This window comes from Mirounga angustirostris, unplaced genomic scaffold, assembly GCF_029215605.1.
Source record: "Mirounga angustirostris isolate CCGP_5_RB_7025 unplaced genomic scaffold, mMirAng1.0.hap1 SCAF_1, whole genome shotgun sequence".
NCBI classification, from domain to species: domain Eukaryota; kingdom Metazoa; phylum Chordata; class Mammalia; order Carnivora; family Phocidae; genus Mirounga; species Mirounga angustirostris.
The window spans coordinates 150,612,083-150,683,442 of NW_026991709.1; the positions used below are offsets into that span (position 1 = coordinate 150,612,083).

General features: G+C 48.1%; 1 protein-coding gene and 1 long non-coding RNA gene across 2 annotated transcripts; both read left to right on the top strand.

Annotated features, from left to right (window-relative positions):
- The first annotated feature begins 3,505 nt into the window (after window positions 1-3,505).
- DCLK3 (doublecortin like kinase 3) lies at window positions 3,506-54,667 on the top strand. The gene is given in 6 exon segments (XM_045904069.3): window positions 3,506-3,862; window positions 25,258-27,086; window positions 46,735-46,867; window positions 49,550-49,717; window positions 51,937-52,067; window positions 52,069-54,667. Coding segments are annotated over 6 exon segments (2,391 nt in total). The 5' UTR covers window positions 3,506-3,795; the 3' UTR covers window positions 52,132-54,667.
- Window positions 3,877-11,011, top strand: LOC123863962 (uncharacterized). The gene is made up of 3 exons (XR_008505094.2): window positions 3,877-4,886; window positions 5,765-5,920; window positions 7,373-11,011. It is a non-coding gene; the product is annotated as an uncharacterized LOC123863962 (long non-coding RNA).
- Window positions 54,668-71,360: the final 16,693 nt, after the last annotated feature.

The window sequence follows — 71,360 nt, forward strand, 5'->3', positions numbered from 1 at the left end:
AATAATCTCGCAAGAGGTTGATCTAGGGAGGGAAGGAGAGACGTGGTGACAGCTGGGGGTGGGGAGGTGCCTAGAAATGCCCTATCCATATGGTAGGGAGAAATTTAAAGTGTCACTGGAGAAAGCACATTGCAGATTTGTTGGAATAGTGGTCTGTGTTAAGATGCTGAATTTTTCTCCTTTTCCTCCATCTCAATCTGGAGTCATCCTGGGCAATGCTGGGAAGCAGAGCAATTTCTCTTAGAGGCTTCATTATCCCTTTATCTAGGTCTTTCCTGCAAGTTTCTCTGACAGTGGTATCCCACCTGGGATTGACCTCCTGGAAATTTTCTAGCTCTTTCCTCAACAAAACCTACCTGGTGTCCTGGATATGTCAGTCAATTTCCCTGCCATTAGCAATTTCCCCTCCAGGCTTAGAATATCCTAGGCGCAGCCTCTGAAAGGTCCTCCTCCTCCTACCCCCCCAGGCTTGACTTCCATTCCAATTCCTCTAGCTGCTTTCACAGAGCCATGGCTATTTGGACCAGGGATGGACTCCTACCCCAAAGCAGTTGATCCAGTATAAGTGGCCTGGTCAGAATAAATAAGCTGAGCTGAGTATGTTCCTTACTGGAGAAACTGGAGTCTCAGATGGATCAATTGCAGGAGACATTTGAGAGTCAGGTCATGAGGTGGTAGCCAATCTGCTTTTGGATATTTGTGAGATTTCTTCAGATATCCTTAAATCCTTAAATCCTATCCTGTGCTCCCTGCCACCTTGAGCTAATGGGTGAATTTTGATCACTTGCAACCAGAGCAGCTCTGACATCCTGACTAGACCAACAGGAGTATTATTCCATTTTCTTCAGCTATGCTCAATGAGTTGCTAGTTAAGTGGTTCACTGTAAGCAAGATGGTTCTTTTCTGTCTTCTATTTGACAAAAATGATTGCAAATGTACGTGATCAATGTTTCTCTTAATATGAAAATAAAGTGATTTCCTTTTTGAGTGAATTGATACCAATCATCACTTAGGAGCTAATAACAATGGACTCTGACTATGGTGACTTAAACATACAAGGATTCACTCTCTCTTAAAAGGAAAGTCCAAAGTTGATAGTTGAGGGGTGCAATGGTAGCTGCAGGATGTTGTAAGGTACTGAGGCTTCTATTTTTTCTGCTCTGCAGTTCTTAGGGCTTGGTTTCCATCTTCATGTGGTGACTGACCACATGACCCAAGATGGCTGCTGAAGCTCCAGCCATCATCAACCATCATGTGTGCTAGCTTTTGCCATAATTCTGAGAAACAAACCAGCCCCAAACTCAGTAGCTTACAATAATTGGCATTTCTTTGTCTCACTCCTAGGTCTGTAAGTCTGGTGGGGGTAGCTCTGCTTTAGTCTGCAGGTTGGCTGAATTTAGCAACAGGTCCAAGTTTAGGTCTGCTACATGTTTCTTGACATTTTGCTTTGACCAGCTGTTGGAAGGAGCATATAATGGTTAAAGCAAATCACAGGAATACATTCCAAGCCTTTATTCCCATTATATCTGATAACATCCCATGGGTCAAAGTCAGGAAAATGGTCAAATCTAAAATCAAGGTTTGGGAAGTACATTCCATGTACCTTAAAGGGTGGGTTGTCTAATTCTATTAAGGGATGGAGTGAAGAGTTGAAAATAATAATTGAACCAACCACACATTATGTGTGAAATCCCGGACAAAAGAAGGAGGTTGAGAGGGACAAAGGAACATAGCTATTAACCACATCTGTTTTTAACAAGCCCATTCGAAATTCCCACAGAACCCATCCTATTCTATTTCATTGGCCAGAAACTTTCCATATGACCATTCTTGATTGCAAGGGAGCCCAGGAAATGTATTCTTTATTCCAGGCTGCAGGGTGCTCAGCTAAACACTGGGGTCTCTTTCAAGGTCAGAAAGAGGGAAGAAGTATTCAGGCAACTAGTGATGTCTTTCACAGTGTTCAACAAGATGCATCGTATTTACCCCTCACTGTTGCAAGGTAATCTGATAACTTCAGTTAAGGTGTTCATCATGCGTCTAATTAACATATAAATGATTATCTAACCAATAATTAAACACTGCTGGACTGTTGCTTTTGCAAGAAGGAAAATATAAGTCATCTGAGTTCTCTTCCACAAGTTAAACGTTTTTCTCAAACTCAGTTTCAGTTTTACTTACTCCTAAAACATAAATGATGGGGCCAGGAGGAGTGGCTGCTAAAGGCTTCTAAAAAGAAAGTATTTAAGTAGCTGAAAGGCACTTGCCTCCGAGAGAAATTCCCAAATAGGCTCTTCCTTCAGGCTTTTGCTGAAGTGCCACCTTGTCAGTGAGGCCTTTCCTGACAACGCACCTTAAAATAACCACTTCCCCCTTTCCTTACTTCCTTTTTCTCCATATCATTTATAACCCTACTTGATTATTTCATTATCTGCCTCCTCTCTCTAGAGGGTGAGTGACTTGGAGGCAGGTCACTTGTCATTTTGATCACTGTTGGTGAACTGGATTGCTGACTATGGTCCTCTATGATTGCTTTGGGTTGTCTGGTCATCTTGCCAGCTAGAAGCAGAAGCTTCTTTTTCACACAATGGCTTCATGAGGCTGTTGCAGCCATTCTGTGACCCTGGGTCTGGGGAGAAAAGGCAATCTGTTGAAGGTGGGCTTTTAGAAGCCTGGAAGGATATTTGGTCCTAAGCTCATCCCTGAGAGGCAGAAACAGCCTTCTTTTAGACTTGTTCTGTGCGAGACAGATGCTGACACCTGGGACCTGGCCTGGTACTCTTAGCTTAGCCTCAGTGTTCTGTTGAACCCAAACAATTTCACAGAACATCGACATTGGACAAGGTCGCTCTGTGACCTGACGGATCAGGGCAAAATCAAGACCACTTCTGTAATCTTGTCAGTGGCCACGTGGAGAGGTGTGTGTATGGTGGTCCCCTGCATTCACCCTCTCTCCCAGGAGGGGCCTGAGAGCCGGTGCTTGAGAATATGGGTCGTCTGGGCCTGGGACCATGACTGCAGACCTGGGATATCTGCAAATATGAGGATTGGGGGGGGGGGTGGTACTTGGAAGGGGTACAACAGTGCAAGGGACATTGAGCAGCCTTTGGATGGTACCAGGAAGGCATGAGGCTGAGGGCTGTTTTGTACCCTTTGCCTTAGAAGCCACACGTGTGGTCAGAATGGGAGCAGGTCTCTGAATCTAGGGGACCATAGGATGTAAGTGGCTGCGGGACCTGGGGTCAGCGTGCTAGAGTAGCGGGAATGGGGTGGGATGGAGGGAGAGGTGCGGGAAGTCTGGACTCGAAACTGCCAGGACTGTGGGGTTCCTGAGGCTGTCTTTGGTTTGCCACCTACAGAGAACGTGGGCGAGGCTCACGTTCAGAGCAGGATCCCGCCTGGCTCCAGGGCGTGCAGGGCGGGGAAGGAGTGCGGGAAGGCTGGACCGGGCGGGGCCGCCCAGGGGTCCCCTAGGGCCACCTCCCGGCACGAGCTGGCGGAGTAGGGGTGTGGGCGCCCGTTCCCCGTCCGCCCCGCCTCCAGGGCCCAGCGCGGCGCGCACGCTGGGCCAGCGCGGGGAGCGAGGCTGCGGCGCCGCGCGGTTGCTAAGCCCGGCGCCCCCGGAGACGTTCCCGGTGGCTGTCGCCGGGCGGGCGGCGGGAGGGAGAGGAGAGAGGCGGGCGCGGGCGGCTGGCCACTCGGTCGCGCCGCGCCTCCCCGCGCCAGCTCGGCCGTCGAGCCGCGGCCCCGCGCTGCCACCGCCGCGCCCCGGGCGCCCGAGCCCGCCGCCCCGCCATGCCCGCCGCCGCGCCCACTCCGCGCCCGCCGCCGCCCCCGGCCCGCCCCGCGCCGCCCGCCCCGGGTAAGTGCCGCGTGCCCGGGCCCCAGCGGGTCGGGGACGCAGAGACCCCGCTCCGTGCGGGGTGGGGGCGCCGTGCCAGCCCCGCGGGGGTGCCCCAAGCGCTGTGTGTGTGTGTGTGTCCGCGCGCGCGCGCGTCTACACCCGCTGGAACTCGCTTGCTCGGGGTTAGGGGGATAACGCTGTCCGCAGCTGGTTTCCTCTTCGTTGCCAGCCAGAGGGGCCTTCCCGGGAAACGCGTGGGCATCCTTCGAGGTGCCGTGGGGCTGCGGAAGAGTGCAGGCACCCGGCAGGCAGCTGACGTTTATGGAGCATCTCAGTGTGCCAGGTGCTTTGCCTGGAGTTGACCACCTTCCATCCTTTCCACAATCTGTAAGGAAGGTGGAATTATCCCCATTTCTCAGATGAGCAACGGCCCTGCCCAGAACTCTTGACTTGCCCGAGGTCATATGGCTTGGTAACTATAGAGCTGGGATTTGAGCCCAGGTCTGCGGAGCTCTCCGACCGAGCTAAAAGAAAGGAAACTCCTTAGAACTAGGTAAAGAAACACACAGAAGAACTAAAGACCACCAGGATAAAGCCTACGGGCAAAGCATTTGGGAATTAACAGGGAAAAAAACAAATGAGTTCGTGAAATCTCCCATCACTTAATTTCAAATCTAAGACCGCATTTACACAGCCTTCTACGTCTGGCTCTGGGGGCGAGGTGTTGGAGGTGGAGAGAAGACTGCGCCAGGGCTGGGCAGAGGCGGCTGGGGACACCTTCTCAGCGGATCCGCCTGCTGGGAGTGGGGGGGGGGGTGGGGTGAGGAGAAGTTGTGGAGGGAACTCAGTTGTTATTCATCGCCAATGTTAGTCATCCCTTCACCTCACCCCGCCCCGTGGATTCTATTTCCTTCCTTTACTCCCTGTTTTGTCCAAGATGACCGTAGTCAAATTGAAGCTGGTCCTACTGCCATCACTATGTGTCACCACGTCTTGGCATCCAGTGGTCCTGTGCTTCGGTGACTGTGTTAGGAGCTGTGAGGTCAGTCTGGGTTACTGCTGGGAGAGGTGGTCTGGTGGGCTGGTGTTGAGCTGACAATCACCATCACAACCAATAAGGCATCTAGAACGGTAGCCAAGCACTGGGCTTTTCCTTAAGGGGCAAGGTAGCAAAAAGCAGGGGCCTTAGGAAGTAAAAAAGGAAAGGCATGCTGGGGTTGCTGGAAAAGCATCTCAACTTAAAATTTGGATTGCTTTGGGTGGTGCCATAGAAGGCTTCACTGGAGAAAGAACAGAGAGGAGAAAACGATGGCTGAAAGATGCTCTGTAACTTACTTCGTTTAGGTGTAAAAGGTCTTTGAGTCGTGTTCTTTGCTGGTGAGCTAGAAAAGTGTGAGAACGGAGAGTCTCCACATAAGAACCCCATGAAGCCCTCAGAATAATGGAGGTTAAGTCTTAGTTTATCGTGGCCAGGCTGCAGGCAAAGCTTGGAGAGAGAAATGCTGGAACGTTGAGCTTCAGTGCTAGGCTCATTTTCTGTGGAACCCATGGTTTCCCCACCTTTTCCTTTGGTGGCCTCCTATTAACGTCTAAATTTGGCCCTTCTGGTGGTGAAGCAGAGCCCCTTTTGAAGATGCATAAGTGGGGGAGTTCTTTGGAAAGGATGTTTTGTTAACTGCCTGGTAATGTAGGTCAGGAGAGGGAAATGCAGGGAGAGTGGAAAAGTGCAGAAGAAGACATTCGTACTGGGAATCAGGGAGTGGAGTTCCATCCCCAGAGGTCTGCGGCTTCCTGGTGACCTGGGGACAAGTCACTAAACTTTCCTGGGAATGTCAGCCTCTTCAACTTTCTTTTTTTTTTTTTCTTTTTTCTTTTTATTTATTTATTTATTTTTAAAGATTTTATTTATTTATTTGACAGAGAGAGAGACAGCGAGAGCAGGAACACAAGCAGGGGGAGTGGGAGAGGGAGAAGCAGGCTTCCCGCCGAGCAGGGAGCCCGATGTGGGGCTCGATCCCAGGACCCTGGGATCATGACCTGAGCCGAAGGCAGACGCTTAACGACTGAGACACCCAGGTGCCCCAACTTTCTTTATTTAATAATAATTGTCAAGCCAACCTCAGAGGGTTGTTGGTGATCAAAGGGGAAATGTTTTCATTGACTCGTCAGATGCTTATTGAGCAAGTCCATAAAATCAGTACCCAGGGAGAACGGGCAGTCTCTCAGAGCTGGTGGTGTATGTGGAGGCTTTGTGGTATAGGCAGGAAGTGATGGAGTAGAGAGAAGCTCCAGTTCAGGGGTTGTATGAGGGGACAGGGTGGCGCTTGCGTTGGTCTGGAAGGCTAAGTGTTCATAGAACTTTGCAAACGGCAGTATGCCTTGTAGTGTATAGTTATGGGGGTTAGAGCTCTTGAGTCTGTCGGAACTGCCTCCAAATCACTTCAAAGCTGTGTGATCCTTAGAGGGTACCCAACTACTCTGAGCCTCCGTTTCCTCATTGGTAAAATGGGCATGAGCAAATTAGTCTGGGGACTTAGTGGTGTAAGGCACTTAGCAGATATTATTGCAAGTGGAAAGTATTACTATTAAAGTTACCTTTTAGGCTGAAGAGATTCTATTTGGGTGCCTTGGCCCAGTGCTTCTCAAATATTCTTAGGCATATGACTCATCTGGGAATCTTGTTAAAATGCAGATTCTGATCCAGGAAGTCTGGGGTGGGGCCTGAGATTCTGCTTTTCCCACCAGCTCCTAAGTTTTGTAAGTGTTACTTGTTTGGAGACCACACTTTGAGTACTAGGCCTTAGGCCCCTGTTAGGGCTGAGGAGCACTGTGCTTGAGGAGATGATGGGGAGGGTTGGGCCTCCTGGGCAGGTCTGGTTGTTGCTGGGGCAGAGACAGCTGGGACTTATTCCCTGTAGGGGTAATGGATCTAACTTCCTTCAAGTGCCTTAGACTAGCCCCCTGGAGGAAGCTCTTCCTGGCCAAATGGCCAAATGGCCAAATGGTGCCTACTCTCCTTGCATGCTGGTCTTGAGGGTGTAGAGATGAGGGAGCCGCTGACCCTGTCACAGTGTGGTTGCGGGTAGGGCGGGGATAGGCATGTGAATGTGTGATCTTTTACATGGTAAGATACGCATTCTGTATAGTTCATGGGTAATGATGATAGGGGTCAGGGGGAAGAATAGGGAGGAAGACTTCCAGCTGGTACTTATATCTGACCTGGGTTTTGAAGGGTGAATCACAGTGGTGGGCTGGGGGGAGGAGAACAGAAGAGTAAGGGGGCTGGCATTCTAGGATTAAGGAACAGCATGTGCAAAGGTCAGGTGTCATGAAACAGCTTGGTGTGTTCAGGTCATTGAACTAAGAGCTGTTGGAAGCATGAGTATGAGTAGAAGGGCTCGGGCAGGGAGGCTGCAGTGGGCTAAGTCAGGATGGGCTAAGCTCTGCTGCAGTAACAAATCAACTTCACCATCCTTATAGCTTAACCTGACCAAGGTTATCTGTCACTCACACTCTGTGTCCCTCCAGGTCAGCAGAAGGCCAAAGTGGAAGAGCTTTGCCCATCTTGCAGACACACCATTTGGAAAATGTGGCCTCTGTAGTCACCAGCGCAGGAGGAGCTCATGGGAGAATTGCTCTCCGACTCCTCTGTGCTTTGCTCTGGAACTGATGCATTGCTGCTCATGCCCACAGCCCGTTGGTCAGACCTCACTGGGAGGCCCTGGGAAAGGATGGGGGGTGACGTGTGTGGATGGAAAGTTCAGAGAACATCACTGTCTCTCCCACGTAGGGCTTGTTATGGACCTTAAGCCTCATTCCGAATTTCTCCAATGGGAGGATTATGTGAATTCCTTTAAAGGAAACAAAATGTTGTAGATTCCTAGTGGTGGCTTAAATTATTTTTTATTATAATGTAGTTCAAAGACGTAGTAGCATGAAAGAGGTCAATACTCTATGCTTGGAACTCGCATATGACTCTGAAACCAAAACAAATATATGTGTAAAATATCAACACAGCTACAAATCGAGAAATTCAAATTAACTGGATGAATTTAGTGTGATGGATGAAGTTATTTTCGCTACAATGAAATCACTGTTTCTGATTCTAAAAACAACTGTTCAGGTCTTGTGAATTTGGTATGATATGTGTCGTGCCACATGGGTTACCTGATGGCTCAGTTCTCATTAGTTCTCTATGTTAAGTCTGATTTCTTATTTTCTTATTAGCCTGTGACAGTTAAAATATTTCTGGTCGCCAACTATATCGTAAATGCACGAATACACCCAGTGAAACGATGTGGCAGCACTTGGCCATAACATGGATGTTCACATGATCCAGAATATGTTTCTGTAGATTTTCTATGGATAAGCTTAAAAAAGATTATCATGGAAATGGAAGCACAAAGTTAAACAAACATAATTTGAGAGAACTTGCAAATGCCCTAGAATGTGTCTGAGGATCCTCGGGAATTTGAGAAACAGGTGGAAAAAACCCCTGGAGTGTTTAATGAAGGAGGCAGATGACCAGCTTTATGGCTCAGAGACATTGCTTGCCCAGGTGTGGGTAGGTATGGGGTAGGGCGGAAGGCCAGAGACAGGGGGGTCGGGTCCCATGTGCTGAGGATAGGCACTGAGGCAGTGAGTAGTTAAGGGAATGGAGAAGAGGTGCCAGGTTTGAGAGAGATTTGGGAGGTGGAAACCACAGGACTTGGAGATTGGCTGTGGGGGGTGAGGGGAGGGATGCGGAGTCAGAGATGGCTCATCACCATGGGGTCGGGGTGGCTGACGGTGCCACTGACCAGGGTGAGGACCACCCACGTCCACGGGAAGCCCAGAAGAGCTCCACGCCAGAGCTGGACTACCCATATTCATCGCCCCGTCTTTCCTGACTGACTTGAGCTCTCCGGAACCGATTTCTGAGGAACTGCAGTGTCTTGCAGTGTCTGGTTTTTTTTGTTTTTGGTTTTTTCCCTCTCTAGGACTTTTCGTTAGTGCTCATTTGGGATGTGATTGGCTTTGTTAGCCTTTCGGTTGTGTCTGCTGGTCCTGACCCACTGGAGCAGGTTCTCTGTGGCCTAATTAGGCACATACCTTGTGTCTTCTCCATGTTTTGAGAAAGTGAAAAATATTTGACAAAATCGTGGATGGTTCTGAGAGAGAAGCTGTCATACCATATAAAGTGAGATTAGTTATCTGCCTTCAGTTTTTAAGAGCACCAAGTCTGGTTTTTTTTTTTTTTTTGGACAGAGATACTCAAAATTCTCCGAGGAGAGAACAGGTGCGGCGCAGGTTAAATGCTCTCTAGGTAATTACATAACAAGGAATCTGGAAACTCTGCCCTTGGGGGAAGCTGAGGGCAGAGAACACAAGGGCACCCAAACAGACATACAAATAAAAATGTCACAAACTGAAGGCAAATCTCTATGCTGGCCAGAGTGAGATCTTGTATTAATTAAAGTTACTGGCTCGAAATAATTTAAAATGTCACCTGGTGTCTCCTCTTTGTGTGAATTATTAACCCGACCTACCCTCCTCCGTGGAAGCCCCAGGAGCCAACTGCCAGAAGTGCCTTCCGTTCTGTGTGTTCCCGCTCACGACCAGCTGCTACTTGTCTCTTGGCCTTGGCACAGGCGTCACCTTCGTGGCAGAGCTTCTGACGTCCTCCAGGGGACCCGCACCCCACCGCATCTCTTTGGAACTTGTGACAAATGGTGTGTAAGCAAGGGCTGACCTGTCACCCCCCAGAGACCACACGCTTCCGGAGGACAGGCACTGTGTCTACTCGTCTTGGAATCCCCCCCAGACTAGTGGAGCATTTTTCCTAAGAGCTGGCTCCACACCCACGAGCTAGGCACCTTTGAGAACCATTGTTGGTCTGGTTGGAGGGGCTGTGGTCTACGCCACAGTGGCCTGATTTTTGGAATGTCTCCTCTGGGAATGGGTTGGGTGAAGCTGGTTGTTCAATGTAGTTCAGATGTTGTGTTGATTTTGGATTGGCTGTACCCAGAATCCGTGCCCCCCAGATATTCATGTGCTCCCCTTCTTGAGCAGATGCTATCAGCCCTGGCTTTAGTTCTTGTTCTTACGGTTCCCCTGCAATCCACCGCAGCCCTGTTTGAGGGCTTTCTTTGGCCGTAGGGGAATGGCTCGCTCATTCTTGGAGAAAGCCAGAGGTTCTGGGGAGTTAATGCTCCTGAGAGCCACCCTCAACCCCTCATGGAGGGCAACGGGTGGATAAATATCACAGTTGCCTTGCCCCTCCGGTGGGACAACCTTTGGACATGTTCTACCCATTCTCCCAGAAGGTTCCTCTCCGAGCTGAGCCCAGATTGTCCATAGCAGCGACCAGCTGGCCCATGCTGCTGGACTGCCTCATTGCTTCACCCTCCGCAGCGCTTCCCAGGATCACCTCCCAGCTCAACTCAAATCCTGACCCCAGGCTCTGCTTTTGGGAGAGTCCAACACAAGACCCTTTTGGGTTGACTGGGGCAACTGGACTATGGGTGGAAGTGCTGTGTGTCACTTGTCTTGCAGAGCAGAGAAGAGCCAGGGCACTGCCATTGTGTCTGTCCCACTTGGAGGGTCTGAGATGGAGGAGGGCTGCTCAGTCCACGTGGAATTCATACGGGCAAGAACTCTTCTTATGGTAGCTGCTGTCTGAGGCTCCTACCTACCTGCCATGTAGGGTGCCAACACTGAAGTCAGTCCATCCTCCATTTCCCCGCCCTGTGCTGATGCCTGAGAGCTTGGGATCTTACACCTGTGACCTCCTTTAATGCTTCCAGTGTCCAAACTCTCCTCCCTTCGGTGGCTTGATTAATATTAAAGTACAGTTTATTTATGTGTTTCTGTGGCTTCTAAGTCATCTGGTATCCAAATTCATTTTACTTCCAATTATTAACCAATTGTTTCAATATTGAATAAAAATGATTCTTACCTTCCTGATTAGTTTGTAATGATCTTGTATTATACATTAAATTCTCATGCGAAGTGGTATCTATTTTGAGGCTACAATTTTCTTTTTTTCCCCTAAAATCCAGCTATTCTTGTGTAAGTACCAAGATCTTGCAATTGGAGCTCTGTAATATATTTTACTATCTTCATTACTCATTTTCATCTCTCTCCTGTCCTCCCTCAAAAATTGCATCAATACTTAAACGGCATCAAACCTACAAATTACAATTGAGAAGAACTGATTTTTTTTTTTTTTTTTTTTTTTGAGAAAGAGAGGGAATGGGGGAATGTGCAAGTGTGGTGGGGAGAGTAGGGAGAGGGAGAATCCTTCATGCCCAGCACGGAGTCCGACATGGGGCTCGGTCTCACGACCCTGAGATCATGACCTGAGCTGAAATCGAGAGTCAGACACTTAACCAACTGAGCCACCCAGGCGCCCTGGCAAGAACTGATATGTTTAATTGACTAAGACTTCACATTCTGGAATGGAAAGTCATTTAAATTTGCTTGTTGGGGTCTCTGACTGGCACTAGACATCACTAGCCCCAACATCATAGTCTTCCCTTAGATGATTGACACTTGTTAGTAATAGCATGTTTATATTGTGAGTCTGGATAAAAAGATGATGTCAGTGATCTTCAGTGAGGCTAAAGACAGGCCTACTATGTCAACCGTTAATGTAGAACAAAATAAAAGGACACCACAGCCCTGGTCAGGGTCTAACCTTGTGTTTGAGTTAAGAAAACCAAAATCATTGGCCATATTAATTTAAGAAGGAAAAGGAGACAGAAAGCAATTGAGCGCATTAGACTGAAGCTCCTTTTTCTTTTTGGAACTTGGAGTCAACTGATGACCAAGGGTTGCAGGCCTCCCCAGTAATGTAATTTTGAGGAAGCTCCTGAGTAAAGTTTTAAGTCTACTGTGTGTTGGTTATTTGAACCATGGAGTGCTTTCTCTTTAATGCCATTAGTATTAATTTAGAATTCAAAGGAGTTGATCATTTCCTCAAGAATGGCATAGCTAAAGATGTCTTACTGGTTTTGAAGGTAGTATTTTCCAGAGATGTCCCATAGCATGGAAGGGAAACAGGAGTCCACACTCACATTAAGGAGAAATAAAGAATAAATGAAAACATCTGAGAACCAGTTGAAAGACCCCCGTGGTTCCCATGTTCCCAGGAACATTTGTTAGTTATTTGCTCCCCCCCCCACCACATTACATGTCTTTGTAATGTAGACAAAGCAAAGGTAACAGAGGCTGCCTGGTTCTCTTTTTTAGCTTGCTTTCTCTATCGTTGAGTACAAAGTAGGTGTCTTTGTGAAGCTGTTTTCTTAGAAAGGAAAGTGGAGTGTTGGTGGAGAGGTGGAGAGGGGATGGGTAGGGAGAGAGAGTGATCCCTCTCTTTATTTTGCCCCTCCCCCCACATGCTTGCTTGGCCATAAACAGGATGTGTGGGCTGTTAAGTAGTTTTAAGTAAGGATGTTAACAAAGAAAAGACATACATGATGGGTTTTTATTCTATTGGGAGGAGGGAGTGGAGTTTTAAATACCTGCCCTTTTCAGGGAGGAAAAAAGGAAAGTTTTATATTCTCCATGCTGCCTTGAATAACTGTCAAAAATTCTCAGCAGTTTCTGGCTAGCTGGCTGCCTCGATCTGGAGGCTGGCATTGTGTTTTCTTAACCTACAATTAACTACCATCCGCTCCAAATTCAACCAGTAACAGTCATATCCTTTCATGCGTTTTAAGGAACTCTTTCTTAAAGGTTCTTTAAGTTCTTTTCCTGCTCTTGAAAATATCAGTTTTTGGTGTAAAAGTTACCAAATTAGATATTGGGAAATCACTGATGATCACCACAAACTGTTCTTTCATTCACTCACATTTACTCACTGAGGGTCTCCTATGCCACCCGCCCTGGGCACAGTAATTTTAATTAGTTTAAATTGAAATTGCAAATAGCCCCATGTAGCCGGTGGCTGTCTATTAGCCGGTACAGAGCTGGAGGGCTGGGAGACAGGGATTAGAGCATCGGGTAAATATTGTGACACCTGGTAGTGGTAAGCTGGGAGGGAAGCAGCCCCACGGTTGGTGAGGGAGGGGGATGGAGGGGTTGAGGGTCTTCATGGAACACCTCTTGGAGAAATGATTTTAGATGATCGATTGCAGACCAGACCAAAGGTAGGAAGGATGGTGTGTGTGAGAGAGTTTGAAGACACTCTAGGCATCTCTGGATAATTAACTGCCTTTTGTTTTTAATGAAACATGAAAGATGGGATGCCTTCTATGAATGAATTTGAAAAAACATGCCACAAAACACTCATTCTTATTTTGAGATTTAAAGGCCTTTCATAATTTTAGGCAATGGTGTGGGTTCATGTTCCCTAGAAGCAGAACCTGAGCTCGGGATCCTTGTGTGTATGATTTTGAGGGGAAAACTGTCAGGAGAAGGGAGGTGGGGGGCAAGGGGAGCAGGGGACACAGCTAAGCAAGGATGTGGTCTCTGCTGGAGACAACCTCAGCCCGAGCCCATGGGAATTCTGGAGAATGCACTGCACACAGAGTTGGGCCCCCCTGGGTGAGGGACTGGTCTTTGGTACCATTCCCTGTGCCCATCAGTCACTGATTGTGGGCTGCACTTGCGAAGGTGAAGGTGGGTGTGTAACCTCCTGGGTGGGGGGTCTCCAGTCAACAGAGGGTAATTCTGGAAACTAGAGTAGTGGTGGCCCTTTAACAGCCAACATTCTTAAGAACAGGTGGGTCGGGGTCACTGCCTGGTGGGGGGATCGAGTTGGACACCTGCATCCATGACTGTACTGGCTCTATAGAACGTGGATGACTGAGTAGCTTTAGACAGACTTTGGGGCAGAAACAGATCGAAGGTGTAGGATTTCTTTGATCATCCTGGAACTTCCTGATGATTGTGGACTCAGCTGGTAGGTTGCAGTCATTAGCACGATTATGGATCTCTTGGCTTCTTTCACACACACCTGTTTATTGCCAGCCTACCGCCTGCCTGGCATTAGGTCTGTGCGCTTGGAACCTTGCCAAGCAAGGTCCGTTTATTTAGTAGACACCAGCCCTGCCAGTGACATGTTTTTGGCAAATGTCAAAAGAGCGCATTGCAAGAGATCCTGAAGAAGCTTAACCACAGAAACTGCCAAGGTTTACTTCTGTCAAGGTTCTGAAGGCACCAATCTTTGCCAAAACATTTATAAATGATGCTCGCAAAAGACCTTCGTGCAGCAGGTGGGCTCTTTGAAGGAACTGTACACATTTCTGCCCACTGAGGTTGGCTTCTTTTTTAAGATTTATTTATTTATTTATTTTAGAGAGAGAATGACAGAGTGTGTGCGTGTGCGGCCCCCGAGAGTGCGAGAGGAGCAGAGGAAGAGAATCTCAAGCAGACTCCCTGCTGAGTGCAGAGCCCCCACGACCCCGAGATCATGACCTGAGCCAAAACCAAGAGTCAGCTAACTGAGCCACCCAGGCGCCCCTGACGTTGGCTTCTTAGCAGAGGCGCTGGCTTGCCTTGGTGCCACTGGATTCAGTGTGATTGAACCATGATGTACTGAGCGCTTACATGTGCAGGTGACCTATGCCTGTCATCCTGTTACGGTCTTCACAGCCATTCTGGGAGGCCAGGCCGGTGGTGGCCATGCAGGCCCCCATGGCAGCGAGGACCAGTGGGTACTGTCCCAGCAGAGGTCCCTCTTGGCGCTGGCACTCAGGGTGGGTACTGGGCCCACTGCGAGAGCTTTATGGTGCCTGTTGGCTGTGGGGTGCAGCCTGGGTCCTGGCACAGTGACTTCCCTACTTTTATAGGTTAGAGGAAAACCAAACCCAGTTTGAATTCCCTAAAGGAAGAAGAAAAGTTTGTACCTTAATCTGCTTTCCCCCAACCTCACTCTGTTTGGAATCTTAATACACTTTGGGGAGTTGTGTTTTTAGGTCATCCTGTCTACGGGGATATCAGGGAAAAGCTCACTTGTTTATTACCAGCTGCAGGAACACTGTGGGACTTTATTTTGCCCAGTTGGGATGCTGGCTGCTTTAAGAATTAGGGCAGAGCTAAACTGAAGCTGCTTTGCTTAGGTCCTGTTGATGAGTTGGCGTCCTGCTCTGTTTCCTGTCCTGCTCTGTTTCCTCTCGTTGGTCCCATGAGCTTTGCTTTATTCCACGGTTACAAATGATACCCCTAAATTTGCCTGAGTCCATTGATTGTTTTTGTTCTTACTAATTGGCTGTGTGGCCTTGGGCCCATTGTGTACCCTCTCTTGTCTACATTTGTATCTAGAAATCGAGGGTGTTGGGCTACTGGCCTTTTGGTTCTAACATACAAAGAGTTTCACCCACACAGTCTCTGCTTCCACACATCCTCCTTAAGATTCCCTTTGCATCCTCCTTAGAATGGATCCAAGTCCTTATTTTTGTTTACAAAGGAGGCATATTTCAACATAAGCAATTTCTGAGAATTTTTAACAGTAAACCTGATCAATCATGTAATGACCATGTCTTCAATATTTATGGAAAGTTATTCCTCCATCTGATGGACACAAACCTCAGATAAAGAGCACAATGGAGCTAGTCAGGTTATTTCTTCCTGAGGGAACTTTGGTAATACGTGTCTATCATGGAATCCATCCATTTTATTAAGTCGTCTTCTTTATTGGCATAAAATAATTCATAGTATTCCCTTATCATTATTTTATGTAGAAGGCCCTAGTACTTTCACAAATATGTTGTCGCTCCTAAATATGAGGGAAAACTGTATTTTTTGGAAACATTTCCTTTTAAGTTGCTTTACTTGCTTGCTATTTAATTATATGTTGTACATGGTGGCTGTCTTATCAAGAGGTCAGAATCATTTAAAAAGTGCTTTTTAGGGGCGCCTGGGTGGCTCAGTCGTTAAGCATCTGCCTTCAGCTCAGGTCATGGTTCCAGGGTCCTGGGATCGAGTCCTGATCAGTGGGGAGTCTGCTTCTCCCTCTCCCACTCCCCCTGCTTGTGTTCCCTCTCTCACTGTGTCTCTCTCTGTCAAATAAATAAATAAATAAATAAAATCTTGAAAAAAAAATGCTTTTTAAGGAATCCACAGGCTCTTTGCCTCCTTTGTCCTGTATAATAATGCTTAGCAGAGGGTCCACTGGCCCCACAGATAAGCAGCTGATAAACAAGGAGTCAGAGTCTGTAGGGCCAGGCACTTTCAGATGGTTCAAATATTCCCAGTGTCTCCACATCAATCTGAGATCCATCCAAACCAAAGCATGAAGATGCAGAAAGGGATAGATGTGCTCAGTCTCTCTAGAAAAAAGAAGATGGGGTTTGCTTGTAGAATCATTTCTGCCGCCTCCCCTACAGAAATGGACTGTGGTGTAGCTCTAGTTAGCCCAGTGTGTTTAGATACTGTTAGGACACAGGCCAGTAGAGACTGGTGGTCTGGGGAAGGCCCTTGGGTGCGATAACCAGCCAGAAAAAAGGAAAATATGAGGTCGTGGAGGCATCAAGTCAGCTGGAGACTGTACTTTCTCCTTCCAAAGAGCCTCCCTGAACAGCACTGAGAAAAGCAAAATTCAGCCCAAATCAAGTTTCTTGGGCTGCAGCCGACAATTAGGATTAAAAATCCAGGTCATAGAAAACAACATCCCGGCCTGGGAGCCATGCCTTGTTGGAATTTTACTGAGTGAGAGGTGACACCCCAGGGATGAGATCGTGGGTGAGTTGGGGCGTGTTGGGAGGAAACAGTAAACCCAGGGGTGAGACAGAAAGATAAGCTGTCCCCAGGGGAAGCTTCTGTCAAAGCAACCCAGCATTGGATGTTGCAAAGGGGGACAACATGAGCAACAGGGCGGCATCTGGTGAAGCTCAGCAAACCCAGAGCCGAAGGGGAAAAGGGGAGCATAAAAGCTTCATGTGATGAAATCATCGGAAAGCGGGAGAAGGGTTCATCTGGAGGAAAAACTGTTGGAGAGCAATGGTTATTCTTGTGGTCCCTGGAATGTCTGAGGCCATGTTAATATTAATGCCCAGCTTGGAGTTCCAGTGGCCCCGCCTGCATACACGGGACCTCAGCCAGTGTCCCCGAGTCCCCAGGACAGGGTGTCACCTGTGCTCAGGTACACTGCAGCTCCTATTCTTTCTCCAGCAGTTAAGTCATTCCTCACTCCCCCACCTCTGCTGTCAGTGTGTCCCTAAGGCCCCACGTTGTCCTCTTCTGCTGTGCTGGGGAAGGTGGGGCGGCTGCCTCTGTTTACTCTTGCACCTTGTCACCTGCGTCCCAGAGCCTCACACAGGCTTTTGAAACCCAGCTCATTTAGCGTCCCTCATTGAACCTGTGCTCCGAGGATCGGGAGGGCAGGTGCAGATGCCATTCCACTGCCTCTTTTGTCACCGTCTCTATTCTTCTTCCTTCCTCCCAGGTGTCTGGTACCTGTGCACGAAACACCTCCTTCTTCCGCCTTCGCTCACTCCCTCGCCTGCCCATTTGGCAGCCGGTGCATGTAGATTCCAGAGAAGTGAACCCACCCCTGGGCCAGAGCCGCCCCTGGATCCCACTTGGGATTTGGTTGGGTCATGCCACCATGCTTTCAGGGTGAATCAAAGGCATATGCACTAGTCCAAGGACTTTGTAATCTCCCCCGCCATGGTCTGTGTATTTTGCTTCGGCTAGCCACTTTGGTGATGTAAGAGGTAGTCTGTAGCGTGCTTCTTAAACTTCCAGATGCATCAGACCACCTGGGGATTGTGTTAAAATGCAGAATCTGATCCTGTAGGTCTGGGCTGGGGTCTGAAATTCTGCATTTCCAACAAGCTCCCAGGTGAGTCCAGTGCCGCGGGTCCACTCTGGGTCGTCAAGGTGGTCCTTCTCTCCTTCACTTCTGTGTGCTGTCCTTAAAGGAAAACTCAGGCAATGGACTTTCTGATTGGGCTGCACTGGTGATGTCACATTTTAATTACATACCATACGTTCCTTACTCACATGGTGAAAATGAAGGTACTGTGGGTTGTAATACTACTTTAAGGAATTGGTTTATGGGCCACTTTGAAATTGCTTATAGGCGACCAGCATTCCCAGAAGCATACTCTGGAACTTGTCTCTAGATCTGTGTTTCTCAAGGTGTGGTCCATGAGCCAGCAGCATAGGCATCACGTGGGACCTTGTTAGAGATGCAGACTCTCAGGACCTATCCTAGACCTTGACTGGCTGAATTAGTTCCTGTACGTGAACGCAGTCCCCAGGCGGCGTGTGTGCACATTGGGGATGGGAGCTGCAGCTTAGCCAGTTTAGTTGGATGCCAAAGGAGGCACAGTAGTGACAGTGGAGAAAAGTTCCTCCCTTAGTCATCGGTCCTCTTTGTCGTGGCGTGTCCTGGGATGTTTGGGGAGAGAGGAAAATGCTTTCTGGCTTGCATGGAACATGAAGGTTCCTCAGACAAAATAAAACCAGCAGAAGAGGAAGGGAGAAGTGTGATGTGGTGATGAGGTGGGTAGCGTGTGCAGGATGAGATCAGGGTATCAGGGTGCGGGGAAACCCAAAGATGGGAGGAAGAGTATTACCGAGGGGGATGGGATGAGCTTTGAAAGTGAGGAGATATGGTGCTCACTTCGGCAGCACATATACTAAAATTGAAAGTGAGGAGATATGTAAGCTTGTTCACTTTAAAACCCTCTTCCAGCTAACTCACTGCAACTCCCAAGTAGCTGGGACAGTAAAGTTTTTTCTTTCATTCCTTTTTTTTTTTGGTTTAAACAGAAATTTGTTCTCTCCTGGTTATGGAGTCTTGAAGTCTGAAATCTGATGCTGGGAATGTTGTTTCCTTCTGAGGGCCGTGAGGGAAGGAGCCAGTGAAGGCCTCTCTCCTTGGCTTGTAGATGGCTGTCTTCATGTTCACATGGCATTCTCCCTGTACGATTGTCTGTGTCCAAACTTAACGCCCTTATAAGGATACCACTCATGTTGGATTATAGCCTATCCCAGGGACCTCATTTGAACTTGACTGCCTCTGTGAAAACCCTATCAAAATCATGTCATATTCTGAGAGATGAGGGGGTCAGGACTTTGGATGAATTCAAGGGCGGTGGGACACAGTTCCACCCATAACAAGGTTGTATAGGCAACTATTAGTTTTGCCTGGTCAGTATCCATTGCACTTTCTTCTTTTTCTTCATGGATTTTTTTTGTTAATTAAGTACAGTTGACACACAATGTTACATTAGTTTCCAGTGTACAGCATTGTGATTCAACAAATCTGTATGTTATGCTGTGCTCACCACAAGTGTAGCCATCATCTGTCGCCATACATCGCTATGACAGTATCATTGACTGTATTCCCTGTGCTGTATCTTTCATGCCTATGACTTATTCATTCCACAACTGGAAGTGTGAACCTCCCCTTCTCGTCCCCATTTTGCCCATCCCCCCAATGCCTCCCCTTTGGCAACCACCAGTTTTTTCTCTGTATTAATGGATCTGATTCTGCGTTTTGTTTAGCAGATTCCATCTTTAAATCAGTGAGTAGCTTAGGAAAAAAGTATCAGGCATCTGTTAGGTGGGCTATAACAAGGACTGGCAAATATCCTTCACTCAGAGACCATACAAGGTTCTTGTGCCAATAAGCTGGGAGTTACATAGGAAAATGGGCATGAGTAGGTCAGCAGATTAAAAGACAACCCAGACCAGGGGCACCTCTGAGATGAGAGTTGAAAAAAGTCTTTTTAATTATTCTGTTTGAGGGGTGCCCGGGTGGCTCAGTCATTAAGTGTCTGCCTTGGCTCAGGTCATGATCCCGGGGTCCTGGGATCGAGCCCCGCATCGGGCTCCCTGCCCAGGGGGGAGCCTGCTTCTCCCTCTCCCACTCCCCCTGCTTGTGTTCCCTCTCTGGCTCTCTCTCTCTCTGTCAAATAAATAAATAAAATCTTTAAAAAAAATTATTCTGTTTCTGATGTCTCAGTTGATGTGCTGTTTGGTAATAAAGATTAAGTAGTGACATCATTAATTAGAGACTGAAGTGTCATCAGCAATGATGGCAAATAAATAGCACGGCAGGTTCATCTTATTACCTTTATTAATTTCTCTGGCTTTGATTAATACAGACGTTGGCTAGGCTTGCAAGTTATGAAACAGTAGCATTTTTGAGGCTTAGTGACTGGAGGCTGCATTCCAATTTTTTATTCATTTAGAAAACCCTCCTTGGGATGTTTGCATAAACAAATGTAAGTTCACAAATGTTTCTCCTGCCTCATAATCTGCATATGAACAAAATGAGTTTGTTCCCAAACAGACCCTGGAAAAAGCCCAGGACAAATGATTACTCAGTGATAGGAAAAAATGATTCCAGCTGATCCTTCTTCATCTTCTACAAAAGAATGGAAGTGAACAGTTTCTCAGCGCTGCGTCCTGGGGCCACACGTGATCAATCTGGTGAAACCACTCAGAAATATGAGGTAAAAGGGAAAGTATTCTAGGAGGAGCTTCCCTGCCAGGAAAGGGGGTTATATGCCACTAGATGCATTGACTTTCTTCCAGTCACTTTTTGTTGTTGTATTGCATATTACCAGATGTTTCAAAACACCAATTTCCATTTCTTTTAGTACTCATAATTTGTAAATGCTTAAAAAGTGATTATGTATTACTTATGCCTGATAGCAATTTGGTGTGATTCTCCCATTTCTTTTTCTCATGTGTCATTATAGCTCTCTAGAAACCAAGGTGAGAATTCCAAAGTTAGTGCTGACCTCAGACATTGTTTTTCTTTGTTAGACATATGGGTTAGGATTTGAAAATGACTAGGAAGAGGTACATTCTTTTTATTCTGATTAAAAAAGATAAGTAAAAGATTAATTTTAGCAGGATAGTTTCTGTTTTTTAAAATCTTAATCCTAAATTCCATGATTAGCAGCCTAAACAAAGTGTTATTAAATGATCACACAGGAAACGGGATTAATGTGACTTCCCATCATTGTGCTAGCCTGGTCAGCATGATAAGGTGTAGACCTGACCCTTGTAGAATCAGGTTATGCTACCTCATCTGAATCGTGGCAGCAAATAGGAGACAGGATTGCCAGGGACCAAAGCTGTTAGAAGCAATAAGAGCAAAATGCCCATGCAGTTATTGGCTCACACCAGTCAGAGAATCCTAGGATCAGTGAGCAGGAAGTTCGTTTAGCCTCCCAGAATTGCTGTATGCTTCAGTTTGCTGGAGTATTCCTCTTATTATCCTGTCCTTACTGGTTTCCTATTTCAAACACTACATGGATGACAAATTCACCTGCTGAGTCACATTTAGCATCTTTTTCTCTTTGCTCTCGAGATGTACAATGGATTTAGGGGAAATCCAAGGTTACAAGACCTGTTTTCTTTTGGAGACGGAAGAAAAGCACACGCTGAGCACTTTCAGCATGAGTGAGGTATCATGGTTGGCAGATGTAGAGACTGAGGCGCAGAGAGATTCTATAACTCTCCCAAGGTCACATGACTAGGAAGAGCGTGGTATAACCGGGGTTTAAGTGAGGTCTCTGACCCTGTGTTTGGTGTTCTTTGCATGCCTCTAAAATGAAGCCATTGCAAACTCTGAAGAAATGCTCTCCCTTGCCTGTATCAGTCCCTCTTTATAAATGCTGCTTTGGCAGATTTCCTTGTATTAAGTGGATGTTTGTGATCGTGCTTTCTTCCACCTCTCTCATTTAATCTCTTTATGAGGTCTGGGGTGTGATGTCTACCAGAGCTGAAAGGAGAAACACTTGTTGTCTACAAGGAGAGCTGGCAGACTGAGACGTGCCACTCATGTTGGATGTTAGTGCTGGGAATGGGTTCCCCAAATCTGCAGTGCCTAGTATCATTAATAGTGAGATGTGCTGAAGGGTAGACCAGATGTCCAGCAGCCAACTGCCTGTATCCAGTCTCAAGCATTCACGTGAAGGAACAAACAGAGCTTCAGAGGAGGGAGCTGACTGTGAAAGTGAGGTCGGGGAAGGTTTGGCAGTGGATATGGGTCCCAGGTCTTACAAGATGTTGAGGCTTGGGTGGGTGTAAGGAGTTGGGGGTGGGTGTGGGGTTGGGATGGGTAGAGGGCACTGGATTATGGGGGCCTTACATATCAAGCTGAGGAGTTTCAGTTTGGCCCCCAAGAAGGTAATAAGGAGCCATTGTAGGTTCTTGAGCAGAGGAGTGGCTCAGAGAAAGCAGTGTTTATTCTACTATGTGTGTGTGTGTGTGGGGGGGGTGGTGGTGGTTAGATTGACTCTGGGGAGAAACCCTATAAACATTTGTATTTAGGGTGTATGAGGCAAAAGCAGCAGTATTGTCAAGTCAAGGCCAATTTATGTTGCTGTAGAAACTTAGAAAAACAGAGTGCTACAACAGCATCTTTTTCTGTGTCACTTTGTAGGAAGCTACAGGCTTGGTGACCAAAGACTGGGAATTAGGGTGTTTAATTTTCACTATCTCTACCTTCTTTAACTATTTGTGGTTGATGTAGGGGTTATTATCCTAGATCATTTTAGATTGAGCCACGTGAAATTTCCATTCTTTTGCAGGTCAAAATGGAAGTACTGGCAAATTCACACGGTTCCATTTAATCAATTTTGTAAATTGTTGGTGATAAGTAGACACAAGCTGGTTTTTAGCTTTCTGGTTGGCTTGATGGGGGTAGGTACCAGGATACTGCTGCTTCTATTTAGCCTAAATGTACCACTGTTGTCCTCGGGAGGTGAGGCTGTTGCTGGAGACAAACCCAAAGGTTGTGCTATATTCTTCCTCTTCCTGCTTACAGACCAGGCATTCAGGGTCTCCTGATTTGATTCTCTCACCTTTAAAGAAGAAAACTTTGCTCTGGACTAAGGATTTTTAAGGGGGGAGGAGGGCTTGCACCTTGACATTGTGTTTTCCTAGCACTGCCTAGTAGCTTGATGCAGCCAGAACCCGGTTATGTTGGGGAGGTGAGGGATTGAGTTCTCACGCTTGTCCCCAGACACCAGAGGTTTTGAATGAGTTTGTGATTGCCTGGACAGTGGACTGAGCATGCCTGATGGTGGTGGAGCAGAGCTGCTCTGTCTTCACGTCCTTTGTCTCTGTGCCCTGGGATGGGGACCACTCTTATGGAGCCTCTCCTGGGTTCAGGGATGGGGTGTTCCCAGTTTACTCCCCTCACCACCAGGAATCAGGGCTGGATCTGGCTGAGAACATGCCCCTCCCCTGCCCCGACTCTGGGTACCACAGGGCCAAGTCATTGATCACCATACCTAAACTCCCTAGTTTCACTGGGACCTTGAGGCCGCAGGTCCCATCATGACTCACCTTACTGTTATCCTCAGTCACTATTCAATGTGTGAGCACTAACAGTGTCTGTCCTGTTTCATGAGGATTCTTATATGGTTCCCTGACATCCCATGCTGGACCCTTCTCTGGGACCCTCCTGAGCCCCCTTCCATGCTAAACTCTTCCTGCATCCCTAATGTATTCATCAAATGCTCCTTTGTCCTTCTGGTTCTCCCCTAAAAATCCCTCTCCTTTCCCTTCCCTGGAACAGAGAATTCTTTTCCATTGACTTAGCCTGATAAATATGTATGGCAGGTCCTACTCTGTGAGAAGCACCACAAGGAAAACAAATGACAACACTAGTCCCCTTGTGCACACACCTTTGAAGGTCCTCTTCCTTGGTATCCTTCCTTAATTTTCCCCATGAGGAAACACAGACTAGTGTTACTGCTGTAGAACTTTCTTCCTCTCAACTCTCTGACAAAATTGGAGGCAGACTACAGAGATTATGAGAAGAAAAGGAATAACAGATGTCCATAAATAGTTGAACTGTAAATTTAAGTGTTAAGCTCATAAATTTATGGCATATGGGATCAGTACCAGCCACTACTTGTCATCCAATCTGACACCTGTGTCTAGATGGAAATCATCTCAGGACAGATTGTGCATTATAATTAAAAAACAAAAAACATTCTGTGTAAATATGCTGGGCCAAATTGCGCATCCTGGCACAATTGGGGTTCTTGCTACAATTCAAATGCACATAAAAATTATTATCTTTAATCTCTTTTTAAAGGAAGCATAAACAGCAGATTCCTACACGTAGGGTAGGACAGATGGATCCTGTGGGGTAATGTAAATAATCCACAGCCCACCCTCATGGTGTAACTCAGTGACACATTCTGTCATTTTCCTGTTTCCTGACCCAGACTGAAATGGAAATTGAACCAATTTTGCCTCAACTGCTTTATTCTGGCTGGGCACAGTTGATCAGGAAATATGTCCTGTTTTATTCAATTATGCAGTTTATCAGGAAATACATTGAGAATGAGCGCATTTTCATTATTAAAGCTCTGAACATTAATATGACCTTGGTTTCTTTCTTTCTTTCTTTTTTTTTAGTATCAGGAAGAAAAACCATTTAGAGAAGAAAGTTTCTATACGTACACTGAAACTTGTTTCAACTTCCTTTCTCTTTCTCTTTCCCTTCCCTTTTTTCTTTCCCTTTCCCTCTCTCTCTTTTTCTCTTTTCTTTCTTTCTCTTCTTCCTTCCTTCCTTCTTTCCTTCCTTCCTCCCTCCGTCCCTTCCTTCCTTTTCTTTCTTTTTTGCAACCCTAAGAAATATCCACCAGGTCATGCTGGTCCATGAATTTTTGTGATGCCAAGTGAATTCTGCCTTATCAATATATTACTACCAAAATGATAATTATCATACAAAAGAAATATTGAGACTATAAGGACAGTATTAATAACTGGCCATTACTGTGCCCTTACTGTGTGCCAAACACCCCTTTAAGTGAACTTTAATTATTTTCCCATTTGCTCTTCACAAAAACCCTGGAAGGAAGGTGTTCTCATTCCTACTTCCTAGATGAAAAAACAGAAACCTGAGTAATTTGCCCACATTCACGCAAGTACCCAGTGGCCATGCCAGGATTCAAATCCAGATCTGTCTTCAGAGTCTGTGGTCATCACCTCTTCACATTTTCACCTCACCTCGAGTGAGTTGAAAGTCAAGCTGAAAAAAACTCTTCTTGGCAAAGAGGTGGGTGAGATTTTGGTTCTTTAAGGTTCCAGAATGTTCTGACCTCTTGTTGGTATTTCCTGGGCAGCGAAGCTTAGACCTTTTATCTCAGCTGTATATCCCTGAAAGACAGCTCACTTTAGGGTAGCAGAAGTTGTGTTTCCAGGGTCAGGCCACGCCTAGTGAGGCCTCTCAAGGTGTGGCACATAATGGGGGCTCCTGGGAGGCTTGGAGGAGCCACTCAGGCCCAACGAAGACTTGTTCTACTTTCCTGATCTCTTATAGGGGAGACTGGGGATTAGACCCAAAGTGCACAGGCTCCAAGATTTTAAGCAGATCCTCAAAGCTCACACTTCTATAAAACCGTAATAGAATCAGTGACCTTCAGTAAAGCTTTGGTGAAGGCCAAAGGGCTCTTTGAATCCATCATAACTGACACTGTGTTGTCATTTTCCTCTTGCAGAACATCGAGGCCTGGGTGACCACTCTCTAGAATCTTTAAGCTCCAGAATCACGGAGCGGAAGCTGCAGGGCACATGGCTGCCTGCTGGCCGAGGGAATCTGGAGAAACCACTCCTGGGGCCACGCGGCTCTGTGGTGCCCATGTTCAGCACTCAGAATGGTCTTCACTCCGTCCATGCTGACAGTAGTACCCTAAAGCCCAGGGTGGTGACCGTGGTGAAGCTGGGTGGGCACCCCCTCCGGAAGATCACTCTGCTCCTCAACAGACGGTCCGTGCAGAGCTTTGAGCAGCTCTTGGCGGACATCTCTGAGGCCCTGGGCTTTCCCAGATGGAAGAACGATCGGGTGAGAAAACTCTTCAACCTCAAGGGCAGGGAGATCAGGAGTGTCTCTGATTTCTTCCGGGAAGGGGATGCTTTCATAGCCATGGGCAAAGAACCGTTGACGCTGAAGAACATTCAGGTAGCTATAGAAGAACTGTACCCCAGCAAAGCCCGGGCCCTGACACTGACCCAGCACAGCCGAGCCCCTTCTCCCAGGCTGAGAAGCAGGCTTCATAGCAGGGCCCTGAGAGGGGGACACCACTGTGGGGAGACCGAGGCTGCCAAGAGCTGCGGTGAGGCTGCCCGGTCCAAGGCGGCCATCAGTCATCAGGGAAAGGCCCCCGTGGAGCCAGCGCTGGGGGACAGGGCCAGGCCCCAGAAGAAGTGGGTCGGGGGGAAGTGGGAGCCTGAGCCGGGCAGCAGGCCGCCCAGGGAAGCCACTCTGGAGAGACCTGCGAGCGGAGAGAAGCACCTGGGCGTGGAGATCGAAAGGACCTCCGGTGAGCTCATCCGATGTGAGAAGTGCAAGAGAGAGAGGGAGCTCCAGCAGGGCCTGCAGAGGGAGCGGCTGTCCCTGGGGACCAGTGAGCTGGACTTGGGCAAGTGCCACAGGTATGACGCAGCGGAGAAGCTGGTGAGGACCAGGAGCTGCAGGCGGTCCCCCGAGGCCCACCGTGCAGGCGGGGAGGAAGCGTGGAAGGGCGAGAGCCACAGGAGCAGCCCCAGGAACCCCACTCAGGAGCTGAGGAGGCCCGGGAAAAACCCGGACAAGAAGGAGGACAGAGACCCCGAAGGTCAGGAAGGTCAAGCTCAGGCAGCCGCCAAGGCCAAGAGGGAGCTCGGCGAAGCCCAGCCCGTCAGAGAGGAGGGGCTGCGGGACGTGAGGAGGGAGGCCAGGAGCGCCTGCAGGAGCAGGCCGGGCGGCCGGCAGCCCAGGGAGCAGCAGGCGGAGCCCGAGGCCCTCCCGGGGCCGCGCGGGGGCGAGCAGGACGCGCACCGGGAGAAGCAGCCCTGTACGGCGTCAGGGGCCAGAAAACCGGCCGCTCGCGGGGAGAGGGAGCCCAGGGGCGGTCGGAAGCGGCGGCCCGCGGGCCTCCTGGCGACCGACGTGCACAAGCACTACGAGGCGGGCCGCGTGCTCGGGGACGGCAACTTCGCCGTGGTCAAGGAGTGCCGGCACCGCGAGACCCGGCAGGCCTACGCCATGAAGATCATCGACAAGTCCAAGCTCAAGGGCAAGGAGGACATGGTGGACAGCGAGATCCTGATCATCCAGAGCCTCTCCCACCCCAACATCGTGAAGCTGCACGAGGTGTACGAGACGGAGGCGGAAATCTACCTGATCATGGAGTACGTGCAGGGTGGGGACCTCTTCGACGCCATCATGGAGAGCGTGAAGTTCGCCGAGCGCGACGCCGCGCTCATGCTCATGGACTTGTGCAGGGCGCTGGTGCACCTGCACGACAAGAGCATCGTCCACCGGGACCTCAAGCCGGAAAACCTGCTGGTAAGCCCTGACCTCCTGCTGGTAGGGAAGCATGTCTCCTGCACTGTTATCCCCCCATTCTGGAACACGGCCTTCGTGTTATTTTAACATTCTGTGCCAGGATTTAAAACTCTGGTTATAGGTCCTAAGTTGCGTTGGTGTTGATGACATTATTGAAAACGCAACCTTCCAATTTAAGTAAAACGGGAAGTGCTTCCTCATTCCTGGGAGAAAAATGCTTCCCCTTGACAGTGACCGGGTGGACTTAATTTCGGGTGTATTTGCACAGCCTCTGGCCTTGGTGCCGCAGCAGATTCCCTTGTGGGCTTTGTATCACCTTTGCTCGGAAACTCCCCCTGGCCTTTTGAAGAGAACCTCTTGTCAGGGGTATTCAAAAGGCTCAGCACTGCGGGGGCCCTTGTGTGAGGTGGGTGAGAGGCTGGCTCAAGAGTCCGATAACCTGGCTTTCTTAGTTACTTGCTGTAGGATAAGTCTTTCACCTCTCTGGGCCTTTGTTTCCTCATTTATAAAAGAGAAATAGCAATAGTACTTATCTGGCACGGCTGAGGGAGGATGTCTGGGAGCGGGCCTGGCATTCACCGCTCAGCTGTGGTGTTTTCCTGTTGACCATAGACAGTCTCACAGAACACCAGCACCGGGTAAGGACACTCCACAACCATGATGGATCCAGACAAAAGCAAGACCCCTTTATAATCATGTCCAAATGCAGATAAAACCAAGATTGTCCAAACCACAAAGATGGCCACACATTCACTTTTGGCTACTAGGGGTGACTTCCTCCTACCTTCTTGGTAAGAATTACTGAGGCACCCAGTTGTAGAATTACCCTCACTTCCTGACAGTATCCAATTCAGAGCAAAATCCTGCTTTCGTGAGCCCTCCCCCAAATCACCTAACAACCCCAATCTTAAAGTCCTTTGAACACCCTCTTATTTGGCTTACTGGATCCCAGTGGTGTGCATTCTCTCTTGTTGCAATGAGTCCGTAAACCCAGTGTTCCTTAACTGCAAGTGTGTTCCTGGTGGTCTCTGTGAGGACAGCGTGCTTCACATGGTCACCCTCTGGCACTTTTATCCTACTTTTTTTTTCCTTTTAAGATCTTATTTATGTATTTGAGAGAGAGACAGAGACAGAGAGAGAGAGAAAGAGAGGGAGAGCATGAGTGGGGGGACGGGCAGGCAGAGGGAGAAGTAGACTCCCCGCTGAGCAGGCAACTGGATGAGGGGCTTGATCCCAGGACCCTGGGATCATGACCTGAGCTGAAGGCAGATGCTTAACCACCTGAGCCACCCAGGCGCCCCATCCCACTTTCTTCTTAGCCCTGATCGCCACCTGATACGTTCCCTATTTATTCTTCTTTTTTCTTTGTCCTCTTACAGGAAAGACAGTCCCATGATAGCAGTGCTTTGTTTTATTCAGACTTTACCCCAAAACCTTGAACAGTTCTGTCACATGGTGAACCATCTTTAAATAGTAGTTAGATGAAGGAAGGAATTCAGATCAGAGCGTGCTGCCTGCCAAACAGCAAGCATTCTGTCAGTGGTGGCTACCATCATTATTATTCCTTTAGAAATGACTCTGATGTTAAGGTGGATATCACGAGCAGGCATCCAGAGCCGGATTGCTGCAGATAGAGCACCAGCGAATGGGGAAAATGATCTCCATGAGCCACGTTTTTATTTATGTTTTCCTTTTTGGCAGGGCTTTAGCCTGTTTTCTTAAATTTCATGCCTGTAGACCCAGCCTGGGAGTATCATTCCTCGGTACATTCATATATCTGTAAACTGTGCCCACGAGCAAACAGAAATACCGAGTAAATCAAACAAAGTATCTGGTGAAATGAAGTCAATGTTGACCACAAAGTCGAGCGACCTTGTTTTGGCCCAAATTTATAGAATTGAAGAAGCAGTTTGACTGGTTTCTTGAGAGGTCTGAAATACCATCACATGTCTCCCTCTGAAAAAAGTTCAATTCTGCCTTAGTTGGGTGTTCTCATCCTTTCTTCAGCTGCTTTTTGATTGTTTCTGTCTTTTGGGTCGGAGCCCGTGCGTTCTCCATGTGCAGTGCACTGCTTGCTGTTTATTATGGAGACATTCGAATGAGCCTCTGATCTTTTCACTGAATTGTCTCAGCAGAAGAGGTTCTGATTAGAGGCTTGGGTGGGTCCCCCTGAGCTGACCATTCTGGGCATGGGCCTAGCCAAGCATTATAACGGTTATACAAGTTCTTGAGTATGTGGAATGAGATAATGTATCCTCTAGGATTAATTTCTTTTGGGGACAGTCATCTCCGCTTGCATTTTCTCAGCCGGGTCCTTGAGCCAGTGTGTCGAGCCAGCTTATCTCTTGGGCAACAGCAGCTCTCACCTGTGTTACGGATGCACTCGTCAGCAGTTTTTAAAATGGAGAGCGCACCGGTTTAGATTTCATGGAGAAGTTTACTTGAGGAATTAGACAAACTGCAAGGAATATGTTTAGTTTGGACAAGCTGACTGCCTTTGAGAGGTCATTTGACAACTCTGCATGGATTTAAATGTCAGGACATGTGTGTTGTTAGTGCCCTTAAGGGCAATGAGGTGTGTACGTGTGTGTGTGTGTGTGCGTGGTGTTGGGGTTGTGTGTGTGTGTATGTGTGTGTGTGTGGTGTTGGGGACGTGTGTGTGTGTGTGTGGTGTTGGGGACGTGTGTGTGTGTGTGGTGGGGATGTGTGTGTGTGTGGTGGGGACGTGTGTGTGTGTGGTGGGGACGTGTGTGTGTGTGTGTATGTGTGGTGTTGGGGACGTGTGTGTGTGTGTGGTGTTGGGGACGTGTGTGTGTGTGTGGTGTTGGGGACGTGTGTGTGTGTGTGGTGGGGACGTGTGTGTGTGGTGGGGACGTGTGTGTGTGTGGTGGGACGTGTGTGTGTGTGTGTGTGTGGTGGGGACGTGTGTGTGTGTGGTGGGGACGTGTGTGTGTGTGTGATGGGGATTGTGTGTGTGGTGGGGACGTGTGTGTGTGTGATGTTGGGGACGTGTGTGTGTGTGGTGGGGATGTGTGTGTGTGTGGTGGGACGTGTGTGTGTGTGTGGTGTTGGGGACGTGTGTGTGTGTGTGGTGGGGATGTGTGTGTGTGGTGGGGACGTGTGTGTGTGTGGTGGGGACGTGTGTGTGTGTATGTGTGGTGTTGGGGACGTGTGTGTGTGTGATGTTGGGGACGTGTGTGTGTGTGGTGGGGATGTGTGTGTGTGTGGTGGGACGTATGTGTGTGTGTGGTGGGGACGTGTGTGTGTGTTGTGGGGATGTGTGTGTGTGTGGTGGGGACGTGTGTGTGTGTGTTGGGGATGTGTGTGTGGTGGGACGTGTGTGTGTGTGTGGTGGGGATGTGTGTGTGTGTGGTGGGGACGTGTGTGTGTGTATGGTGGGGACGTGTGTGTGTGTGTGGTGGGGACGTGTGTGTGTGTGTGTGTGGTGGGGATGTGTGTGTGTGGTGGGACGTGTGTGTGTGTGTGTGTGTGTGGTGTTGGGGATGTGTGTGTGTGTATGTGTGTGTGTGTGGTGTTGGGGACGTGTGTGTGTGTGTGGTGTTGGGGACGTGTGTGTGTGTGTGGTGGGGATGTGTGTGTGTGTGGTGGGGACGTGTGTGTGTGTGGTGGGGACGTGTGTGTGTGTGTGTATGTGTGGTGTTGGGGACGTGTGTGTGTGTGTGGTGTTGGGGACGTGTGTGTGTGTGTGGTGGGACGTGTGTGTGTGTGTGTGTGGTTGGGACGTGTGTGTGTGTGGAGGGGACGTGTGTGTGTGTGTGGTGGGGACGTGTGTGTGTGTGGTGGGATGTGTGTGTGTGTGTGTGGTGGGGACGTGTGTGTGTGTGGTGGGGACGTGTGTGTGTGTGTGTGTGGTGGGGACGTGTGTGTGTGGTGTTGGGGACGTGTGTGTGTGTGTGGTGGGGATGTGTGTGTGTGTGGTGGGGACGTGTGTGTGTGTGTATGTGTGGTGTTGGGGACGTGTGTGTGTGTGGTGGGGACGTGTGTGTGTGTGTGGTGGGGACGTGTGTATGTGTGTGTGTGTGGTGGGGACGTGTGTGTGTGTGTGGTGGGGATGTATGTGTGTGGTGGGGACGTGTGTGTGTGGTGGGGACGTGTGTGTGTGTGGTGGAGACATGTGTGTGTGTGTGTGGTGGGGATGTGTGTGTATGGTGGGGACGTGTGTGTGTGTGTGGTGGGGATGTATGTGTGTGGTGGGGACGTGTGTGTGTGGTGGGGACATGTGTGTGTGTGTGTGGTGGGGATGTGTGTGTGTGGTGGGGACGTGTGTGTTTGTGTGTGGTGGGGACATGTGTGTGTGTGTGTGGTGGGGATATGTGTGTGTGTGTGGTGGGGATGTGTGTGTGTGGTGGGGAAGTGTGTGTGTATGTGATGGGACGTGTGTGTGTGTGGTGGGTATGTGTGTGTGTGTGTGTGGTGGGGACGTGTGTGTGTGTGTATGGTGGGGACGTGTGTGTGTGTGTGGTGGGACGTGTGTGTGTGTGATGGGGACGTGTGTGTGTGTGGTGGGACGTGTGTGTGTGTGTGTGGTGGGACGTGTGTGTGTGTGTGTGGTGGGACGTGTGTGTGTGTGGTGGGGACGTGTGTGTGTGGTGGGGACGTGTGTGTGTGTGTGTGGTGGGACGTGTGTGTGTGTGGTGGGGACGTGTGTGTGTGTGTGTGGTGGGGACGTGTGTGTGTGTGGTGGGGACGTGTGTGTGTGTGTGTGGTGGGACGTGTGTGTGTGTGGTGGGGACGTGTGTGTGGTGTTGGGGACGTGTGTGTGTGTGGTGGGGATGTGTGTGTGTGTGGTGGGGACGTGTGTGTGTGTGTGTGTGTGGTGGAGATGTGTGTGTTTGGTGGAACGTGTGTGTGTGTGGGGGGACGTTTGTGTGTGTGTGGTGGGGACGTGTGTGTGTGTGTGGTGGGACGTGTATGTGTGTGTGTGTGGTGGGACGTGTGTGTGTGTGTGTGGTGGGGACGTGTGTGTGTGGTGTTGGGGACGTGTGTGTGTGTGTGGTGGTGACGTGTGTGTGTGTGTGTGGTGGGGACGTGTGTGTGTGTGTGCTGGGACGTGTGTGTGTGTGTGTTCTAGAGAGAGGCGCACAGCTACAGAGGAGCTGTAATTTTTCAGTCTCAATACATGAGTTATTCATTGGTGTTAGTTGCAACTTATATTTAGATCCTTTTCTCTTTTATGACTTCAGGGAAAGCCCGCTTTTTTTTTAAATGAACTTTTTTTTTGTGGTGGTATGGCTCCTTTAGAAACTGCCAAGAACTCCATATTTGAGCCATCTTTTGTGAAATAGGTTAATATCTTTTCTGTCCCGTGGATACTTTGTCAGCTTGCATTTATCAAAATGAACAGGTCTGTCACCTTTATAAGCCATGTTAGTCTTTTTTCTGGGTGAGTGAAGTTCAACATATTGTTATGTCAAGTCTAAATGCTCTCTAATGTCAGTGTTTTTGGCTTTTCAGACAGAGTTCTGGATAGTGTTGGATTTGGCAGTGGGCTCATTGTCTGGGCTTAGAAGGGTGTCATCTCTCAACTTGCTGGTCTGATAACACATCACAAACTTGCTTGGTCTTCTAAGACTTACTATTCCTAAATACCACCGTGGTGACCATTGTCTCTCAATGAATGTTCTTCAGTTGCCTTTAATTTAGTGTTTTGCGCTTGTGCTGAGCTTTGTATTATCGAAGTGATTGTTTCTTTATCCTTCAGTAGATGGCCACTTTCTGTATTAAGACCTGACTTTGCTAAACTTAGGAAAGTGATTTCACGTTAGAACTAATATCTGACTACATGAGTGATTATAACTGTTGCTTCTTTTAGAGACTTTCTGAATGTGCAAAGACTCTTTATGAATATAGCAAACTTATCAAGTTACTTTAATCAACAGAAATATTAGTGTCTAATAATTGGGCCCCGGGGTACAATTTTAGGCCTGTATTACTGACTTTGTCTATTTGTACTGATCACACTTCCTGATAAGATGCTAGCACTCCTCTTCCCTTTGGTTATTTTGACTCCTGAGATCTTGCAAAAGAAGTTTTAATTAGGAGAATTTCCAGCTTGCAGAAATGTTAATTGCTTCTCCTGCCAGTATGTGCCTCCCTTGGTGGGGTCGGAATGTGCTGTGTGTTGACGGGGCCCTGGGAGGCAGGGAGGGGGTGGAAGGAGCCAGAGAGGTGAGGATGATGAGAGCAGCCCACGCAGGGTGGGAAATGGGCAGGCCAGGCCCCTGATGGCCGACAGCTGCGATATTGCCTACAGCAAAGAAGGCTGAGCGAGTGGGTGGGGGAAGACGCTGAGGAGAGGTCAGACAGGAGCAAGGTCATTTGAGACCATCTGTCCCAGAGGAAGGGCAAGAGAAGGGACAGGTTCCCGCTCTGGAAACAGGCTGAAAGGAAGGAAATGGGCAGCAGGCACAGTGGCTGCAAAGTGCTTAGAGCAGAGACCCTCGGAATCCAGGGCAAATGGTGGTGGGCAGCTGTAGGGTCAGGTCACAGCTCATCAAGGATAAATGTGGTACTCTTTCTGGCCTCTCGTGGGTTCTGGGAAGGAACAGACTTTTCTAGGTTTTTAACTGCTGAATGCAACTAGGACAAGGCCGTGACTGACGTCCCCAAGGCTGGTAAGGAAAATCTGGAAGGATAAAAAATGGCCCACCACACTCCTTGCCCGTTCTCCCTGGAAAAGAAACCTATCCAGTCATTTTGTTCATTTTAATTCTCTAAGTTCTTTTTTCCACTTCTACTTGGATGCACAAGAAGGACTCAGTGCTTAGTGCTGTGAGCGGGTCTGCGATGCACAATTCTCCCTGGCCGGCAGGACTTCTCTTTTTCCAGCTCCAGCTTCAGTCTTCTTTCCCCTTAGCATCTAAGACAGAGGCGTCCAGGTCCTCTCCTTAGCGGCCCAAGTATTCATGAATGCATTTATATACTGATTGCGTTCACTAAACATTTGATGCCTATGAAGCATATCTCGTTAAGGTATACTTAATGAAATCAAGAAATGGGGATTTCAGCGATAATAGGAAATCACGAAAGAAAAAGTGCAGTGATATAAGCCTTTCGGTCATTGGCCAATATTGATCAAGTTTGTGAGAAGACAGGTTTGTAAGAGACCATCTCAAGAATCCCAGAGTGAATTCCAGCAGGAGACATCAGAGTTATGACTTCAGACTTGTATCAGTGAGAGTGGCTCGTGGTCTCCATTTTAACAGTTTCCAGGAAAATAAAAAGTATCCATATAGTAAGTGAACCCACATATTGTCTAAGGCTTGACCACATAGCCAGAGGTTTCAGGAAATTTCTTAAAGTCTTCAAAATTCTAGATACTGGGTCATTTTGATAACTGAGGTTTTCCTCTGTTTGTTCCTTCTGAAAGAGTCACCTACGAGGGTGGATGTCTGATAATTTACCATTTAATTATCAGCAACAGAGACAACTTGAAAGCATGATTGAAAACGTTGCTGAACGTTGCTAAATCACGTCTAAAATTGTGACTCCATTCCCCCAAGGAGTCCTGAAGTTCAGGTCCTTTAGTAAAGGTGCATAACAGCAATCTGCTAATGTCTTCTTAATACTTGTGTTCATGTGTGTTGTTGATGCTCTGAGTGATTTCTTGTGAGCTATTCGAGGATCTAAGATTAAGTTTCTTAAAAATCTGTATTTTCAAAATGGCCTTAATCTGAGGAAGCAAATTGGTGAGTCCCTTCAACGAGTGTCCAGGGTCTAAGATCTGGTTGTCTAATTGCAGTAATCTGAAACCCCTGGCTCTGTTCCAGCTTCTTCCAGATGTCCTGTGTGTTAGGGGTTATGTGAGGATATGGAGAGGAAGGCTAGAGAGAGGGAAGGAAGGAAGGAAGGAGAGGGACAGATTAAAACAGATAAAGGCACAGAGATAGAGATGGGGCGGGGCAAACTCAGCTGTGGGTCTTCCTTTTCCCACTTTCTCATTCATTAAACCTTGCCGACGTGATTGTAATGTTCTGACTGGGCCTTCTGGCTAAGGACTCCGTAGACCTGGGCATTCTGTGTGGATGCCGATATACCGTTGATCCCCCACCCCAACCTTTAATTTCTAACTACCGTTTTGGGCAAGGAGACTCCACTTTTCCGTATCGAGACAAAACTCTTAAAATCCCTTTCAGTCAGTCGGATAGAATATATAGAATCAGGTTAAAGGATGATTTGTCTAAGAATCTCATGTGGGCCACATGCTCAGGCATTTGACCCCAGGTGCCTTTTCAAGATGGTAAATTTCCCCTGTAGGAACCATCTCTGATGTTTTGACCTTGTCAGATTCCAGGGCACAACTGGAGGCCCATGAATAAGTAATGGTGACCATGACAATAGTAATTCTGTTGGTCATAACTTTGACTTTCCTGGGTAGGACCTTGACCTTGGGAATTTTGATAAATTACGTGCACGGCCATACCGTGGTGGGCTTGGTGTTTCATGTCAGTTCATTACCTCTCCGGGAAGGAGTTGGAGGCAGAAACATAGAGATGTGTGCCCATGGAGAGTTTGCATCCAGGGGAGCGGGGTGAATTGTCAGGGCTGAGCAGAGGCTAAGGAGAGGGAGAGGACACCCTTCTTGGCTCTCCTTGGTGCCGCGGAGCTACCTTCCTGCTGCCATGGGACCATGTGACTAACAGTGGGGTAAATCAGCACTTCTTAAATCGCCATGTGCACGGGAATCTTGATAAGATGCAGATGCTGATTTAGTGGGTGTGGGAGGGGCCTGAGATGCTGCATTTATAATAAGTTCCCAGGTGGTGCTAATGGTCTGCAGAGCATACCTTGTGGAGCAAGGGCTCAAACAATGAAGACATCTAGTTGTCTCAGTGACAAGAAGCCTGGAGACAAGTGGTTGCAGGGATGGTTAATGGAGCAGGTCAAAGATCTCAAGGCAGTTTTTGCCATCTCCCTCAGGGCCCGCAAGTGTCTACCACGATCCAAGGATCACATTGTCACACTCACATAAATGGCAGGAGAAATAGGGGGTGGACTCTTGCTGGTGTTCTCTCCTTTCTAAAGTGGAGGACACTCTGGCTCAGGAGCTCCTCAGCACACTTCCTGTTCTATCTCATTGGCCAGGATGGGTCCCTCAGCATGGGTCTGGCTCAGGGTCACTTGGGGGGTGCTGCCACATCCTCCCTCTCTCTTCTCCCCATCTCCATTGTGGGGTCACGGGGATGCTGCCAAGTCCTCTTTCAGGAGATCTGGGGAACTGCTGGATGTAGGACAAATCTGGGAGACTACAGCTTTCAGGAAAGCGTAGATAAGAAGTGCCTGCCAGGTCTCTGTTTCCAGAATCACCCAAACTTCATGGGTTATTTTTCTGGGTCTCTAGGAGCCCCCCAGCCTCGTAGAAAGTTGGGCCTCCTCATTCTGTGGTACAAGGCGTCTCTCAAATGCTTTCCCTTCCTCTCGGCCTGCTTTTGTTTACCCTGCCCTGGTGGGGACATAACAACCCTGTTATTCTGCACGCAGACCCCCAGTCCTCCTGCCCTGACCCACACTGTCTCCTCGTCCAGCTGTGGTTGCCTCTGGGATAGCCATGCCCTTTGTTTGGGCTTGGTTACCACATGTGTGGGGGCGGGGCTCTCGGATAGGGAACGAGAAGGGTCCTTGCAAGGGACGCTTCTTCAAGGGCTGTGCCAAGAATGACCTTGGGGTTCCAGCTACCCTCCTCCGCCGGTTTATCTGTTTTCAAGTTCAGATTTTATGCGTCAAGTTTGTTTTTTACCTGCGGATCAAGCCCCGCCCACATCCACGGGTGTGGGGGGCAAGTGAAAGCCGTTTAGCTTTTAGGTACTTAGGTGTGGCTGCAAAATGGTAATGTTTCTAGTATTATTTTAGGTAAAACTTTGGTTGTAACAAATGTCAGGGACTCAAGGTGGTGAAGGATAGAATCAGGGAGACTGCAAAAATCTTCCCTTCCTTTTAGTTAATTGATTCAAAGGGACTGAATTACACCTGTGATGGGGAACACATGGTGCTCGCTATAGACCCAGCACTGCTGCAAGCCCTTTGCTCCTGCTACCTGCTGTATACACCCCGTGCAGTAAGTGCACTTACCTCTCTTTACAGGGAAGGAAACTTAGGCCCAGAGAGGTTGAGTAACTTGCTCAGAGTCACACAGCAAATGAGGAGAAGTGGGATTTGAACCCAGGACCCTTCCAAGCTCCTGGACACTCTGCTAGACTGGTGCTTGGTAGATCTTAACATTTTTTTTTTCTGTCCCTAAATGCTAAAACAGATGAAAGAGATCCTTTCTTGCTGCATGGTTTCAAATTCTGGTAGATTGTAGCATAGCCACAGAAAGTTAGGTCTGCATGGGAAGTCTAGAGACCTCTCCCATATGGTAGGTGATGAAATAGGCTCAGAAAAAGTCAAGGTGGGGACCATCTGGCTCTTTTGGTGTAAGCAGAGCTAAAACAAAAATCCAGGTAATTCCAGTCCTACTTCTGAGCTCTTTTGCAAAACACATGTTGACAGTTCAGTTGCTTGACTGGATTAAATGATTTCCTTAGAAAGTTCAATGCTGAATGTGGACTTTGGTCCCTTGAGAGCTGGGGGTTGGGGGGGGGGACCTGCCTGGGTTCCAGTATCAGGAAGACTGAGAAGCTGGTGAGGAGGAGCATACTCTTTGTGTTTCCATGCAGAGAGAGAGGAGAGTATGGAAATCACACATTAGTCCAAGCATTGGTTTGGAAACATCCTGCTAGTTACCTCAATGGTCTCTTTTTCGGGGGGTAGTCACTTTAGTCTGAACCTGATGGTGATGGCCCTATTTCTCTTGTTCTACACCAGGATTCTCCACTGACTGTTGGCGTTTGGGCAGGATGACTCTGCTGTGGGGGCTGTCCTGGGCATTGTAGGAGGTTTAGCAGCTTCCTGGCCTCTACCCACTGGGTGCCACTAGCATCGCCCTGAGGTGTGATAACCAAAAATACCTCCAGACGCCGTCTGGTATCTCTTGGGTGGTAGTAGAGGACTGTCCCTGGAGAATCACTATCTATACTTGTTGCACTGAGACATTGACTCTGCTCCCACCTGATTAGAGCCCACGTCCCATCAGAGCACGCACAAACTTTATTGTCCTGTCATTTTAGCACATTAGTCACGATTCTGTGCACTTTGCATTTTCATAGAATTCTCACATCAACCCTATGAGGAAGGCTTCATTACTTCCATGTACACGTGGGGAAACTGAGGCTACACCACACCGAGGGGATGGCCGGAGATCCCCCAGCGGGGGGTGTCTGGCCACAGAGCCTGGGGGGTAGTCCCTGGATGCCGTGTCTTTTTAACCCAATGTTGGGTGTGGATGCGGAAGAGTGGAGGGTGGACTGTAGATGTTTCCTGGCTCAAGTAGGGTGGGCCCGTGGTCGGCCACTCACTTCAGGTCACCACCTGATTGTCTGATGTGATGAGCATCTCAAACTCAGGATGCCGAAACCGGGTTTCACACGGAACCTGCGCCTCTTCCAGACTTCTCCAGCCCAGAGCACGGCTGCATCATCACCTAAACAGACGTGCTCTCTCCCAACTTAAGAAAACAAACCTTGTTTCCTCCACGTCCCCCTCAGCTACTACCCCACTTTTATGAACTACATACCCCACCCCCTGAAAGAGGTGTCTGTCCGCCCTGTTTGCGGTTTTCCACGTTCTGTTCCATCCTGAACTCCCAGGCGGGCTCTCACCCCCATATTGGGCTGCAACCCCCCTTCTCTGTCACATGGGGCCCCCACCGGCCCAGCTGCTGGTGGCAGGAAGCTTAGTTGCCCCAGAGCCCCTTTCCTCACCCTCCCCGTTCAAACCTTCTCTTCGCCCTTAGGATGGCACTTGTCCCCACCTCCACTCCACCACCAGAGACCAAGCCACCATTATCTCCTGTTGGAACTATGGTAGTGGCCTCCTCACTGGTCCTCTCTCTTCCTCTAAAGGCCATCTTCTCCCAGAAGCCGGAGTGATCTCCGAATGTAAACCAGACCCTATAACTCCTCTGCTCAGAGTCATCATTGGCTTTCTGTCACACTCAGAGTAAAAGCCAAGTTCATTTCTGTGAGCTCCAAGGTCTTGCATCATGTGGCCTCTGGCTTCCTCTCAGCGCTCCACTCCAACCGCTTACTCCGTCACTCTCTCCACTCCTGCCCCTACTTGCTATTCCTACATCGGGCCAAGCAAGCCCCTGGACCTTTGCACTTGCTATTTCCTCCACCTGAAAAGCTTTATCCTCAAATTTGAATGTGAGTCACGCTTGACTTTTTTCAAATGTTACTTCCTCAATGAGTCCTGCCTTAACCACCCCATTTAAAATAGCAACCCCTGCTGTTGTCAATTCTAGCACTGTCCAGTAGAACTTTCTGTGATGATGGAAATGTCCTGTCTCTGCACTGCCCAGTACGGTGGCCACTACTACATGGACACTTAAAATGCACCTCGGGTGTCTGAGGAACTGAACTTTAAATTTTGTTTAAAGTAAATAGCCACATGTGGTTATTGGAAACTATACCAGACAACACAACCTTTATTTCACTTTTTCTTTTTTTTACCACACTTATCACTGCGGAACACTACATACTCATTTGAATATTATTTATTAATAGAAAGAAGGTTTATGAGAGCAAGGACTTTACCTGTTTCATCCACTGCTCCTAGTACCTAGAAAAATATCTGGCAAACCGTAGGCATCTAAATATTTGTTGGGTGAATATCAGGTGCTAATGAAGTAGAAAAGTACCAGATGAGGCCTGTCAATTGGCCTGTCGTGACCGGTCCCAGGGAAGACTTTGTTTCCACTGATGCTTTCAATCATTGTTTTGCATTACGCTATCTTTGGCTGTTGAAATGTAAATTGATTCTAGGCACTGGTATTTTGGTATTTCAGTGTGAGTTGCTTTCTAAGATCATAAAGTCCTCATAGCCAGTTGAAAAATGGAAACTTGGAGGGAAAAGGCCAGAAGGACCATGAAGGATCAAGTAAGAAGTAGGCTTAACCACATCTGAATTTTTCTTGGCTTGAGGTGGGGGCGGGGTGGGGTGGGGTGGGGTACTACTTGCTGCTTGGTCTACACTCTGCTGCCATCTTCTGTTCAGAGATGAACATTGCAAGGTCACATTTAAATTGAGGTACCATTGAAGGACAGGAGGCTGTTAATTGTTCAGAAAATTAAAGATTCCTCTTGAAGCTTTGAGGCCCTCCAGGTGTTTTATGGGTGCTTATGTAAATAATAGAGACCACCTGGATTCAAATCAGGGAACTTTGGTGTGGCTGGGAAAGGGGGTGATGGATGCAGATGGATCAGCAGTCCCAACAGTGCTGTGTGAATTCATCTCTAACACTCTTGCAGTTGGAGGGCAGCTGAGAACCGAGCTCTGGAAGGAACATGACCCAGAGCAGTGAGACAGAGAAATGGAAATGTCAGTGAAGCAGGTTCAGATGTGGGCACAGGGGCTATGGGCCAAACCTGGCCAACCCGGCCCACGAAGGTATAGGGAAGGAAAAAAACCCTTTTGTCTCCACCCTCCTGGGTTCTTTGGCAGGACCCTGGAAATTAAATCGAAAAAAGACAGGCTAACAAGAGAAAACCAGACGGAGGGCATGAATGCAGTACACACACATGGGAGGAACTCTGGGTGAGTAACTCAAACAGGTAGTTCGAAATTGGGGCTTTATAGAGCATCTTAAAAGAACAATAAATTTTTAGAGAAGTGACAAGATAAAAGAAAAAGGGTTTCTAGGATTTTAGGGGCAGCAAATTGTGGCAAGTAAAATCATGGGAAAACTAGTGGAAGATAGGAGTTGTTTAATAATCAATATGTCAAAGTGGAATAATTTGGGGTGGCATATTCTGAACCCCTCAAAAGGCTCTCTGAGGAAGGGGCATCAAAGTGGGACACCGAATGGAGTCTTTGGCTGTCTTTATGGCCACCCAGTGCCCCATCCACTGAGAGGCCTGAGGTCCACTGTCCTGATCAAATTACACGTGGAATGTAGTGTTCATTTCTGAGCGTTCTTTGTTAAAAGAGGCATCGATGAAATGGAGATCATCCAGGACTTGACTGTGCACACGAATCACCCTGGGGGCTTGTTGACACGTAGGTTCAGGTTCAGTGGGTCTGGGCAGCCTAGATCTCTACCCAGCTCCCAAGCGATGATGGTGCTGTTGGTTCAGGCAGTGAACTTAGTGTAGGAAGGATCTAGAAAGGGGTGATGGTCAGGAGAATAGGTCTTACAAGGATCAACTGGAAGATCCTCAGATGTGAAGTTAGAGAAACCAGAGGTGACTTGGGGATCATGATAACTGTTTCCCTTTGGGATGAGTATGGCTTTCTTCAGTTCCCTCCCCGAGGGCAGACTTAGACAACTGTGTAGGGGGTGGAATTTGGAATCAACACACGGGTGAACCTCCTCACAAGTTAAACTGGCCACAAATGGGATGAGCTGCCGGTTAAAGTTGTGGGATCTCTTCCATGTTGAGATTTCAATCAGAGGTGAACAGTCGTTGGTGGGAGGGTGTTTTACACACATTCCCATCTGGGTGGAAAAGCTGGTGGTTTCAGAAGTCCCTCAGATGCTAGGAGGAAGAGTTATCCCGGGAGGATGTCCCTCATTTGATTTCACGATTAAGATAGGGAATTGTTCTGAAGCCAAGAATGGGAGGTGCCTGTAGAAACAAAACAAAATGAAACTCACACAGTCAGTGCAGGACTTTAAGTATAATTAAGCTGCTCACGTAGATGAAATAGATGAGAAGCCGCAAGTCACACGGATGGCTCTAAAGGATGTGACGTCCCTACTGAGAGTAGAAGCTGGAGACAGCAGAATTAAAAACACCGGTGGTCTCGAGCCGCTTTCTGGAAGGGACAAACGACTCCACAGATCTTAACCAGCCCCCGGGCTCAGCGTCTGCTGTGGGCAGTGCCGTGGGGAGGATCCCGAGACACAAGGAGCAGGATGAAACCGCGAAGAGAAAAGAAGCAGCATACCATGTGTTAGAAAGGCCACGGAATAATGTAAAACACGGATTTGGTGTTTGGAAATGCATGCCTCAGCATGTGGGCATTTGACCTAATAAATGTGCGAAACAAAAGACTGAGTTTCCACCGTGTTGAATCTGCTGGTCCTTCAGTGGAGCCAGGGTTTGGAGTTGGGGGTGTTTCTCTGAGGAAAGGACTAGTTTGTTATTTCTCCTGGGGGCATATTTTATTTTGGTGTTATCAAGACAGCCAGATGCTTTTCCTGCTGATCATTTGGTTGGGAGAATACAAATATTTGTGGGGGGACATATTTTTTCAGCAACTACCCAGCAAATGTGATTAATGTAGATGATCCAGCTGGAAACTCTAGTAGGCACCACACTATTTTGTTGTCCTCCCCTTCCAAATGCGATCGTCTAGTCAGTTATTCTAATCATTACCTCCCTGTCTCCTTCTGGGCCCTATCTTTCTCGCTATGCAGACCACAGACGAATCGCATTTTTGTCTGCATCTGTGACTTTCCCTTCAGTTAGGTTAATTAGGGAGGCATCGATTAGGTTGCCTGCGGTAACTCAGACTCCGTAATGAAGACACATTCTCCTCTAAGAGCAGTAAGCTCACTGGCAGGATCCAAAGCAAGTGCAGAGAACTTACTCTTGTCTGGGGAAACCGGAGAGGGCGTGCCCTGTATTCCTGTGCCCATGGTTCTGTTGGTGTACAGGGAGAGCCGGTCTTCCCATTGCCCTCGGCCCCCCAGGCCCTGCTAGGAGCATTGGCAACCTCTGTCCCCATTCCAGGAGAGATGTGAGAGCATGTGCCTGCAGACAAGTTGGTAATTTCTCCTATAGGTGGTCCCAAGGAGCCTCTCCCCCGGGGTGTGGTCAGCCAGCCTCATCCCTGTTTTATCATAGCTCAGTCATTAACAGCTCAGCTCCCCTTTGCCATGAGCATTCAGATTCTATGATGAGATGCAGGGCAGGCAAGAGCTGAGAGGGGGCTGGAGCTTTCACAGCACAGGATGGACCAGGGCCCTGTCCGATATAGGGGCCTTCGGTTTGGACAAGGAAGATATCAAGGACAACCTCCCATACTTCTCATTTTCTCTGAAGTCAGTCCTGCTCTTTCGAGGTTACAGAGGCTAAAATAATAGGGTTTACTTAACAAACACTTATGTCATGCTTCTTAGGTGCTGGGGTACTGTTTATCCCACCTTACAAATGTTAATTCATTAAATTCTCACCACACATCTCATTCACATCTCACTTTACAGATGAGGAAGTGGGGGCATAGAGAGGACCGGTGACTTAGCCAGTTACACCAGTGAATGGTGAGCTGGAGTTTGCACCTGGCTGTTGGGCTTTAGAGTCTGTACATGTAATGGGTGCATGATGCTGAATCGTCCTGCAAAGGGTTATTTCAGTGCGGGACATGAGGAAGCCGCCCAGCGCCCCCTGCTCCCAGAGAACCAGAAGCAGGTGGACCTGAGGCCGACCTCTGCCAGGAGGGGACAGAGCCAGTCACCTCGACCCTGATTTTACTGATTTGTTACAAAAGGGGCTTTTGCCATCAATCCCTCAGGTGGTGCTTGGTCCAGCAGGGGTCCCTCCAGGGGGGAAGGTGGCTGTGTTCCTGGGGGCACTTCTGTGTGACCAGGATCCCCAGAGCACTGGCTGGCTGTCTGGGTTTCAAGGCAGCCATAGGGGCTGTAATTATTTTTTAAGTGGAAAATAAAAGTTTTGTTGAGAAAGGTGCCTTGGAAAAAACTCCAAAGTATAAATTTACTTAATCTTATATTTAACAAAATTTATGTTTTAATTAAAACTATGCATTAATTTCTTCCCCCCAGCTTTATTGAGGTATGATTGACAAATAAAATTGTGATATATTTCAAATGTACACCATGATGATCCAATCCAATACACATACACATTGTGGAAGGATTTCCACACTCAAGTTAATTTCCCTGTCCATCACCTCATAGAGCTGCTTTGTTTTTTGTGGCATTTTTTTTTTTTTTCTCGTAAGGATGTTTAAGATCTCTCTTGGCACATTTCAGGTACACAATACAGAATGATTAACTACAGGTACTATGCTGTACATTGGATTCCTAGAACATATTCATCTTACAACCGAATGTTGGTACCCTTGGACTACCAGCTTTCCCCAGTCCCTGGTGACCACCGTCCCACTCTTTGTTTCTAGGAGCTGGACTTTTTCTGTTTGTTTTTTAAGATTCCACTCTTATCTCTGCCCTCTATGGATAAATTCCCCTCTGGGCCCGAGACCTTGACAGCCCCCAGCTTTGTCCTTTCTGTTGGGAGGAAAGGTGCCAGGGAGGATGTGACGACAGGTGCACCTTTCCCAAGAGGCAGACGACAGGAGGGAGGAAAAGATGCCACACTTGCAGAATCTACCATTCAAAGCTCCCTGCTAGAGATTGCGTGGGCTGCTTTCTGTGAACACGAGGTCAGAAGGATGGGTAACAAGGCTGCTAAAGGGGCTCGGAACGCCTTCCCGGTAGGGAACCAGCATCTTCCTGGTGTGCACAGACCAGCTGCCAGGGGCGGCTACCTGGATTGCTGCAGAGTGGGGCCCGCGCGGGGCTAGAGCTGGAAGTAGGCAGGTACCACCGGGCTGTGATACCTCGCTTCCTGCCTCCCGGGAATGAGGGGCTGTGGGAACCCTTTGGCTTCTGCCTTTATTTCTTGGTGTCCTGAGACTTGGTCAGGGGGAAGGCTGTTGCTCTGAGTCTTAACACTCTCTGATGTTTGGAGGCCAGACCTCCTGTGGGTCCCTGTTTTATCATAGCTCAGTCATTAACAGCTCAGCTCCCCTTTGCCATGAGCATTCAGATTCTATGATGCCTTACTTGTTTGGGTACCAACTAGCGTTGAAGAAGGTTGGAGTTCTCATGTGCCCAGTGATTTAATCTTTCCCCAGAGTGGAAAAGCACCTGCGTAGCAAGGAGGGAACCAATGCATCTTTCACTTACTGCAAAATATGCTAGGTTTGCCCCCTCACTGTTTGTTTTTACGTGAAATAGAACATATCTTTACTTATGTCGTGTCTTGCGTGGTGGTCTAAATACCTGCTAGGCTCACCTCTTGAGATTCATTTCTTTTAGGTGAAGACCCACCTCTTCCTAACACATCATCTAGCATGCAGATACCTTGAGGGAGAAGGAGGACAGGACACATTAGCTGGGCAGTGGGAATTGGTTTACCAGTGATCAGAAAGCTGGCCACAGGAATTTGTTTGGAAGAATGAGACGCAGGTGGGATCCATTTTGACGAAGACAAAGGAGAGCAGGGATTCTCCGTCTTCATTTCAGAGTGAGGGTCATGTCTTTTCTGTGCTCTAAAAATGACTGATTTTCCCCTTCTCCAAAACCTGGTGGAAGTGGGGTCTAAAGAATCAGAACTACTTTCACTTTCATGCAAAAATGTTAACAGAACCCAGTTGGTCTGTTCATATATATGTATATGAATAATATCATATATATATGAATCATATATATATATGAATAAATCCTTATTTAGTAGCATTAATTCTGTATTATGTGGAAACAAGGACAACCACCTCATCCTGCTTTGCCTGTGACTGTCCTAGTTTTTTTTTTTTTTAATTAATTTATTTGAGAGCAGGGGAGGGGCAGGGGGAGAGAGAGAATGTCAAGCAGACTCCCTGATAAGCTCAGAGCTCAACACAGGGCTCGATCTCACGACCTGAGATCAGGACCTGAGCTGAAATCAGGAGTCGGACGCTTAATGGACTGAGCCACCCAGGCGCCCCAGAGATTGTCCTAGTTTTAAAAATGAAAATCTCACATCCTGGGAACCCTTCAGTTCCTGGCGGCCTGGGACAGTTGGTTACTTTAGAGGAGGACTTCACAGGGTAGATTATGGACATCGATTGGAACTCCTGACACAAGCCTAATTGCGGGAATTGATTACCTCCCTCCCCTTTTAAAGGAGAAAACAGAGGCTTAGATGAATAAAGAAATTGGTCCAAGACCATCCAGAGGCAAGTCTTGGATTTGGAACTAAAGACTCCTGGTCTGTTTGGTCCTTAAGACCTTCCCCAGTCCTCAAATTGGGGTCTGTACCTAGCGTTTCTCCACTGCTTGCTTACTTCTTCCTTCTAATTTCTAGTTCTTTCCCTTTCTTTTTTTTTCTGCCCAGATTTCACATTCCCCAGAGACATTTTCTAGTCCTCACTAATGCTAGTCAGTGCTCAAAATATCATTGATCCTTGTTCTAACTCAGTGGTGCCCAATAGAAGTTTCTGTGGTGATGGAAAGGTTCTATATTTGCACTGTTCAATATGGTAGCCATTAACCCTCAATGGCTCTTGAGCACTTGAAATATGGCTAGTGCATCTGAGAAACTAAATTTTCAATTTGATACAAATTTTAATAGCCATCTGTGGCAATATGGTACTACCGTAGTGGACAACAGAGCGAATCTAACTCATTGGTGTTTTACTTGAAAATGTGAGTATCCACCACTGAAATCAGGTTGGGTTTATCAACTATAAGCTCAAGTGGGTTTATCATTTGCTTATCCTGACCTTGCATGCTTGTTGTCTCATTAGTTTTTCTTCTTTGTTCTCATCACAATTTTGGTGATTTGGAGATTTTGTTTTCTTACAGGTTCAGCGAAATGAGGACAAATCTACCACCTTGAAATTGGCTGATTTTGGCCTCGCAAAGCATGTGGTGAGACCTATATTTACTGTGTGTGGGACTCCGACCTATGTAGCTCCTGAAATTCTTTCTGAGAAAGGTACGTGTTACACCTTGCTCCACGGGACTCTGGTTCACTAACAACTGTCTTATTTTTAACATTTAATATTTTTCAATATGGAGCAATCAAAAATCTCAGAGTTGGCACCAGGCTTGCACTTGGATTTTAATGGAGATATTTGAAACAGAGCTTGACCAAAGCATGTGGACTTTTTCCTCCGCTGGGCTGCCCTTACAGTGGAGGGATTGGGGTGTGTGTGTGGGGGGGGGGGGCAGGAGAGCGAGATAAAAGATGACGGAGAATTAGCCTGGGAACTCAAACAAGGAAGGCCATTTGTGCCACTGACCCAAGGCTACCTGTAATGGGAAGAATTTGAAGCAGTTCTTATGGTAATCGGCTTAAAAATTCCTCCTCCAACTTTGCATTTTAAGGAGCAAGGTGTCCCATTTCCAACCCCATGAGTAGTATTTATGACCAGTTTGTATATTATACGAGGATCCAGTGGACTGTTTTAGTGACACACTCTATGAAGTACATAAAAAGGAAACCGTTATTATTATTATATGGCTCCAGATATATGAATGTCTGTTTAGCCGCCACTGTAGCACTTCGGGAGAAATCGGTCTAGGCGTCATATGTAAGACGGGAAAGCTCTGGGTGGGTTGTGGGGTTGGTGGGGAGAAGGGAGAGAGTTCCCCAGCCGCAGAAGCATCAGGGAAGGTAAGACGGGGAGACAGGAATATGCACTGGGGTTGGGTGGTAGAGCCATCGAGAAGACTGGTCTCGGTGTTGCAGAGGGCAATTTAGTTGGCTGACCAGGTTGAGTCTGGATTCTCCACAACGGGGGAGGCTGAGCAGAGGAATTTGGACTCAGTGTGGCCGGCAGAGTGGCTAAGGCACTGTGGTGACAACATAGACATTTTTGTGGAGGCATCAATGACCTGGGTAAAAGAAGGAAAGCAAATAGTCTCCCTGAATGCTGAGGGAAACCACAGCCTTGGTGCTGACACCAACTAAGGCTGTTGGAAAGCTCTTTTGGGAGATGGGGCGGATGGGTTGAAATTTTAAACACAGGGATTTGGTAGAGGTATGAGGATGGATGCATGGAGTTGTCCACTTGGCAGGGAGGTCAGGCCCTGGGCTGAGCGGGGGCTTTTGAGACTCCTCAACTCGGAAATGGCAGCCCGTGCGGGCGAGATAAGGAGCTCCTCATGATGCCAGCAAGGGCAGCCGGGGACAGACTCTGGAGGGAGGCCCAGAGTTGGGGGATGGAGAAGGAAGGACGGGTTAGCAGGGGACAAGGCAGTGGAAGCAGGAAGAAGACGAGGAGAGTATGGGGTCACAGAGGTCGAGGGGCACATTTCAAGATGGGAGGCCAAGCTAAGCCAGACCCTCCTGAGTGTGAAAGGTAGTACAGAGCTGAGAAAAGGCCAGTAAAGTTGGCCAGAAAGAGGTCAGCAATGATTTATTTCTGTAATATATATATATATTTTGCTGATTTGTCTTGACATCATTGCTCTGGGGCTTAATAATGAATATCCAACTTATATATATATCCAAAATATATATATATTTTGCTGATTTGTCTTGACATCATTGCTCTGGGGCTTAATAATGAATATCCAACTTCCCAATTATAGCTGCTGAATGTTTTCCTTTTCCAAAGGTAAAAAGTTAGAACATGTTTGAAAATGTCCATACTGCTGTTATAGGGTTTTGTGAAGATGATTGGGCAATACATATCAAAAACCTTTACTGTATTGTGCATTTAATTTCCGGAAAGTTATTGCAAGAATATAGTCTGAGATGTGCACAAATATTTAATAGATGAGGATGTTCATCACAGAATTATAGTGTAAGAAAGTTAGGAAATACTTAAATTACAACATAGAGGATTTATTATATAAAGGGAATACTGACAGCTATTAGAAATCATATTTTTGGAGAATTTTTTTTTATATTCTTTATAGGACATTCCTCCATAGGAAATGCCATGATATATTAAGTGAATGAAATAGGGTATAAAATATGTCCAATGTGATCCTAATCTCGTTACAGGAAGTATAAATATGTGTGGGTGTGTGGGTGTGCGTGCTCATGGGGGATACAGCTATAGTAATGTCAGTCTTTTTATAATCATAAGACAGAGCCAGTAAAAATATTTTTTCAGTGTGAAAAGACAACGAAGGACTAGGATGGAGAGGCTGCTGGGGTAGACCAGGGCTTCTTGAACTGTCTCTGGTGAGGGTTTTAGAATTTCTAATATAGTGTGGACCCACACGAAGCTCTGCTACATGGGATGAGGTCACCGCTCATGCCACGCGTGACTTACCACGTGTGCTCGACAACCCCCGAACTCTGCCCTATACTCCGATCAGTGAGACGTGTCCTTGACCATGCAGCTGGATGTCATGGCCATGCCCAATTGCTATGCGTTTCCAAATGTTTACTTTCAGTTTCTATGCTTATTTTATCCCGGACCGGTTAAGAAAGGGTAACAAACGGGCAGTCGTCTGAGGACCACGCTTTGGGTAACACTGGTGTCGACCCCCCTGTTTGTAGGCCTTGGCAGCAAAGCACCCCCCCATGTGTTTAGAAGTGGCTGGTGCTTACTGAAAGCTGCGGACCTCGGTCACCCAGAACCACAGTTCCCCATGTTTGTCTCCTCCTGTCTGATCCAGCCTGGTCTCAGTTTGGCTTCTGTCTCTGCCTGTCGCACAGGTTACGGGCTGGAAGTGGATATGTGGGCCGCAGGCGTGATCCTGTATATCCTCCTGTGTGGCTTCCCCCCTTTCCGCAGCCCGGAGAGGGACCAGGACGAGCTCTTTAACATCATCCAGCTGGGCCACTTCGAGTTCCTGGCCCCTTACTGGGACAATATTTCTGACGGTGAGATTGGCTCCCCCGAGTGGGACACGAGGCCATGTTAGAGCTGGGGCCCGTCCTGGGTTCTGACGGCAGAGCAGGTTTTAGGTCAGCTGCGTAATGAGGCGCGCAGGGGGCCCACCTCAGAACTGGGCACGGAGAGGGGCTGTCGACCTGTGCTTCATCCTTTGTTAACTGTGAGCTTCGTGGAGATTTATTTGTATAGCACTCTGGGAAACAGGACTTGCTTTGGATTCAATGAAAAAGTCTGACCACTGGTTGCAGTCACTAGATACTTAAGGCGGTGGAGGGACCTCAGGACTGAAGAATATCAGAAATGTAAGCCCTCATTTGGAAAGATCACAGTCATCTCGTATATAGAAGTACTGGGAATTGAGCAGCCCGGGAATGCGTATCTTCCTCGTGAACAGCCAGGGGTCATGGAGGGGTGTAGTTGAGCACAGAGGCTCTGGAGGGCACGGGGTGACGGTCTTAGCTATCTCCAGTGGAGCAGAGGCATGTAGAGTCTTCCTCTTTTTTGGCCCCTTTCAAAACCCATCTTTCCCCTTTTTGCTCCTGATTTGTCGGTACCACCTGCTACCCTTATAAAATTGGGAACTGGATATTCAGGGGTTTTGAGTCTTTGAGTCTCTAGCTTAAAAAGTAGAATAGGAGTGACAACTTTATTTTCCCTCCATTCCCCCAACCATGTCATCTAAGATGAGTTATCGAACTGCCCTCATCCCCAGCCTCAGTCTCCTTACTTGGGGTTGGGGGATGAGGCAAGGAGAAAGCTTCATTTTTTTTTGCCCCTTAAATAAGGTAGAGAGAGGGGTGGCGTGCTGTAGGTGGAGTGAGGGTCTTGAGCTGAGCAAGCCAGTGGTGACTTGGGAATTGAAGGACTGAAAATCATTTTAGAAAGTTCTGTGCAGCACTGTCCTTAGATTTGGGTATGGTGGCCCCTGCCCTGAGCCCCATGCCTTAGAGAGGGCCCTACTCTGGTTATGCCCACCCCACAGAGCAAGGGGACTCTGGAGCCAAGGAGATGTGTCCTCCAGAACCAGGTCCCCCCTTCTAGGTGACTTAATCAGAACCCCAGAATTCCCTGCCCAAATGGTGCAGACCTACTTCCAAGACTGGGGAGACCTCTTTACCCAGAAACTTCCTATATTGCCCCAGGGTAGCCAAGGAGCCTCTGTTCAGAGGGGTAGAGAGAGCTTGGACATGTTGGTGGGGTGTTCAGTTGACCACACTTGTACATGTGAGTCTGAGAATTCCCAGTTTAAACCTGACCCACTCCCTGCTGAGTCCTCTGGGGATCTTGAGGGAGTGATGCTGTTTGGGGTGGGTGCCCAGGCACTTCGTTGGCAGAACTCACCCAACTTGAAGTGGGCGAGGTAGGAGAAGTCCTGTGGCTTCCATGCTTAAGAGGTGGCCGGAAAGTGGTGTAGAGGAGGGGCTGATGGGTGGGTGAGCAGCTGATCTTAAGCAAGAGTCATCACCCAAGGAAGGTGGGGAGAAGTGGGTGGTGTTTTTCTCATGTGATCGAAAAGGAAGCTCAGGGAGCTGGCCAGGGAGAGCCAACAAGCCACAGAGAAGTCATTTCTCCCCCCTTGCCTCAAGCCACCTGGCCCACCAGTTGCCCCCCCATCCCTCTAGAATCAGTCATGATCTTGGGCAGGAAATGAAATTCATTTTGACTTGGTGCTGTTTTGTACTTAGGTTTCCTTCACGTGTGTCTCAACTTTGTCAGTGTGAAGGCGTATTTACCAACTTAGGAAGGAGATTGAACAGATTTTATTTAACAGCCCGACGATTGATTTCAAAATGTAAGATATGTAGACATATGGTATGTGGCCTCCATTTGTTCTCTTGCACGGGGCGCCATGGCTGTCAGGGGTGGGCCTGGCCCCCTGACTCTAGAAACGAACGGACATCCTCTAAAGCTCTGCTGTCCCGACATGGTAGCCCCTCGCCGCGCGTGGCTATTGCAGTTGAAATGTGCACTCGTTGAAAGTCAACACGTAAAAATTCCGTTGCTCAGTCTCGGTAGCCATATTTCAGACGCTCAGTGGGTAGTGCAGACATGGAAGGCTCCCAGCATCACAGAAAGTTCTGTGGGGCAGCGCCCTCTAGCGTGTGGTGCTGACATGGGCGTTTGTGATCTCAGTTCGTGCGCGGGGCAGACAAATTCAGAGCCCATGCATTCATTTCATTTTCTCTTCCTTCTCGCCCTCCCACAGCTGCCAAAGATCTGGTGAGCCGGTTGCTGGTGGTAGACCCCAAAAAGCGCTACACCGCCCACCAGGTCCTTCAGCACCCCTGGATTGAAACCGCGGGAAAGACTAGCACAGCGAACCACCAGAAGGAGGTGCCCCCCCGGCAGTGAGGGCCACATCCGGAGGCAGCACAAGCAGTCTGCTGAGCAAGCCTCGTAGTGGCCGCCTCGAGTACTATGCAGCCCGCTTCTCCCCCAGGGACAGAGAACGAGACAGAAATCCAGGAGGCCGACAGTGAGGAGGACTTCAGTGAGGAGGACTTCTGCCCATCATTGGAGAATCAGGGGAAGGAGAGAGATGCTTAGTATATTTTAAAGCGTATTTTAAAAAATGAACTTGAGTCTTAACCGTTAAATGTTGTAACATATTTTTAGATTTGTATATTTGAAGACTTTAATACATTTATTTTGGGGGGGTTTAAGACTATCAGCGAGGACTTTTTGGTAATAATGCTGTGTTTTGCTTCCTCCTCGTAAATCAAGTTCATGGTAAACGACATGAGTGGTGCTTACCAGGATCTAAACTCCCCCTATGAGGGTGAACAAGGTGAATCATGGTCTTTCTGTATTAATAAAATGTACTCTGACTGACAGAAGTGGGTTGTATTCTGATGACTTCTTAATGCTGGTGAGGGGAGCCAGGGAAGTAGAGTTTAGACAGGCTTCCTGAAGCCAGTATGACTACATCTAAATGTTGTGATGGACACTTGATTAACTGGCAGGACCTGTTTATTTGGGATGTGCTGGTCTTGCTGTCCAGCATTTACTGAAAATCCGTTCTGGTACTGGTAGAAAAATGGAAAGGAGAAGTCATTGATTTATTCTTGCTCCTACAGCACCCCTTTATACCGTTTTTCAGCTGATTATCCCTGAGCCTGAGTCACGTCCACATGAAGTTAGGCACTCAGGCTGTGACTGTGTTAACGTTTTCAGATCACCAGGGAGCCGTTTAGTGCATTAATATGTCAGCAGTGCCGTAAATGGATTACACTCAGGCTCCAAGTTGCTCAGAGAGTTCAGGCACGTTCCTACCTGCAGGGCAGACACACGGAGGGCTCAGGATGCATGTTCTCTGATACATTCCAGATTTCTGTATGGAAATGTTGGTCTTTTCAGACGACTCGGTGATATGCATGAGCCGAAAGCAAAACATGATCCTGATATTTTCCAAATTGACCTTTCTGGGTTATATATATGTAACCCAGCCAGTGGGACACAGAACCAGTCCACCAGCGTGGGCTTCTCACCCCGCCCCCTTCTCCCTAATGGTGTTGGAGTCCTCTGGGCGGAGGAGGACATCAGGAAACCGGCAACAGCGAGAGAGTGTTTAGTGTAAGGAATCCCTTAAGTGGGAGCTGGAACACTGCAAAAGTGCACCTGGGGCTCTGAAGTGATCTAGCAACATAACGGCAGAAAATGGCTTCCAAACTGAGGTGGGGAGCCAAAGGAAGAGGCTGGGTGATAAGAACCTGGAAACTTGGAGGAGAAACCCCTTGTAGTGGAGGCTGACTGTGCCGCCCCAATCCTTCTTGAAGAGGAAAGGAAGAGGTTGCTGGGTTGGCAGTCCTCAGCAGTAACTATCTACGGGCATCACTTTCATCTGGAAGAGTCGCCTCACCCAGGGTCACACCTCCCTCATGGGGCAGGCTTCGTCCAGTGACTGGTCCCCGCAGGGAAGGAAGGCTCGACCCCCTTGCCCCCAATGGGGACAACGCTGAAGGGCCATCCCAGCCTCAGCATCCCAGCGTCGGCCTCGCCCAGTCTTGCTTTTTTCCGTTCTCAGAGGTGACCAGCCTGAGACCACTCCCTAAGAAAACTTCCGCATGCTAATCATGTCGCAGTTGGCCTCCCAGGAGACAGAGCCTGGGACCCCCTCTGGAAACGTGGGGCTGCTGCAAAGTGTTCGCAGCTGGTGCTTTCAACACAGGGGCTCCGAGGAGGGAGCTGGGGCCCACACACCTGAGGAGAGGGTGCCACCCAGTAGGCAGTACCACGGACTCTTGTTCTGCAAACGTGGAGAGAGGCTGGAAGCTGGACCCATTGCTACTGGAATGGCACCAAAGGCACTACATCCAAGTGAGAATTTTCGGGTCACACTAGCATCATCTGATTCTCTTGACCACTCTCTCTGAGCCATTTCTCCTGTTGGCTTCCGCGACGCCACGTTTTTCTGGTCTTCTTCCTGCATCTCTGTCTTCTCCTTTGGGTTTCCTGTAGAGCTAGGTTCACTCTTCTTCCCGTTGCTAAAGGTTGTTTCCTCATTAGTCACCAGGGAAATGCAAAGTAAGGCCACAATGAAATCATACTATATACCTATTAGAATGGCTACAATGAGAAGACTGACCATACCAAGTGTTGGTGAGGAGTTGGAGCAACTGGAACTCTTGTATACTGCTGGTGGGGATGTTCAATAGTCTCCCCTCTTTGGAGAAAAATTTGGCAGTTCCTTTAAAAGCTAGGTATTTACAAGAAAAGTTACAGTGTTTGTCCACACCAAGACTTGTACACAGATATTCATAGGTGCTATGTTTGTAGTAGCTCAAAAGTGCAAGCAGTCTGAGTGTCCATACATTGGCGACGTATAATCAAATTGTGGTGCATCCATACAATGACTACAATTCAGCAATAACAAGGAATAAACTCTTGATACAAGCAACAACATGGACAAAAAAAAAAAAAAAAAAAAAAAAAGGAAAGTAATTAGAGTGAAGGAAAGAAGTCAGACCAAAGCAGATTACATTCCGTGTGGTCCCATCTACATACAATTCTAGAAGATGAGAACTAATCCTAGCAAGGGAGCAGATCAGGGGTTGCCTGGGGACAGGAGGGAGGGAGGGGTTACAAAGGAACACCAGGTAACTTTGGAGGTGAGGGATATGCTCATTATCTTGAATGTAATAATGGATCTATGGGTGTATACATGTCAAAATTTATCAAATTGTACACTTTCAGTATGTGCTGTACATTGTGTGTCACTTATACCTCAATAAAGCTGTTAAAAAACATAGTTGTAGTTCCTTCAAGACCAGTCCTAGACCCTCTTCCTTACCCCCATAGTCTCCCTTCGCCTGTACCCGCTATTGATTTGCAGATGATCCTCTACCTCCCTCCTCCCAGTATGTCTCCAGCCCAGGCTTCTCCTCGTGGCTCAGACCGTCTGTCCAACTGGCCACGTGACGCATCCACATGTGGGCATACATTCCTCCAGACCAGAATATGTGATCATCACCCCACACCTGGCCCTTCTTTATTGCTCCCTCTTGCACAGAATGGGTCTGCTGAGCAAATTCAAAACACAGGCACCCTCTTTGATACCTCTGCCCCCCACCTCAAATCCAGACGAACCCTGTTGGCTTTATTATCCTTAATGTTTCTTGAATCTAGCCTCTTAGCTTCCTTAGTTCCCCCTCCTTAGGGACATCAAGGTTATTCTTGCTAATTCTATAATGTTACAAAGACACTGTGTTCACCATTGTATATACATCTCCTTGTGCACGTATGGGAGACTTTCTCTTAGACCTAGAAAAACGTCAGCTTATAGGGTATTTGCCAGCTTGATTTTGAATTGATCTACGTTCTCCCAAAGAGCCATGAAACTTTCCTCTTTTCTCTCAGGGATTCCCACACGATTTTGTCTTTTGTTGCTAAAATGTTACCATCTGGACATGCTTGAGAAGTAGCAACATAGAAGCTGCTTTCTACTCTGACACTTGGGTAGCACCTCATAGCTTGTGGAGGGAATTCCTGAAAGCACCCCATTTCCACCTTAAAACAACAGCCCCACTTAATAGATGGGGAGACTGAGGCGCAGAGAAGTGACTTCACTTGCTCATTGTCACCTGGTTTACCAAAAATGCCAGCTGCCTGCTATAAACCCCAGGGCAGAGTGGCACCGTCGCTTTAGTCCCCAGCCTCTACTCGGCTCTGACCCGGCAAGGCTGGCTCCTCATTGCCTTCGGATGAGTGATTCCCAGCCGGCTCCTTTCTGCAAGCGAGGTACTCAGCCAGAGGCTTCATTGACCCCCCCCATTCCTGCTTCGTGGGAAGAGAAAGGCTGTGTTTGAAACTAGTACCCAGTACTGCCGGACCTGGGGCTTCTCACGCAAACCACTCCCCTGCAGGTTGGTTGAGAGTTGAGGGTGGGTCTGGAGGTGGCTTTAGGAGCCATGGTTGGTCCTTCCAGGCGTGAAGCCCCAGGCGTGGCTGTCAAGGGACTTGCATTCTTTCCTTAGGGCTTAGCTCCAGCTCCTCTCAAGTTAGCATGGGGCAGTCACTCCGTCGTCCTCATCTGCTCCGGGTGGCAGAGAAGTTTCTGACCATGCCTGCCTCTGAGTATTGTAACACTGGGTGTGATGGGTGCCATGTTGCCTTATCAGCCCTGCTCCTGGACTGAAGCACCTGCTCTCCCAGACTTGCCCTCAGAGGAACTGAATCTCCGGACTCACATTCATGCCCCTCTCTGGGGCAGCTCTCATCCAGTGACTGGTCATTGTGGATTACAAAGGTCCAGCCCCTTGCTTCAACTCAGGACAGCTCAGCAGGGCCGTCCCAGATCTCTGTGTGGCACCAGACAACGCCTTCGCTTCAACTGTCTCACATTCCTTTCACCCAGTCCCGTGTGATTTACGCCCCCTTCCCCAACAGGTGTTGATACTGAGAACAGTCCCCAGGAAACTTCCTGCACACGCATCTCCTTCTCAGAGTCTACTTTCTTGGGAAATAGTCTACGAGTTCCTCATATCCAGTTAGTAGGAGCAGGAGGCCGCTGCTTCCGGGGGCCTTCCCCAGTCCTTCCAGACCCTCTTGATGGGTCTTGATGGGGTCCCTCCATACCTGGAATGGACCCCTTAATGACTGAGGCAGAGTCCAGGGGACCAGGGCACTGAATGGCTCTGGGTCCCGGGCTCCCTGAATGGGTGGACCCTGGTGATTTGGGTGGGGTGATATAATCCAGGGACCAACAAGCTCAGAGAGGGGTTATAGACTCAACTGTGGTTTCCTTTCTTCCAAGGGAGACATTAGAACTAGTTCCAGTGCATCAGCAAGACTCTCGGGGCCTGTGTGAGTATCGGGGCTCCAGCCCTGTAGCTGGGCTGTGGAGTGGAGGGAAGCTCCAGCAGGTGGCGCTGGAGGTTTCTGGCCAGGAGAGGAGGAAGCTAATCCTGTCTGGGAAAGTTCTGGGGACATGGGGTTCTCCAAAGCAGAGGCTGAGACAGGGACCTATCTCCCAAGAAATGTGGTGAGAGTGGGGAAGGGAGTCTGGGAAGGGAGAAAAGCCGAGCAAGCAGGCATTTGTGCCTGAGGACTGCTGCGGGCAATTGAGGCGGGGTGGGGGTGCTCCGAGATGCCGGGTAGGATACACCTCAGAATCCTCCCACTCCTGGACAAGAGAGCTGGGGTTTTACCGCCAACGCCCGTCCTTCCATTGGTGGAGTGATTTTCCTGATGGATTAAGTTCCCTGCCACTTCTGGCCTGTTTTGGGCTAAAGCTTCCACATCTGGGGGATGCCTTTCATGCAGAGAGTCACGGGAAGCTGGGGGCACCTGTAGCAGCTACAGCGGGTGGCATCTGGATAGCCGATAGGAGAGTGGGGGGCTCTGCTACACACGGGAATCGAGGAGGCAGGATTTGGGGAAGGCATGCCCAGTGTTGGTGTGAGGTTGGGGAACGTGGGAGCCACTATACTGGGACACTTGTTGTGGTGTTGACGTTTCCCTTCAGTACCCGAGAGCCATGGAGGGTGGGGCAGGGACCTTGTAGAGATGACAAGGATGACAAAAAACTGGATCAAAGTGATCCTGGAGAGGTTGCAGGGCCCTTGTGAATCCACGGCATCACAGTGGAGGTTGTGGCATTTGGGGCTCGCTCTTGGAGGCTGTTAAGTCACCCTTTGGCTGGGATTGCTGCTCCCCGGCGTTGGCAGCCTGTTTTCCCGGATGTGTGGTGTCAGAGGCACATGAGATCCCTGGAGGTGAGCCATTTTGGTGACAACTTTTAAATGGCCCAGAGAGACGGGGCCCTGAGACTTCTGCCTGCATGCTTTTCCGAGACTGATTTGGGGAACTTGGGGAAAATGATGGCTTCTATTTCTTCCAACCCAGCTGGGCAGGGGAGTTCCAGTCATCGTGATGGAGAATAAAGGCAGGTGCTGTCAGTGACATCTTAGGATGGATAAAGATCAGGCTTTTAGAGAAGGGCAGGTAGGTAGGGGAGGGCTGGCAGGGCACTTTGCTGTAGAGAGACAGGTTCTTGGCAAACTGACCCCATCACCAGTGCTGACGGAGGATTCGGCCATTTCAGCGAGGCAGCAGAATATGGTGACCCTCTCCATTCTAAAACGGGGTAGGATGGTGTGCCATTTGCATTTAGGAGTAAAAGAGGAGTCTGGCTCTTAATTCATGCTTTGGAGTTCACTGCCTTTTGTACAGTCTCCTCTTTTTAACTGGTCTTCCTTCCCCTGCTGACTTGCACTGAATTTCTACCCTAGATCTGCTGTGTTAGCTCTTGCTGCAAAACAACCAAACTTAATGGTTAAAAAGAGTACAGATTTATTATTTCTCAGGAGCCTTTGGATTGGGATTGTGGGCTGGGCTCAACTGGGCAGCCCTGATCTAGGCAGTGCTTTGTTGTTCTTGGTTAGAGGAGGTAGGATGGCTGGGACCCCTCCCTCCACATGCTGCTCATCCTCTATGCAGCAGGCTGGCCTGGACTTGAAGACATGGCGGTGGAAGGGTTCCAGGCATGAGGTTGGTAGCTGTGAGGTCTCTTCAGGCTTAGCCTGGGAGCTCACATAACATCAGTTCCACCACATTACTGGCTGATGCAATTCACACAGGCAGCTCAGATTTAAGGGGCAAGGAAACAGGCTTCACCTCTCGATGGAAGGAGCTTGATGGGTTTAGAATCTACGGCCATTTTGGCATCCTGCCACATCTACCATGCCCAGTAAGGAGAATCAACCATCCTTATTAACCCACTCATCTTTGCAAACCTGAATTTCCATCTCTTAACACCCACGGTGGAAGAACAGAAACTATTTGGGTTCCTTCCATCAAGAAAAAATCATTTGTGCATTCAGCTCTTAACTCAGCAAGTATGATAGAGTGCTTGTCACGAGTCAGGCCCTGTAGAAGGTCCCGAGAATACAATGATGTATATAACATAGTCACTGCTGTCAAGGAGCTCGGTCTTGTCCGGGAGACAGGCCCCAAAACTGATCATTTCATGCAATGTATTAAATAGAATGAAGGAGATATTCAGAGGGCTCCATATATATTATAATTAATAGTGGTCATTTAGGAGCACAGATGCGGAGCCAGGAACTCTGCCAGGACCCTGATATTTTCTCAGCGAATCCCAGGAAATCCCATGATAGAGGCTGTAGTATCCCGCCCTGCACCTCTTGCATGAATGATCACAGCCAGAGTGGAATTATTTTTTTTTAAGATTTTATTTATTTATTTGACAGAGAGAGACACAGCGAGAGAGGGAACACAAGCAGGGGGAGTGGGAGAGGGAGAAGCAGGCTTCCCGCGGGGCAGGGAGCCCGATGTGGGGCTCGATCCCAGGACCCTGGGATCACGACCCGAGCCGAAGGCAGACGCTTAATGACTGAGCCACCCAGGCGCCCCCAGAGTGGAATTTTTAAAACAGGAATATAATCATGTCACCGCCATTTAAAATGACTTCCTGTTACATTTGGAACGCAACCCAACTCCTCACTGTGGCCTATAGGAGCTGAACAGACCTCCCTTGCTCACTGATCGCATCTCCCACCCCTCTCCCATCGCTAGCATTGCTCTCCTCACACAAACACCATGGTGCCTCCTCAAGCCCAGTCAGCACTCTCTGGGGCCATGATACTGGCTCTTTCCTTTCTCTGGAATGATTTCCCTCAGCCCTGTGATGTTTCAGCTCAAAGGCTATCTCCTTGAGAAGCTGCCTCCCTGAGATGCTGTCCCAGTCCCCTGTTTAATTTCCACCGGTGAACTCAGCATCTCAAATGCTCACTTAGTTGTCCTGATGTCTGCCCCTCCCCATCCCCAACACCGCTGGAACCTATGCTTCAGGAGGGCGGGGACCTTCTCCGTTCTGTTCCCTTAGGTGTCATCAGTGTCTAGAACAGTGCCTGGAAAATTTTAGGCTCATAATAAACATTTGTTGCATGAATGAAGAAATCCCTGATTTACTGATGAGGAAACAGAGGACCTGTGTCTCACACAGGTGGCCGAGCTGGGATCCGAACCCATAATTGTGGGAGGCCATGGCTCTTCCCTCCATGTCATCTTGCCTAGAGAACCTGGAAAAGCGTATCTCTCCCCTTTTCTGGATCTCAGTCCCACGTTTGATGACCTTGCCTCTGGTGTCAGTGTGGGATCACCGTGGCCATCCCCCTAATGGCAAATACTAACAGCTGAGTTGCTGTGAGAAAGAATCTCCATGGCTGTTCTTTCTCATTCGAAGTTAGACACTTTTCCATATCATAGCATTTCTTCCACTGAAGTGCATTTTACAATTGATGCATACTGAATATAGTTTCCTTTTCCCCTTGAAAGCTCTTCTTAAACCTAGGGTGTATCCTACATTGATGGTGTCCTAGAAGCTGGAAACCAATAGCAGTGAAAACTCTGTAATTGTTTTCAAGAAAGCAGCGATACTGGAATAAATAGCGAAGATTTCTCTTTTTCCGGTGGGTTATATTTTTTTCTGTTTTACACAGATTCCATACAGAGTAGGATCAGATATTTCTTTTGTTGTTAATGGTATATTTTTTTCCTCCTTGTCTATCTCCCTGATAGGATCTGGGAAGTGAATAATAATACAAGAACATAAAGATATATCTAGATTTGTTCTGACAAGTTTCATATCACCGAATATACTTGGAAAAGAATATTTGACCTTAAGAAAAATTACAATGAGAAATCCAGCTGCTATTATAAAAACCGTGCAGCACAGAGAAAATGATGCTTCATCTATTGGGGTACCCGTGTAATTTATGTCAACAGAAAGCCAATAGCTTCATCATGATCTGAAAGTATACTTCACTTGAGAGATCTTGGGCCCTCCCCTGATCTGATAGAAGGAAGAGTGTGCATAAATTCTCGGCTCCAACGTCCCAAAAGAACTTCGGAGGGGAGGGTGGAGGAAGACAGGTGGTTCTTAGATTGCTCTCCTTTCTCATCAGCCTTCAGCAAGGCCCCCACGCCTTTGACAGAGAGATTTATGCAGGAGCATCATGGAGGTGACTCTGGAAACAGGAAATATTTTAATAAGCATTCTTTCTAAAACGAAGGATTTCATTTTAAATTGATACATTGAAATTGATATGTTTCTCTGTCAAATGTAGATTCGTGCAGTCTTTTTTGTTTGTTTTTTGTTTTTTAAATCCAAGCTTGATGCAAGTTGCTTAACTAACCTTTTGGCTTCAGTTTCCCTGTCTGGATATGGCAGGTGTTAATATTAGTCTGCGACTACAGGTGTGCAACAATTACTGCATAATTTTATTTTCTGATGTTTTATGTTCTGATGTTTTGACTGTACCCCCATCCTGCTGTTTGCTGGGCAGTGACCTCCACCATTCGTTGCACATGTGATCACAGTTCTGGGGTCTTGTGAAGTGCCACGTGGAGGGGGACAGCCCTCAGCGATCAATCCCCATGGGTTCCTGCTGCCACACCCTCCGTCCCAGCCCACCTCTCTGCTGCTCTCTTGCCACTTTAGGGCCTGGGAATCCTTTGTACACAGTCCATAATCTGGTTGCACTGATTATTCTTCCAAGCCTCCACTTGGATCCCTGGGGCTTCTGAAGCCCGTAGGATTCTATTTGCTCAAGCTGGGAAGGTTACTTTGTATGGTTTGGGAGCTGGGGGAGCCCTTTCTCTTTTTCTCTCTGTAAGCTCCTTTCTCCTTCCTTCCACCCTCCATAGGTCTTCCAGATTCTCCCCTGGGCAGGCCTGGGATTAGGGTGAGGTGAATGAAGATCCCTCTCAGACCCTAAATTTAAATTTAGGCATGTCCAGAATGTCCCTTAAGGGTACACCTTAAAAATCAGAGTTTTTTTTTTTTTTTTTAAGATTTTATTTATTTATTTGACAGAGAGAGACACAGCGAGAGAGGGAACACAAGCAGGGGAAGTGGGAGAGGGAGAAGCAGGCTGCCCGCTGAGCAGGGAGCTCGATGCGGGGCTCGATCCCAGGACCCCAGGACCATGACCCGAGCTGAAGGCAGATGCTTAACCGACTGAGCCACCCAGGCGCCCCAAAAATCAGAGGGTTTTTTGTATTAATTTTCTTTTAAGCCACACCAAGAGTATTTACTGGCTATTACTTAACAAGCCTGGGGTGAATGACTTAGTAATTTGATTTTACATTAAAATATTATCTATCCTGATTTTGAGTTTCTTGGTGGCTCTTTAGATTTTGTAGCCGAGGACAGTGCCTCACCTGCCTCACCTTAATGCTGGCCATGGATTTTGGAAACAAAACCAGATAACCTGCAGTTTACTTGTCTTTTCTGCCTTGCCATGTACCGTTTGAGAACCAGCTAGAATTGAAGGAAAGAGCGAGGGAAGTGCCAAACCAACAAACCATCACTTAATATCTCAAGACACATCGGGGCGCCTGGGTGGCTCAGTCAGTTAAGCATCTCCCTTCGGCTCAGGTCACTATCCCAGGGTCCTGGGATGGAGCCCCGCGTTGCGCTCCCTGCTCGGCGGGGAGTCTGCTTCTCCCTCTGCCTCTGCCCCTCCCCCCTGCTCATGATCTCTCTCTCTCTGTATCTCTCTGTCTCAAATGAATAAAAAAAAAAATCTTAAAAAAAAATATCTCAAGGCACCTCGAGCCACACAGAGGTACAGGGTGGGGCTCTCTCTCGAACGAGTTCAAGCTCTCTGATCTGCAGGGCCGATCACACAGAGAGGCTCCCGGACAGGTATGCCCAGAGCAAGATACCTGCTTCCTCGTCCACCTCAGGCAGCAGCCGCAATTCAAATTGTTTTTAGCTCAGATTCTTGGCTATGGAGATGTGGCCACTTGACAAAGCCTCCCTGGCTAGAAAAATCACAACAGGAAGGAGAGTGGTCCTTCATCTGCTGGAAGGCTCTTCATTCCCTTCCCCTCATTTCTTTGAGGCCCAACGGCTTTCTTTCTGGCTGTGGATGCTCCGCACCTTTGCACTCATTAAAAAACAAAAACAAAAATACTTTCTCAAGAAGAGTCTCCATTCTCCACAATGTGATCCACGAAGCTTCATTCTATTTTTATAAAAGGCCCGACTTTGCCCCAAAGGCATCCACACAGCACTCTGATTGAGGAGGGGAGCCGAGTCTTCAAACCGAGGGTAATTCCTTTTATAGTGCTTCTTTCTTTACACTTGCCCTCAGGGGTGGAAACCAATCCCAGGGAAAGAATGGAAGGTTGTGAAAAGTCAGCAGGGCTGTTCCCCGGCCTGGAATCAGAGAGCCCAGCCTTTGTAACCGGGAGGCAGCCCCTTTCAAGCTGCCTGGCTGGCTTTTCAGCCCTCCTAAAAATCATTCAAGGGCTGAACATCACTGTTTTTTTTCTGCTTTGCCTACTCCCTTGAAAATAACAGAAGCACCATGGGACGTTTTGTCCCACATTTGCGGCTTCTGAGTGTTTTCTGTTGCCAAGTTCTGGGACGCAGGCCACCTTCAGAGGGCTGAGTGACTGCACGCCGTTTCCACTCGTCTGGTTTTCTTAGGTCTGCTTCATCTCTCAAACAGAACAGAATGAAGCCAGCTGTGACCTCTCCTTCCCCCACCTCTCTTGGCTCTGATTTGTTCTTCCTTCGCAGGTGCTTTACTTAGCACGTGCATCCATATGAGCTGCATCTTCATCAGGAATCATGATGTTTCAAGGGTGATGAGCAGCACAAGTGACTCAGGTAGAGAGGGGGCTTACTGCAGGGTCATGGGGGACCCCACTGAAAAGGTCTCACAAGAACCAGAGGTCACCTGCCCTGACTGTCCAGCCTCGCCGAGAGGTAGCCCAGGGGCTTTCAGCTAGGCCTGGGGCTGGGTGTTCTCTCCTCTTCCCCTGCACACCAGCCCTCTTCACAGCAGCTTCCGGGATTTGCTGGCTCACAGTTACGGGTGTCCTATGCTTACTCCGGCTTTGGACACTCCGTAACCTTATAGCATGTCTCCTTGGAGCTAACTGGCTCACCCACAGGGATCTGTTTCCAAATTCCTGGGAGAGGAATTCCGATTGGCTGGCTTGGGTCAGGTGCCCACCCCTAGCCCAGGCAGCTACGTGTGATGGTGGTGGCAGGTGGCATGGGATGTGGTGGGCTGCCCCTTCTGGATGAGCATGAATTGAGAGTATTTTTCTAAGAAGAGGACAGTGTGGGCTGGGCAGGAGAGAGCCAGCATTTCTAGTGCCATCCTTAAGTGTCATTTCCTGCTTGCTGTCCAGTACTCTGGGGGACACCCCTGGTAAGTTTCCCTCTCAAAGAACCGCTATACTCTTCTGGGGGTCTGACTCCCTGGTCTTGCCTGTTTTGGGTTCTGATGTTGATCGATTGCCTAGAGAGTATGCCCCCCCACACACAATGCCGAGATTAAATATTAAATCTCTTTCCTATGTGTATTTTTATTAAACATTTAAACTATAAATATTTCATCCATCCAGAATTTATTTTGGTGCAAGGAGTTAGGTAGGGAGTTCAGTTTTATTTTTCCCCCCAGTGGCTAGCCAGCTGTCCTGACACAATTTTTTGACTTATTCATTTAAAAAAAAATTTAATGAATATCTTATTTATTATATACTAATTTTTCTTCTATGCATTCAATCAATATACGCATCACTATATCTAGACTTACTCGATTTCATTAACCTGTTAACCCATGTATCAGAAGCACCATACTTTAATTACTATGGGCTGTTGTTTCTACACTGTGGAGTCATTTTGTACATCCGGTGATTCTTCTCGTTTTCTCATTGCAGTCCAGTTGACAGACAATTTTACATTAGTTTCAGGGATGCAGCATGGTGATTTGACAAGTCTGTATGTTATTCTGTGCTCGCCACAGGTGTAGCTCCCATCTGTCACCGCACAGCGCGATTAGTGTCATTGACTACGTTCTCGATCTTGTGCATCTCAACCCCGTGACTTACTCATTCCGTAACTGGAAGCCTGCACCTCCCCTTCCCCCGTTTTGCCCCTCCCCCACCATCTCCCCTTCCAGTCGTTTTCTGGTTGCTCTTCCTCAGAGATTAGACTGGTCTCATTTGTATGACATTGGACCCTGGGGGAGAGCGAGTTGCAGATCTTCCTCTTCACGGAGGGAGCCATCTCACCATGGGATCCCTCCTTTCTGGGGGCACTTCCCCTCCATGTCCAGCAGACGGAAGCTGCCAGGATCAGGGTCCCCTCGCCAGCCTGCCCAGGGTCACGGTGAAGCCATTCTCAGCAGGAAGCTCGCTACCCACACCCTCAGCGCACGGGGTGGGGGGAGCTCCGAGGACAAGTGAGGTCACCCTGCGGCCCCATTCCCTCGGGCCTTGGCAGCAGGCTGGGGGCCACTCCTGTTGGATTTTGCTTTCGGCTGGCTGCAACACCACTCACCCCGTCTCTGGCCACTCCGGTTCAGAGCTGGGGTGAGAGCGGGGCTCCTGGAGTCCGGCTCTCACAATCTGTGCAGCAGGCTGGGAGGAGACCAGAGCTCCTCCAAGGGCCCCTTGGTCCACAATCTCAGCTTTTAAGTTTTAGGTCTGGCCTCTGGTTGTGGTTTAGTCCTCAGTTCATTTAAGCTATTCTGACAGAGATTTCAGAAATGAGAAAAAGGAATAAGATGCAGAGACTTGAGGGGCGCCTGGGTGGCTCAGTCGGTTAAGTGTCTGCCTTCGGCTCAGGTCATGATCCCAGGGTCCTGGGATGAGCCCTGCGTCCTACTCCCCGCTCAGTGGAGAGCCTGCTTCTCCCTCTCCCTCTGCCTGCTCTTCCCCCTGCTTGTGCTCTCTCTCTGTGTGTCAAATAAATAAATAAAATCTAAAAAAAAAAAAAAAAAAAGATGCAGAGACTTGATTACCACTTGGATTGGAGGTTCTACACATTTTTTTTTAAAGGGAGGAATAGGAATGTAAATGATCCCTTTTTTTAAAGGCAGTATTTCTCAGATGTGGGTCTGTAATAGGTTGTATGGTCTGCCCACAACCCTACCTTCCCTCCTTCCCCCTGTCCTAGCTTCTTTCCACTTCCATGGGAGAAATATACTTCCTTACCCTGTTGTTTTGGCCAAAAGAACGGGAGCGGATGTGATGGGCACAGAGGCTTTAGATGTGTCAGCCTGTTTGATGTGGCCTCTGGGTCCCTGCCATCGGCCACAAAAAGAGCGTGCCTAGGTTCAAAGATGAGAGACACGTGGAGCAGACCTGAACTTGGCCTGCAGACCCAGAGGGGCTCTAACTGACCCGCAACACTTGCGGGTGAGGACGACAGACAGTGGTCGCACTGTAAGCCACTGAGAACTGGGGGGTGTTTGCTATGTACCACACCACCACTGCAGCCCAAACCTGACTCATGCTAAGTCATATATGCGCCCCTTTTAGAGGGAGAAAATTCTAGCGAAACCTCCGTGTTGACACAGTTTGACCATTCACTCGACAAATAACACTGAATATGTGTGTGTATATTGGGGGGGGAGGGGTAGAAATAAGGAGAGCAGTCAGGAGGCAGAAGTAAATCATTTTACATAATTCAACAAATATTTTTTAAAAAAGATTTTATTTATTTACCTGACAGAGAGCAAGAGGGAGAGAGAGCACAACAGACGGAGAGAGAGCACAGAGGCAGAGGGAGAAGCAGGCTCCCTCCTGAGCAGGGAGCCCGAGGCGGGGCTCGATCCCAGGACCCTGAGATCATGACCTGAGCTGAAGGCAGATGCTTAACGACTGAGCCACCCAGGCACCCCTAATTTAACAAATATTTCAAACAATACTAGGTCTACATTTCTTATCCTTATAATTCATACTTCATACAAGCAAAACAAAACTACAAATCAGCTTCAAATAAAACTACCTCATAATTTATATCAATTTGATCGGATAGATGATGTTTCGTTTCCACTAAATTGCCCTTTTGCACTGCAAATATGGTCCTTACTGTTCTGTCTACATTCTTTACCATTGCGAGTCCCTTGTGATGACTCCATTTTCACCCCATTTTTTTACACTCTCTATAGAGCTCGAAGCTGAGTCCTTTGGCTTTTACTTAGTATAAATACTTCCTTGAGGAGGCCGTCCACTGCTGTTCTGATCCATGAACACACCACAGTTAAAATAGTAGCACCAGACACAACTTCCTTGCTATATCTTAACAAATGCAAAATAGAGGCCAGGAATGTTTTGATGATTTTCCTTTCCTTTATCTGTCTGATGATCCAGCATGAGATCGAGTTTGTGTGACGTTTTTTTAGGCCATTATAAGCCCAAAAACATACAAATGGCTCTCAGATCTTGGACAGAACTTCGGATCCTGAGCTCTCTCATCCAGTTTGAGATGAAGGCACTTTCTGTTTGATGTTGCTGAAGGGAAAGGGAAGGAGGTAGCAGACAAACCAGACTTTTCCCAGTCTGGGCAGCAGGTGGTGCTCTTGACATTTGGAATCACACTGGGGTCTGCAGTGCTGGGTTCCTGGGTCAGCTTTGGATAGAATTTGCCGGTGTTGTACTGCAGTAGGTTTGTTGTTTCTTTGTCTTTTAAAAACACCCTCTCTGCAATGACCTTATCTGGGCCAAGTTTAGCCCTAATGCAGCACAGGGGGCTGACGGGGCTGTGGTTTGGTCGTTGGGCAGCCTTCTGTTTTTTTCTAGGCTATGAAAGCAGCCCTGGCTCTAGCCTACCAGCCGAGGGTTTGCCGGGATACTTTTGGACCCTTTTTAGACACAGGCAGTCAGCTTCTCGGCTCTGGTCTACTCCAGAGCCCCACACCTGCAGGCTGGTGGCTTAATTCTAGTGCTACGGCAAGGGGGTGGGTCTGCTCTGGTTCTCAACCAGTCGAAGGAGTCTGTAAAAATGCAGTTGTGGTGATTTTACCTTTAGCAACATGGAAATCCAGCGTGTATTTTTCTTCTGTGGTGTGGTGATCAGAAGGCACTTCATTTTCAAGTTGCTACGTGGCCTTGGTTTTCCATTCAGAAACTTGGAAGAGCAGCATCTTCTTAGGGACCGTCGCTTATCAGAAGCCTCACTTGTATCTTCTATGATTTATAGTGCAAATCACCCGAGTGCTGCAAGATAGATAAAATACAGAATCAATAATAAAATTTAAGATGTAAAGATCACCTTACCCATCTTACTCCTTTTACAGTCGAATATCTAATGCCTAGGGAGAGAAAATAAATTTGCTCAAGGGAGCACAGTGGGTGCGTAATGAGCTTAGATCTCTCCCCTCCCGATCCAGTTTTTAAAAAAGCCATAATGATATTTTCCTCCCTCACAGCCCCAACTCAATGCACACCAGCATGCCAGCACAATGTCATGAGCTGCTCCCCTGCTCTGTCCTACCCAGGTAGTTCCTAGTGTTGAGAATGACTGAACCCACACCCTAGAATGAGAATATTATATATATTCTGTCTTCATTAACCTAATCCAAGTCTCGAGGGTCCTAAAGTGTGGAAGTATCACTTTTTACAGATTGAAGATGTCTTTGATGACAAAAATATTTGTCTGTTTCCAGATTTTAGAGATGCCCATAGCAAGTGTGTGTGTGTGTGTGTGTGTGTGTGTTTTAAGGCGAGAGCTATTTAACATACAATAAAATGCACCAATGTTAAGTATTCAGCTTGATGGGTTTTGACAACCATGTAATTGCTTTTTGAGGACAAACCTGACTATAGATCTAAGTCGTAAGGAGGATAGAGTAATACAATTTGTATCTGAGGGAAAGCAAATCGCTGTCTCAGGGCTTGTCTGGAAAGGGAGGAAAACTAACATCTCCGTGACCCTGTCCGTTCTCCTGAGTTTCTTAAGAGGACTGAGCCCTGGCTGTGCCGCCCCAGGAATTCACTGAGCTTCCTGCAGCTTGTGGGAGAGGATGCTCAGACCAGTGTTATTGGGTCTCAAAAGACAAGGGGGCCACACAAAGTGCGACTGCTGCCAACCACAGGCTCTGATTTGTGCGTCCTTGCTAACAATCTGGGAGTCACCCTCACCATCGTGGTCAAACACCAGGCCTGTCTAAGTCCACTTCGGGCACTGTGTGTGGCTCTGGGCTTTAAATGCTTAGATTTTAATTCCGTACTGCTGAGTCTTTACCTTCAGTCTCCATTTTATGTTTCCTTCTGGGTCTCTGTAATTCTAGTGGCAGGTTCCTGCAAAGTCTGTTCCTGCCACTATGTTTGAAGTGGTGTGAATCTGAGTCTTCACCTTTCTTATATTCTAATGCTGAGTCCCATTCTGCTGGGTTGACTGGAGATTTTGCCTCAGGTGTTACCGTATATACCTCTCTACCCCGGGGTCGTGCCAGGGTCCTGGGGTCACTTATAGGGCTAAAGCTAAGGGGAAGCCTTTCCAGTCATGAGTCACGGGTCTGCACTGATTAATGCTGAGACATACGCATTGTCTCAGCCTGTTGGGGCTGTTCAGGTTCCGCTTGGAATGCCAGAATCTTTGGTGAGGCTTTGAGCTTTGGGTCCTTGGGTCTAGCGTCCCCTACCCTAGTATCCCCTTGAGGTCTTGTGACCCCCTCACTCCCCACCCTGCTTCAGAGTGCTGTCCTCATGACTCAGATATTCCCGACATCATAGATGTGGGACTCACAGATAGTCCCAGCCCTGTCCTGCATTCTCTCCTTGCCAGCTTAAGTTTCTTTCTCTCCACTCCACACCTAGGACACCTAGTATTTATCAGGGAGCCATTACAGAGGACAGGAGAAAGACAAGATTCTGACCTCAAGTCCCATCTGCATCCTGTTCTGTAAAAAATACCCTGAGAGGAAGAATTACAAAGGCTACTTGCATGAAATCCAAGGAGATTAAAATAGCATGAGAAAAACATAGGCTAATGTCTCAAAAAAGTATTCTGCTAATGTTTACATTACCCTGATGGCCTTTTTTGCTTATGATGTTCTAGTATTTTCTCTCTTGCTCACTGTCCAGAATGTTCTGTATCCCCTTCTTTGCTGTGATTTATCTGGTATGATCAGGATTATCATGGCAGGGGTTTAGTGAATGTTTTTACCTGAACATAGTCACTTCCGAAGCCCGGTTGAGCTGAAAGAACATACCTTCACAGCACCATAATCCTAGCTGTGGCATCTGTCTTCAGTGGCATTACTGCCCATCTTCTCGTGTTTGTAGTAAGATTTTTGAGGAGAGCTGGATATTGTCATCTCATGGTGTTTTAACATTGGGATGAGCATTAATTGTAAGGAGAGGTTGGCTCTGATGTATATGAAAGAGGACTGGAAAAGGTAAAAAGAGGCCTCCACGTTGTGCCACTGGCCACTAAATCATTTGGCAGCTGTAGATTTTCCTTCTGGGTTGAGGACAGCCCTTGGAGATCACATTCAAAGAGTAAGAGGACCCTGCAGTCCCGGGGGGCAGCCACGGAAGGCTCTCTCTGTCCTCATCTCCTGCCTTTGCAAAGTCATTGAAGGGGAGGACAAGTGGGAAAAAGCACTGCACTCCACATGGGCTGGAACATTCCAGCGCTGGTCTGGCTGACTGGATGTCTAATACATCCCAGAGAAGCAAATGCTTTACTTCAAATGGGACTGAGGTTTGGTGGAGTTTTTTTTCTCACCATGTACATTGCAAGGACCAGGAAAATCTTGACAATTAAACAAGAGTGAGCAGGTGGGAGAGAGAACTAAAGGCAGGGTGAGGTTTTGACTTTTCTGAACCCTTCTGGTTGAGATTTTGCTGGGGTCTTTAGGCTCTGCAGTCTGGCATGTCATCAAGGAGCCACCAGATGGCGCTGTGAGCAGCGTCACGTAGGGCCACTCCCAGGTGAGGCCGATTATCCTGGAATCTGTCCTCGTCCCCAGGGCGCTGTGTTGGGCTTGAGGAGTCAGTGTGGCTCTGATCAGGGAATGACCTCAGTTTAACAAAGTGCAACAATGCCTGGGTCTGGCTCCTACATCCTGACCCTGTACCTGAGGGATCTGTGTTGTATTGGCTTCTGATAAATGTTTTCCTTGACAATCTGGGTTTGGTATCTTTCTCATTTTCTGCCCTGCTAGGTTTAGTCTCTCAAAATGGGATATTTCTGTCAGACAAGATAAGGATTGTGTCACTGTAACAAGATGTTCTTGCTCCCGGCAATGAAAAGCTTCATGGATAAGCTCTAAAGTGTGCAGCCCTGCCCAGTCCTTACCTAGACTCCCTGACTTAGATTTGCCCTGCCCCAGATGTCAAGGTGAGAGAGAG